Here is a 72,089-nt window from a genome sequence, read left to right on the forward strand (position 1 = left end):
ATGGCTTTGTGCCTTTTGGTCCTTTCATCAGCATGTTGCCTGATCTGAGCTACTGTGGGATTGGCCCTCAGTGGTGCTGGCTCAACATCTATGTTGACAACTTCCCACAAATCAAAGGCCTGCAGGTTAGTCTTCATCTTGACCAGCCATATTTGGAAGCCTTCTCCATTGAAGACTGGTGGGGCTGTTGGTGAAAAACTTGAGGAAGACATTCAGCTTTTTTAGTTTGATACAACAGGTCCACTAAGAATGAAGCTCTAGATACCAATTGTTGGTGCAAAGAGGCAGCAGCAAAATGTTATTTGTCTTGCTTGGATAGCAAGCCTCGAGCCTTGCTGAAGAAACAAACTCAGAAGCAAGAACAGAAACAAATGCAAAAATGGAAAACAAAAGGAGAGAGTATTTTGAATGAAAACAGCTGATATTTTTCATTAAAAAATCAAGAAGGCATAATGCCATTACATATAATAGATAACAACAACAAAATGAACAAGTCATTACCTAATGACATACTTAACACCACTAAATTTACATTGGAAATTGTTAATCAGCTTGCTTAAGTTTCTTTGCTGATTTTCAGTCAATCAATCAACAAAAAAAACATCATAAGGTTTACCAACTTAGTTCAACATGAACTAGATTACAAAATAATTAAAAATACAATCAAAACATAACAAGTAGTTAGGCAACTTCAAGCTCCAGTTTCTGCACTTCATAGCTCGACTGCTTGCTGCCACTTCTTCTTGCATGGCCACCTTTGCATGTCTTGCATGGGAACTAAATTCAACACATTGCACACTTCACATGGTATATAACATCACACTTTGAACAACAGTAACTACCATGCTCTATATTGACTTCATCATGGTATATTAGGCAATCCAAAACCCTAAAATCTTCTATGTGATGGAAATATGTGTGAATAAGGGGATGGTCATGCCACTTACTTTTGATAATGCGAGGCAATGAAATACAATTTTTATGGATTATAATGCTGCATGTACCACATGTATAAGAAACATGATTTCCTTCAGTGCCACAAGCATCACAAGTGAATGGAACTTGTCTCAAAAACAAGGTGAATGGATGTTCATGATTTGTATTCTTAATAACTTGTAATGACGATTGTGATGCACATTCAATATGAACAACAAACTTACAAGGAGAACAACCATAAACAAATCCTCTTCGCCGTGGTACTTGGCATACCTTGCAAGAGAGTCGTTTGCTATTAAATTGTAGAACAAGAGGATGCTTGCGATGGTCACATGATTGAGTTTGAAAGGAAGCTCAGCGCATTTCTCATGTAAATTAAATCCACAATCAGGAGAAAAGTGTGTACACATTGCTAATGGTTCCCAACATCCAAAGCACTTACTAACATCTTTGAGTTTTTTATCACCATTTTCAGTGGAAATCAATGGATCATGAAGGGCAACATGCTCAAGCTCTTTCAAATTATTCTCAGCAATATTAAGTGTAAACAAAGCACATTTAATATGAAATTCCAATTCACAACTAGAGCAGTGATAAACAGACTTGTCACCAAATTCATGGCAGAAACTGCAAAAGTACGCTCCAGATAAATGAGGTGACTTTTGCATAAGAAGAAGAGGATGGTTGAGATGAAAAGGGTGATTAAGCTCCAAAGGTGCCTCGGCACATACCTTGTGAAGATAAAACCCACAGTGCTCCGCACAGTAAAAACATGTAGCAGACACCTTATCCCCACACCTGGAGCAATCAGTTACACCGCTTTGATTGTCGATCAGCTGCTCTTGATTCAACATAAGAAACAGGGGATGTTGGTGCTCATTAAACAAGGTGAATGGATGTTCATGATTTGTACTCTTAATAACTCGTAATGGTGATTGTGATGCACATTCAATGTGAACAACAAACTTACAAGGAGAACAACCATAAAAAAATCCACTTTCCGTACTTCGCCTTGTTACTCGACATATCTTGCAAGAGAGCCGTTGGCTATTAAATTGTAGAACAAGAGGATGCTTGCGATGGCACCCATGATTCAGTTTGAAAAGGAAGCTCAGCGCATTTCTCATGTAAATTAAATCCACAGTCAGGAGAAAAGTGTGTATAATTTGTTAATGGTTCCTGGCACCCAAAGCACTTATTATCATCTTCAAGTTCTTCATCTTGAAGGGCAACATGCTCAAGCTCTTTCAAATTATTCTCAGCAATATTAAATGTAAACAAAGCACATTAAATACGAAAGTCAAAATGGCAAGAGCAGTGATAAACAAACTCATTACCGCCTTTATCGCAAAAATTGCAAATGTACCGTCCAGATGAATAAGGTGCATTTTGCAGAAGAAGAAGAGGATGATGAGGATGAAAAGGATGATTAAGCTCCAAAGGTGCCTCGGCACATACCTTGTGAAGATAAAACCCACAGTGCTCCGCACAGCAAAAACATGGAGCAGACACCTTCTCCCCACACCTGGAGCAATGAGTTACACCACTTTGATTGTGGATCAGCTGGTCTTGATTCAAGATAAGAAGCAGGGGATGTTGGTGGCCATAATTGTTAGACTCCTCCATTTCTCCTTCCCCAAGCAATATAAATAAAGGAAAAGCTCGACTCTGGGAGCAAAGTTTGAATGGGAAAACAAGATTACAAGTAGAAAGATAATGATTCAGGAAATGGGAGAGCATTTGATATTTAGACGCAGAGGACAACTCAATTAGCTAGTCAATGCTTTTATTCAAGATTACACATGCTGTTCATGGTCGGTTGATTTGATATTTATGAGATTTATTTAAATCAATTTTGTTTACAGTTTCAGTCCTCAAATATTGTAGTCGGGAAAAGTTTGGCTATCTTTTTACACGAGATAGGCAGTGGAGTATTAGGGGGTTAGCAGGACTCGCACTCTTTGTTCATTTTCTTGAAATTTTAAATTAATAATAATAAAATTATATCTTTGTTTTTCTTAAAACTAATAAAATTTTAATTTAATCTTTTAAAAATTACAAAATTAATAATTAAAAATTTAAATTTACCCCTTTAAAATTTTTTTCTAACTTTACGCGAAGATAGTTTGTTTTTGTTTTTTCTTTCTTTAAGTAAAAGCTAGATACTAATAATCATTTTCTTTCTTTACTTTGTTATAAACTTCACTTTTTTGATTAAATGGGAAGGCTAATAAAATCACTTTAAGTCTCTCTTTACTATCTGAGATTTTTTTTTTTTTTGCTGTAAGGATTGTTTTTGTCAAAAATATCAAACCGAAAAATTTTATTGGGAGTCACGTTTTATATCTAATGTAATAAATACTTCATTATTTATTATCGTACATATCTTAAAAATATATATAATACATTAAATACATTAAAAAAATGTCTAACGCATTCAAAAATATTTATATTAAAAAATTACTATCATAAATATAATGGATTTAATTATTATTGGATTGGTGATTTAATATAAATATAATTATAATTATTTAATATATATAATTAATATAATATTTTTTAGGAATAAATCTCAAAATTATATATGAACTTTGATCTAATGTGTAATTGTGTATATGAACTTTAATTTGGTGTAATTATACACGTGAAACTCTAATTGTGGTTCAAATGTAAACTTCAAACTTTAATTTTTGATTTAATCATGCACATTTAAAGAAATAAATAAATCAATTTATTTTTATATTAGATAAATATAATTATTTATGTATGCAATGTAATGACCCGATAGTCACAGGTATCGGAAAGTGTATTTTTGGGTCTCTGTTTTCGGAAAACAGATCCGTAAATATTTAATAAAAATATTTACGAAGTTAGTTGTGTGGTTAATTAGATTTTGATTAGGTGAATTTGCTTAATTTAAGAGTAATTAGGTGTAAGGACTAGATTGCATATAGGGAGAAAGTTAAATTATAGATTAAAGAAAAGTGAAGGGACTAAATAAGCAATTAAACCGTTAACAAGTGTGTGGTATTGGTAATGAAATGTGTAACATTTAAATACAAACATTTATAATAATTATTACTTACTTATTAATATTATTATATTATATTTTTATAATAATTAAAACATAAAATAAATGAAAGAAAAAAATAGAAAAAAAAAAGAACAAAGTAGAACGAAATAGAGAAGAAAAAGAGAGAAAGAAAAAGGAGGAAAAAAATTAGGGTTTTCAAGGGTTCAAAGCTTAATTGGTAAGTCAATTTAGTCCTTTTTCTTGTAATTTTTATGTTTTTAGAATCCTAGTATTAAATACTACTTAACCTATGTTGAAATTTTAGAAAATATTGAATTTTTAGATGTTGTTCATGTTGAATAATTTAAGTATTTGGGATTAAATTGATAGAATTTTAAGTTAGAAATGAAAAAGGGATTGAATTGTAAAATAAATTATAAGTTTTGAGTATTAGGGACTAAATTGTAAAATTTTCAAAATTTAGGGATTTGAGTAAAATTGGAGAGTTGAATTTAGTCTAAAGTGGAAATTGAATTTAGTCTAAAGTGGGATTTAAGCTTAATTGTTTTTTTTTTAAATTTGATGAAACAAAATAAAAAAGATGAGTGTTGAAATATGGAAAACTTTTATTGTAAAATTATTAAGGTATTTTAAATAAGATTATGAGTATTTTCTGGGTTTAGTTACATATTACCCATAAATTATCCAATTTTTATTCTTTAAATTTATATTTAAGTCCAATAAGTTTTTTTTTAAGAAAACTCAAATTGTAATAAAATAAGCAAGGGTTAACGTTAAATTGACTGATTTTAGTATAAAATAGTGATTGTAATTAGTGTTAGGATTGGGAATTGGGTTGTGAGCTGAGTACCATGTGCCACTGCCATGTCTTTTTTTCTAACATAATACATTAAATTGTTTTAATTTTACTTATTGAATAGAAATAGAAATATGCAAAAGAATGTTATAGTTTTATTCTAGGATTACTCTATACCTTTTAATTTCCCAATTTTTGGCAGATGTAAATGAGATTTGGTGGCAATTCCAGTTATGGATTTCAGACAAAAGCTAAAGAGATTCCTTTATCTAAATAACAAACTTTCCAAAGCATTTACTTCACAAGGCATGCATGCTTACATTTAAAGTAACTAAAACACCGATGCTCTATATTGACTTCATCATGACATATTATGCAATCCAAAACTCTAAAATCTTCTATGCGAAGGAAATATTTGTGAAAAAGGCGATGATCATGCCACTTGCTTTTGATGATGCGTGGCAATGAAGTGCACTTTTTATGGACCATAATGTTACATGTACAACATATGTAGGCAGCGTAACTTCCTTCAATACCACATGCATCACAAATGAATGATGATCCTCTTAGCAACAAAGTGAAAGGATGTTCATGCCTTTTATCTTCAACAACAAGATCTAAAGATTCTGATACACATTCAATGTGAACACCAAACTTACACGGAGAACAACCATAAACAAATCCTATAGCCTCTTCATTGTTTTCTCCGCATATCTTGCAAGAGAGTGGTTCGCTATTAAATTGTAGGGTAAGAGGATGCTTGTGATGGCACTTATGGTTCAGTTTGAAAGGAAGCTTAGCGCATTTTTCATGTAAATTAAATCTACAGTCAGGAGAAAAGTGTGTATACTTTGCTAATGGTTCCCAACATCCAAAGCACTTACTAACATCTCCAAGTTCTTCATCACCGTTTTCAGTGGAAATCAAAGGATGTTGAAGGGCAACATGGTCAAGCTCTTTCAAATTATTCTCAGCAATAATAAATGTAAACAAAGCACATTTAATATGAAAGTCAAAATTGCAAGAGCAATGATAAACAAACTCACTACCGCCTTTACCGCAAAAATTGCAAAAGAAGAAGAGGATGGTTGAGATGAAAAGGGTGATTAAGCTCCAAAGGTGCCTCGGCACATACCTTGTGAAGGTAAAGCCCGCAGTGCTCCGCACAGCAGAAACATGGAGTAGATACCTTCTCCGCACACCTCGAGCAATCAGTTATATCACTTTGATTGTGGATCAGCTGGTCTTCATTCAAGATAAGAAGCAGGGGATGTTGGTGGCCATAATTGTTAGACTCCTCCATTTCTCCTTCCCCAAGCAATATAAATAAAGGAAAAGCTTGACTTTGGGAGCAAAGTTTGAATGGGAAAACAAGATTACAAGCGAAGAAAGATAATGATTCAGGAAGTGGGGGAGCATTTGATATTTAGAGGCAGAGGGTCGCTTATAGTAAAGATCCCGAATCAAGCACCGCTATACAAAACCTCTTGATTTATTTCATTGTATAAAAGTAATAAAAATACATTATATTAAAGTTAATACATATTATAACTTAATTATTATTTAAATTTATATTTAAGTTGAATACTTTTTTTAAACAAGATTAGAACTCAAATTGTAATAAAATAAGCAATGGTTAACGTTAAATTGACTGATTTCAGTGTAAAAAAAGTGAATGTAATTAGTGTTAGTGTTATGCATTAGGGATTGGGTATTGGGTTTGGAGCTGAGTACCATGTGCCACTGCCATGTCTTTTTTATACTTAAAACTTACAATTAGAAAAGTTTGAGTGTGAAAACTCAAATTGTTATAAAATACACATTGGTCAAAGTGATTGTAAATAGTGTTAGTGTTATGCATTAGGAATTGAGTATTGAGTTTTGAGCTGAGTACCATGAGCCTGTGTGCCATGTCTTTTTTATACCTAAAACCTACATCATTTTTCATAAACAACAAAATAATCTTTGTCGAAACCGTTTTTTGTTTTAAACAAAAATTTTAGTTGTCGACTTTAAAAATAAAGTTGGAGTCGCCACCGATCCTTTATTAAGGTGTGATCGGTCCACCTTAAAAATTATTTTGGCCTGCGACTTTTGAGAAAATGAGTTCGGGAGTCAGTTACGCACGAGGAAAGGTTAGCACCCTCGTAATGCCCAAAATCGATACCAAATTGATTATTTGATGTATTAGTGCCAAAGGTTTAAAAAGATTTTAAAATCAACTCAAACGATGGAATTTGAAAAAGGATAATCAATTGTTCAAGTCATGTAAAGAAATCGAGTCTCAATACGTTAGGGTACAATTCATCATAATCCCCGAACTTTGAATATCACTTTATTTTATGTGAAAATCTTCATTTTGAGAAAGTAACATGTCACACCCAATACGTTAGGACACAACAAGTTAAGTTCCCAAAAATGATTTTTGTACTCATGCACTTTGAATAAAGAATATCCTCGGTTATTTAAGATTAATGAAGAAAATCAGAACCCAATATGTTAGGGCTCAATTTCCCTCGAAAATCCCAAACTTCGAATATTGTTTTTATTCAAAAAAAGCCTTTGAATCAAGAAAATAACTTTGATGAATGGTTAAAACCAAAATATATTTTTAAAAGGGTATGTTAAAAAGTTAATGTACAATATGGTACAGATATTTCAATTTACAACATATACGAATAAATATTTGCAAATATATATATACAAATACAATATAACAGCAAAGTTACAAACATATGTACACATATATATCTAACACACATATAGAAGTATACATGCAAATAGAAGGAATGAAATATATCCAATAAAACAAACAAAAAAACATGTATTAAAAATAAAATAAAAGTATATATAAAAAAATGCATATGTATATATTTACAAATGAAATGTATAAATGTATATGTAATATAAAGTATATAAAAAATAAGAAAATAAAATAAGGATGTAAGGAAAAATGTATGTATAAATATATGCATGTATATATTATATAAAACAAATGCGCATGTACATGTATTTTACGAAAAACATTTTTTTTTGAAAATGAAATTCACAAAATACATGTTTTGTAAAAAATATGAAAGGAAAAAAAAGAAAATTATATATATATAAAATGCGCATGTATATAAAAAAAACCCATATATGTATAGATGTATGTATATATATATATACTATAAACGTGGGTAAATGTATAAGAATAATAAAAAACTAAAAAAAATTTAAATGACTAATGAAGGATTAAATCAAAAATAAAAGAATTTTAAGGGCCGAATTTAGAATAAAATTTTAAAAAAGGGGCCACTTGAATGCGCGCGTAACAGTGGAGGACCAAAAGGGGAATTATCCTGTCCTTCCAAAACGCTGCGCAACGATGGGCCCAAATTGAAATAAAAATAAAATCTGCAGCTCAATTTAAAAAAAAAACAAAACATGTTTAATTGAAACGCATCGCAAATGCCAGGGGCTAAAAGCGCAATTGTACCATCAAAAACAAGAACGCGCGGATCCTCCCCTTCGGGTCGGGTCACCGCGCGGGTCTGCTTTAATGAAAACGGCGCCGTTTTGAAAGTGTTACTTAAACACAAAAATGTAAAAAAAAAACAAAAATTGCTGCAGAAGGAAAAAAAAAGAAAAAAGAAAGGGTTGGCCCCTTTTCCTCTGCTAGGGTCACCGCGATTTCATCGAGAATGGTGATCGGATAGGCGACACGACGGGCTCCAAAGGTAAGTTTCTTTTTTAATATTTTCTTTGTTATTTTATACAAAATAATGATGAAAATAAGAGAGAAAAACAATAAAAATTTCGTAAAAAAAAAACAAACGCTGTAAAATAAAAAGCCAAAATCACCTTTGAAAACAAGTTTAATATCAGTATTTTCTTTGAATTTCTCTGCCTCCCCTTTTTATAGATTTCCAAAGGCTTTTATAGCCCGAAAAAGACCAAATACAAGTGCTATTTTTACTGTTTCCTCTCATTCGGACTCTTTTGAGTCTGTTTTTTTGCAGGTATTGTGCGCACGAACAGCGCACGTTGATAGGTCGGCCCCGAGACGTACGGCGCTTGGGACGTCTGCTGGAGGCGCGGAGGCTGATGGGGCTTGCGGCGCTGGACATGCGGCTAGGGTTTGGGTATTTTGGGGTCTAGTTTAGCTGTTTGGGCTTAGGTTAGTTTTGGGCCTGTAATTGTTGGACTATTTTTTAATTTTATTTGGACCTGGGTCGATTGGGCCCTATTACAATCTTCATTACTCATGTATCAATGTATATATATTTAATTTTTTCAAAAATATTATTTAAATTTAAAGTTGATATGAGAATGTTATCTAACGTCTGGGCTTTGAAGGCCTTGTATGTTCTTTTTAATTAAGCTTGTGTTAGAATTTTTTTTGTATTCCTCTTCATTTGAATTTTGCTCATTTATTTTGATATTGTTGTTTTTTTCGTTTATCTTGAAGTGATGAACACAATTATAATCTTATAATTTTTTTATTAAATTGTACAATTGTAGTATATTTTAATTTATCATTGAGGTTTCCACATAATCAAAAATGTTCTCTAGGATTACTATGTAACTTTTAATTTTTCCAATTTATAGCTTAAATTTTTGGTAGATGTAAATGAGCTGCTATGGATTAGCTTCGCTACCTAATGCTTGATGTAGTAATAAACCAGTGGCTAAATTAGGAGATTTGGTAGCAAGTGTGTATGGCCTCTCAAGTTCCAGAATAGGCTGCACAGAGCAGCAATAGGAGCTTCAACTCTCTAACAGGTTCTCATGCTCCTGCCACTTCTCGCATGGCTGCCTTCAGTTAAAACATGGTTTAAAGAACTTAAACTTAACAAGGCATGCATGCCTACATTTAAAGAAATAACACACAGAAATCAGGAAATTGGAGTCTGAATAATCAAATGTTCACAGAAATTCCAACTTAAAATATGCTTCCCTTACATTTCAACTTCAAATACGAAACCCTAGTTTGGATAATAATTACAATCAGCATTACATGTAATAAAATACTGTGTTCTCCGCCAAAGAAAAGTGGTAGTTTTGGAGTATAGTCACCACAACGCCGCCTTAGTCCTCCAAATCTGAAGAATTGAAATTGTTATCGTGGACACTTATTATGGACAATGAAGTTGCATTCAGTACATTCCAAAGCCAAATCTAAATAGGGCTCGCCACACTTACTGCAGTTTAGATAGTAATAAATCTTCTTAACAACAGTGACAGGATGCTCACGAAGGTCCTTACGTACTTTAACGATACTCCCAAGTTTAAGGAATAGATCTTTACTACGGACACAATGAGCAGAAGTATCACATGTTGCACAATGATAAAATCAAAGATTTGGATCTCAGAAGTTCTTCACAAACATGACAAAAATGACTTTCTGAATAACTATTATCATCATGATAAACAAGTGAAAGAATATGTTAATCATTTTTGTGTTGGGATGTAATAGGCAACGAAAAATATTTATGATCTAAAGAAAAGGTGTTAATGTGCAGCACCAGGTGTAAGAGCAATTATACATCGAATTGCATGTATATTTCTTACATTCTTCACATTTATAGGCAGAAGCATAAGACAAGCAATGACATCTTTCACAAATAATTACTTCGTTTGAAATAAGGACTAATGGTGGTTGGCAACGATGATGCCAAACATGCTTTACCTTTGGTAACTCAACATAAACTTTATGGAGAAAGAAATCACACTGTGTACAGTAGTAAAATGAAGCCAAGATCAGTAACAAGCACCCATCACAACATTTATTATCATACTCACCTACTCTATCACTTAACATTAAATGGTGAATGTGCTTGAAATGTCTATTACTGTGGCTTCTCCAGCATCATTTCATTCAAGAAACTTGGTTATGGAGCTAACAGACTCATCAGGAGATTCCTTATCTTCATTTTCTAGTATTGTTGGTTTTTAACTTAGCAACAAGGTTAAAAAACAATCAAAATAATTGTTTAAGTGTTTGAAAGCTTAAAAACAGAAGCAAAACAAGCTGAAAAATGAATGAACAAAGTGCTTTCTTCATTACTCGAATAAGATCATAGTTGCTTACATAAATAGATCAAAATACATAGAAAGAAAACAAAGCTTGCTTGTGCAGGTAACTAAAGGTTTACATCAACCAAAGACAACCTAAATTGACTACTAAATCAGCTAAGCACACATTTAACCTTAGCTGATCAAAGCAAATAATGATTACACCATAGGCTAACAAAAGTCAACTGGATAAACAAAGCTACTGTCGAATTACACCATGGACTTTAGCATGCTTCTGCTGATTTCCTGGTTCCATGCATGCAACGTGAGTTTTGCATGGTTTCTTGCATATTACTGCTGTAGTTGCCACCTTTGAACACTCCTCCTTGGCTACAAAGCAGCAAACTCCTATTTCATTCTTCAAATACTCAAATCTTTGAGCAGCCAGTGGTTTGGTCAATAAATCAGCAAGCTGATCTTTTGAGCAGCAGTGAACCAAGCTAACTTCTTTCGACATTTCAGCCTCCCTCACAAAGTGATATTTGATTTTAAAATGCTTGGTCTTTCCATGAAAAATCATATTTTTAGCAATGGCAACAGCAGATTGATTGTCAACCTTAATCACTATGGCCTCCTTTTGATCAGCATTCAAATCGCACAACATTTTTCTAAGCCAAATGGCTTGATTTACTGCAGAGGCAGCAGCAATATATTCAGCCTCAGCAGTGGATTGAGCCACTGTCTGTTGCTTCTTCGAGCTCCAGCAAAAAACACCTGAACCAAGAGTGAAGAAATAACCTGATGTACTCTTCATGTTATCAGCTGAACCAGCCCAGTCACTGTCTGAATATCCCACCAGCTTTAATTCTTTAGTTCTTTCAAACTTCACTCCATAATTCAAAGTCCCTTTGACATACCTTAGGACTCTTTTTGCTGCTTTAAAGTAAGCAATAGTGCAGCAGTGCATGAATCTCGACAGAAGACCAACAACATACATGATGTCTGGCCTAGTTGCAGTTAGGTAGAGTAGGCAACCAACTAGACTTCTGTAATTCCTTTCATCCACTCGATCTTCATCACCATGGCTTGAGAGTTTTTCTCCTAGTGCCACAGGAGTGCTAGCAGGTTTGCAATTTGACTTGCAAAACTTGCTCAAAACCTTTGATGCGAATGCTTTCTGACTTATGAAAAAACCTTGCTCATTCTGGTTTACCTCCATACCTTGGAAGTAAGTCATCAAACCAAGATCAGTCATCTCGAACACACTTTGCATTTGGTTCTTAAAGGTTTCAATTAGTTCACTTTTGCAACCAGTGACTAACAAATCATCCACATACAAAGACACGATCAGCATGGTCTCTTCTTCATTCTTTTTGACATAGAGAGTAGGTTCACTAGTGCTCTTGGTGAACCCAAGCTTTGTCAAGTAGGCATCTATTCGATCATACCAAGCTCTTGGAGCCTGTTTCAGACCATACAGGGCCTTCTTGAGCTTGTAGACCTTTTGTTCCTCTCCATGAACCTCGAAGCCTTCAAGTTGCTCTACAAAGATTTCCTCCATGAGGAATCCATTCAAAAAAGTTGATTTAACATCCAATTGATGCACCTGCTATTGTTTTTGAGCTGCTAAGGCAAATAACAGCCTTATGGTATCCAACCTTGCAACAAGAGCAAAGGTTTTAAAGAAATCGACTTCTTGCTGTTGACTGTACCCTTTCACAACTAATTTGGCTTTGTGTTTGTTTAGTGACCCATCTGCATTGTTTTTAATTCTGAACACCCACTTGACTCCAATGATCTTCCTATTTTCTGGCCTATCAACCAGTTCTCAGGTGTCATTCTTTTGAATCATCTTTAGTTCAGCTTCCATAGCTTCTTGCCAGCATCTTTCTTTTGTAGCCTCATTGTAGCAAGATGGCTCAACCATGGTTACAGCACATCTCTCATAGATGTCTGCCAATGTCCTGGTGCCTTTGACAGGCATATCATCATAATCATCCATAGCTTCACCTTCAGATTCAGCATGCTGTAGATCAAGGTCTTGCAAGTCTTCTTCAACTAAGCTTGCATCTGTCCTATTCCACTTCCAACAGCTTCCTTCATTGAATTTGACATCTCTACTCACAATCACCTTCTTGGTAGATGGATCATAGATCCTATAACCCTTCTTCACACTACTGTAGCCAACAAACACTCCTGGCATGGACTTTTTCTCCAGCTTAGTTCTTTTCTCTGCTGGCACTAATGCATAACACAAGAACCCAAACACCTTCAAGTGTGACACAACTGGTTTCTGCCCAAATCAAGCTTCAAATGGTGTTTTACCCTTAACTGCTTTAGTTGGCAATCTATTTAGCAAGTAAACAGATGTGTTTAATGCTTCTGCCCAGAAATTGTTTGGCATTTTGGCCTCAAACAGAAGGCATCTAGCCATATTGAGGACAGTCTTGTTTCTCCTCTCACAAACACTATTCTACTGTGGTGTGTAGACAGTAGTCAGTTGGTGTAGGATGCCAGCATCATCACAGATTTTCTGGAACCTCTGAGACACATACTCAGCTCCATTATCTGACCTTAGGCTTTTAAGCTTGCAGTTGGCTTGGTTTTCTACCAAAGCTTTGAACTTGCAAAAGAAGTCAATAACATCTGACTTTTGTTTCAGGAAGTTTACCCAGCAAAACCTGGTGCAGTCATCAATGAACAGGGCAAAATACCTACAGCCATTCAGTGAGCTGGTCTTCATTGGTCCACAGATGTCTGTGTGAACCAGCTAAAGTTTCTCTTGGGCTCTCCATGCTTTGTTGACTAGAAAAGGCAGTCTGGTCTGTTTGCCAAGTTGACAAACTTCACATACTTCTTTCTTTGGCTCAAACTTGGACAATTCTTCCACCAAATTTAGTTTTTGCAACTGCTCGAGTGAATTGTAGTTCACATGCCCCATTCTTCTATGCCACAAACTTGCTTCATCAGCCTGAGTTGCATATGCTTTGGCTTGCAACTGATTTACATCAATATTAAAGGTTCTATCTTGCATGGCTACTGCTATCAACACTTGGTTAGCAACGTCCTTGATCACACAGGTTTTGCCATTAAACAAGAGGGAGTAACCCCTTTCCAGCAGCTGACCAACACTCAACAAGTTTTGATCAATGTCAGGCACAAAAAGAACTTCAGGGATAGTTTTAATACCTGACTTGGTGCAGATTACAGCCTTGCCTTTGCCTTTGGCCTTGAGAACCTCACCATTTTCAATTCTGACTTGGGACTCAAAGGAGGTGTCGAGCTCTTTGAAACTGCTTTCATCTGAGGCCATATGATGAGTGCATCCACTATCAATCAGCCAAATCTTGCTGACTTTGCTAGAGCTAGCAAAGCAGGAGGCTGTGAAGACATGTTCTTCTTGTGCCTCAGTATCCTCAGCAGCTTGAGCTTGATTCTGATCTGTGACTGAGCTTTTGGCTTGTTTTTGCACACTTTTTCAATGTGTCCAAGCTGTTTACAGCCTCTACATTGAATGTCAGGCCTGTACCAGCAATATTTTTCAATGTGAGTTTTTTTTTTTTGCAATGAGCACAGGGTGGAAATTTTTTCTTGGCAGCTTCCTTCTTCCCTCTTTTTTTCTTTTCTGACCAAGGCTTCTTGCCTTTGTAATTGGAGCTCGAGCTTGAGCTCTTTCTGCTCTTGGTTTGAAAGGCACCCTCAGAATACTCCTCCATTCTATTTGCTCTTCTTTGCTCTTGTACATAGAGAGCATTTATCAGCTCTGTCAAAGGAATGGTTGATAAGTCCCTCGAGTCCTCCAAGGAAGAGATTTTTGATTCATACTTCTCGGTAGGGTTGTTATGACTTTCTCAACTACCCTCTGATCACTAAAATCATCCCCAAGCAGTCTTATGTTGTTGACAGTAGCCATAATTCTGTCAGCAGACTGCTTGATGGTTTCTGAGTCTTTCATTCTCAGATTCTCAAAATCCCTTCTCAAGTTGATTAGTTGTTGCTGTCTGGTCTTGTCTGAACCCTGAAACTCCTCTTTGAGTTTATCTCAGGCCTCATTTGGTGTGTCACAAGCCATTATCCTTGTGAAGATGACATCTGAAACTCCACTTTGAAGGCATGCATAGCCTTATACTTCTTTGCACAGTCTTTATTGTGCTGCCTTATTTGAGCTATCGTTGGATTAACTCTCAATGGTGGTGGTTCTGCATCATTTTGAAGAACATTCCACAGGTCATGTGTAATACCCCCTACCCGTATTCGTCGCCGAAATAGAGTATGAGGCATTACCAGGTTTTATCGAAATTTTTTTTTTCAAGATAGATTTATCATATTCATAAGATAATTTCATCACATACCAAAACCAAAATTTGTTAGCCATACCAATGGCTAACAATACATTCATTTCACATTAACATCTAATTTACTAGCTTATACATGCCATTGATTTCCAAAATAAAGTTCCTTTATGTACCGAGATCTTGAGATTGATAGTGTGATGTGTCTCCGACCAAATCCGACCTCCGAGCTCTTAACTCTACAAATAGGGGAAAAAGAAACAGGGTAAGCACTTTGTGCTTAGTAAGTTCATGCAACAGGAATTATACTTACCATACTTATACATCCATCATTTAATAACACAAGCACACATCCAATTCACAAAAACATATACCTATCACATACAAACTCAACCTCATACAAATTCATTACAAAGATAAATGATTGATGAGCTCATCAATTCCATGATTTCCATGTCCTTGTTATTTTTACATATTTATCCCGTTGAACTATTTGGAATTTCGATGGATATTCAGGGGTACACCTAAGTGTACAAATCCGGGTCCGTCAATTCATATTCATGTGCGCACATTTCCATTTCAGAGAGCACACTCCCGCGAACCTCATCCTTACAGCGGGATTACCAGTCCAGGCTAAATCCCCTGTAATATAAACTCACAGAGTATTGTCGGGATTACCAGTCCAGGCTAAATTCAGACCCTAATTCGGATTACCCGTCCGGGCTAAATCCATTTTCCACATATTCTTCGGGAGGGCTATATCAGGATAGGATCACCCGTCCGGGCTAGATCCTTTTTACCGTCAATTCCTTTTCAGAGATCCATCGAATTTTCCTTTCATTCAACCGGGATTTATTTTCTCTTTTCATCAAGAATATCAATACTTCATCAATTATCATACAATAAACATCCAACTCATATTCACATCAATAACAAACATTTCAAGCATTTATGAATATAATTCAAGTTACACGAACTTACCTCGACAATTGTTCGTAAACAAAAATCTACTAATCCCGAACTTTTTTTTTCCTCGATATTGCTTCGTATTTGAATTTTCTGGATCTAAATAAATAAATTTAATCATTAATCTAATACATTTCATGTTCATATGTAACTTTCTCTACAATTCCATTATTATTTATAGTGCATTCAAAGCTGCCTCACTGAGTCACAGTCACTAAATTATTTATATCTTGAGCTAAAGAACTCTAAACTAAGATCCGTTAATTTTCCCTAAAACTAGACTCACATATCTTCTTACCATAAAAATTTCAGAATTTTTTGTTTAGCCAATAAGTACAGTTTATTCTTTAAATTTCCCCTGTTTCACTGTATGACAGTTCTGACCCCTCTTCACTAAAAATTAATTATCTCACTGTACAGAATTAGGATGATGCTTCCCTTTATTTCTTCAGAAAATAGACTCATTAAGGATTCTAAGCATATAAATTATAACTCATAATAATTTTTTTAAAATTTTGAATGATTTTCCAAAGTCAGAACAGGGAAACCCGAATTCATTCTGACCTTGTCTCACAAAATCTATTATATCTCATGATTTCCAATTCCATTGCTTACATCGTTTCTTTTATAAGAAACTAGACTCAATAAGCTTTAATTTCATATTTTATTCATCCTCTAATTTTATCTATACAATTTTTGGTAATTTTTCAAAGTCAGAGTACTGCTGCTGTCCAAAACTGTTTTAGTGCATGGTGTTAATTACCATTTTTCCCTTAAACTTTCAACAATGATAATTTCGTCCCTGCTCAATTAACCTCTCAATTGAGCTGATTTTTTTCTCAATCAACACTTTATTATATCACTTTAAACTACCTTATAACCTTTGGAAATCATAATTTCAGTACTAAACTTTAATTCCAAACTTTTTCACAATTAGGTCCTACAAATCAATTTCTATTGGAATTACCTAATAAAATCATCTCACAAAAGCTTCAATTTCATCCTATTTCATCATAAAATTCCAGCACATATTCATAGCAACTTTCAAATTCATTCATAAAATCAAAAACTAATGAATTTAGTAATAGGACCTAGTTGTAAAAGTCTTAGAAACACAAAAATTACAAGAAAAAGGCAAGAATTAACTCACTTGGTGCAAAAATTATGAAAAACCAGCTTGAAGAAACCCTTAGGACGTTTTTGGCTGATGAGAGTGCAGAAAATGTGAAGAGAATTCTAGATATTCCAATTTGGTCCCATTTTTATATTAGTGAAATTTGTTATTTTCCCATTTTACCCTTATTTCATCAATTCTCCTGATTTTTCTCAGCTTATGCCACCCAAAATATCTCATTTTGGGGTTATTTTCAATTTATGTCCCTCGTCATTTCACAATTGAGCTATTTAATCCCTCTAGTAACTTTTAAACCTTTTTCAATTTAGTTCTTTTTACTTAATTGACTACCCAAACATTAAAATTTTCTAACGAAATTTTAATATCATATTACTAACACTTCATAAATATTTATAAAAATATTTTTGACTCGGTTTTACGAGATCGAAGTCTCGATATCTTATTTTTACCTAATTTCTTCAGTAATTTCTTTTTCTAACTAACCACTTAATCAGTAAAATTTTTCTATCGATATTTTCATACGATTTTTCCTATCATATCAATATTCATGAAAAAATATTAAAATAAATTTCTCTTTAAATTGGATTTGTGGTTACGAATCCACTATTCCGATAATTTTGAATTTGGGCAATTACATCATGTACCTATAGATATGTTTTCATTTTTACAGCCCATATGTTGTAGTTTTCACCAGCAAACACAGGTGGAGGTGGTGGTGAAAAGCTCATCTTTATGCAGCTTCTAAAGACTAAGTAGCAAAGGTAGCTCCTGTTTCTTTTCTTTCAAGCACTTGACTTCAACAACCTTAGTCACAACAAGAGGCCCTCAAAGACAGTAGGCTCTGATACTATTTGTTGGTTTTTAACTTAGCAACAAGGTTCAAAAACAATCAAAATAATTGTTTAAGTGTTTGAAAGCTTAAAAACAGAAGCAAAACAAGCTGAAAAATGAATGAACAGAGTGTTTTCTTCATTACCCGAATAAGAACATAGTTGCTTACACAAATAGATCAAAATACATAGAAAGAAAACAAAGCTTGCTTGTGCAGGTAACTAAAGGTTTACATCAACAAAAGACAACCTAAATTGACTACTAAATCAGCTAAGCACACATTTAACCTTAGCTGATCAAATCAAATAATGATTACACCATAGGCTAACAAAAGTCAACTGGATAAACAAAGCTACTGTCGAATTACACCATGGACTTTAGCATGCTTCTGCTGAGTTTCTGGTTCCATGCATGCAACGTGAGTTTTGCATGGTTTCTTGCATTTTGCTGCTGTAGTTGCCACCTTTGAACAAGTATTTTATATTTCATTACACACTTCACAAGGAATATAACACTGCACTTTGAACAATAATAGCTACCATGCTCTGTATTAACTTCATCGTGGCATATTAAGCAATCCAAAATTCTAAAATTTTCTATGTGATGGAAATACGTGTGAAGAAGGCGATAATCATGTCACTTAGTTTTGATCACGCGAGGCAATGGAATGCAATTTTTATGGATTATAATGTTGCATGTAACACATGCATAGGCAACAAGATTTCCTTTGGTGCCACAAGCATCACAAATGAATGAAACTTGTCTCAAAAACAAAGTAAGTGGATGTTCATGATTTGTACTCTTAATAACTTGTAATGGTGATTGTGATGCACATTCAACGTGAACAATAAACTTACAAGGAGAACAACCATAAACAAATCCACTTCGCCTTTTAATCATGATATGAAATTTATGAAATAAAATAATTTAACGAGTCTCTTTGCTTTGCGGATTAGGCCATAAATATCAATACATAATGTGTTTTGTTATTGTTTGTTTGCTCAGAAATATGTAAGTAAATTCATTGAAATTCACTTGTGCAAATCTCGAATATGAATATGTCTCGAATTAAGTAATTGAAAGATGGCAAAAATTTTCTACCGCATGTGCATTCCAAAAAATTATGGTGTTTTTCCAAAATCAAATTTTTTTGTTCAACACCTTGGACTAGACCTCCCTTAAAAAATATCGTTAAAAGATCATTAATTCTTAATGAAATAGAAGTAGCAGTGGCTTGTTGGAAACCCAAAATTTTTACTTGATCCAAGAGGTGTGATGTATATGTCATTATGAAGTAATCTATTAATCTACTAATAAGCCATTTAATGGAAGTTCCATCTATCACTTTATTTTGAAATATCAAACTGGCTCGTTCTGTCATAAGTATCCTTATATTCCACTAAGTGAACCTTGCCAATGGGTTTGAGTCAATGATTGGAAAACTTTCTTTTTTCTTTTTTTTTTGGTAGAAAGTTGGGTTAGGAATTGCAATCCTAAAACCAAAAAGACCCAAATTCATATTGGTGTCATAAATTTTTTTAGTTTAGATACCATATGACTGATATCATATGAGTAGGCCCCAAAAACCCTTTGTATAACTACTTAATTTAGTATAGTTACTCAATGTTGATTGTTTTTCCTTTTTGACATGGTTCGTAAAATGAAAACTTTCAAAAAACTGTATTTTTTATCCAAAATAAAGAATTTTTTCCTTTATACATTGTTGTATATGTTTCCTTCACTTCTATTTTCTTTGGTTTATTTTTTTTAATTTTGTTCATTTTTTTTCACTTGAATAATTTTAATTTTGACACTTTTACGCGTTTCAAAGTTTAATTTAATAACAATATTCAATGTTGTTTGAACCAGACCAGTCAATATGAAAAGTGGTTTTGAATCGTTAGATCGAGAACCAGTACAAATCAGTTAAACCAACTAAAAATCAATTGAACCAACAGTTGGACCAATTGAACCAGCTAGAAACCAATTAAATCGGTATTTTTTAATAATTTTTTAATTTGAACCGTTAAAACCGACCAGACTAATAAATCAATTGTCTAATCGATTCGATCACCAATCCGATTTTAGAAAACATTAATATTTTCTCCCTTCTAATACAATCTTTTAACTTTTAAGTATAAAATATATTAAACAGAGAAAAAATTGTTGACAAAAAAAAGAAATTTATCTACTACTCTAAATAAATGTTGACAATTAAAAATAATAATTAAACTTCAAAAAATTCATGAAAAATAAAATAGAGTTGTTTTATAGTAAAGAAAAATAATTAAATAATCTTTGATCCACTATTAATTATAATGTGATAATAAAAAAAGTAACATTAGTTTATGTAATAATTTATTTATATACCATTTATTAATAAAATATTTAAACTTACAAAACCATTGAATATAATTGAATTAATTACAAATAATAAAAATTCAATTTTTTCTAAAAAGTGTCATATAGATAATCATAAAATTTTAATTTATTTAAAATATATATATTCAAATAACAAAGTTTATTATATGGAAACTTTTTTAATATGAATAAAACCAAAGAGAAAGAAAATAAAATATGCAAAGAATATTAAAATTTGAGGCTAATCTTTATTTAATTAGTAAAAACATGATTGTAAAATTATATTATTTTATAAATTAAAAAATAAACACTTAAAATCACATTTAATGCACTTGGCAATGGAAACAGGTTTGGGGTTGCAAAATGTGTGCCTTCAATAATAATTCATCAATGTCCTCGGTTACTTTCATGGCAAGAAAGCTCTGCTCATATGAGTGTAAATAGCATAGTTTTGCCCTAATTGTCTAAACAATCATTGCCTTTTGTCTTCACTAGATTTCCAAAACACGCAACATTTAGAAAAGTAGGCATTTACCCTAAATCTTGTGTTTCCAGCCATTGCTCCGAGTCAGAAATACTTGTATATGAAAAATAGTTTTAAAACATGAACAGATTTATGCAAGCACATACTCGTGTTTGCCCAAATCCGAGTAACATAGATTCAAAGTGAAAGAGGAATGAGAAGAGCTACAGTGAAAGCACTGGAATTACAGAATAAAAACCAACAATAAGCAATCCAAACCACACAAGTTTCAACCCCATCAATTGGTTAAATTACATTATTTCAACTTACAACGGAAAAAACAATTAAAAATCTAGATGTTCCAAGAATCTATTTCCAGAGACAAATGGGTTCATACATTTCCAGTGAACGAGATAGTTGCACTCTGGTTCTGCACATTCAAGAGCCAGCTCCTCACAGGGCTCTCCACATTTGGTGCATTCAGGGTAGAGCTGTATCTTCTTTACAAATGTGAGAGGGTGCGGATGATCCCCTTCTTTGTAGATGCTCCCAGTTTTGATATATGGATATTCACCGAGAATGCATTTCACATGGGCAGATGTGTCGCAAGTTGTGCAATGATAAAACCAGCGCTTCGGATCTCTTTTTCGCTCACAAATGTCACAGTAATGATGTTTTGAATAATCATGAATTTCATGATAAGTGAGTGCAAGAAGATGCTCATCGCATTTGTGACTAACTCTAGTTGGTAGTAGCATACATGAAAGATCTACAGAATAATTGCAATCCTTGCAGCTAAATCCCTGTTTTATATCCAAACCACAAGCACTACACCGCCCAACAAACTCATAATAGAAAAGAAGGGGATGTTCATGTCCTGGACATGATAGAGCATCAGGAGGAAGAGCTTGACATCGAAGGCACATGTGCCTTCCACATTCATTACATTTGTAGGCAAAACCATTAGAAAGGAAATCACATACTTCACATCTGAAAATGTTGTCTGAAGTCAAGACAAGGGTTGCTAATTGGCATGAATGATTCCAAATAGGCTTCATCTTTGGTAATTCGGCGCAAGCTTTATGCAGAAAGAATTCACACACAGAGCAATAGTAGAATGAATCTGAGATCAGCAACATGCACCCATCACAACATTTATTACCATACTCCCTGATTTCGTCGCTTAAGGTTAAGTAGTGGTTATGCTTGAAATGTTCTATTATTGTGGCTTCTCCTGCATCATTCCTCTCAAGAACACTAGTGATGGAGTTCAAAGATATATCAAGATGCTTCTCATCTTCATTTTCTGGTGAAACAACATAAAAAAAAGCTGCATATCTAGTTGCACAATTCACATGGAAGATGATATTGCAATCTACACAGTAGTAACTTCCATACTCTGTGTTGACCTCAATATGACATATCATGCAATCCAGTCTTCCAAAATATTCTTTGTGAAGGAAGTACGTGTGAGAAACAGGATGGTGATGCCACCTGCATTTGATAATGTGTGGCAATGAAATGCATTTTTTATGGACCATAATGTTGCATGTGCAGCATGCATAGGCAGCATGATTTCCTTCGGTCCCACAAGCATCACAAATGAATGGAGCTTGTCTCAAGATCAAAGAGAATGGATGTTGGTGACTTTTATCTTCAATAATAGGTGATGGTGATACACATTCAATGTGAATAGAGAAATTACAAGGCGAACAACCATACACAAATCCAATATTTATCTGTCCAGTTTCTTGGCATACCTTGCAAGGGAGTTCTTCGCTATTAAATTGTAGAACAAGAGGATGCTTACGATGGCACACATGATTCAGTTTGAAAGGAAGTTTAGCGCATTTCTCATGTAAATTAAATCCACAGTCAGGAGAAAAGTGTGTATACTTTGCTAATGGTTCCCAACACACAAAGCACTTAGCAACATCTTCAAGTTCTTCATCACCATTTTCAGTGAAAACCAGTGGATGTTGCAGGGCAACATGCTCAAGCTCTTTCAAATTATTCTCAGCAATATTAAATGTAAACAAAGCACATTTAATATGAAAGTCTAATTTGCAAGAGCAGTGATAGATGAATTTCTCACATGTTTTACCACAGAAATTGCAATAACACCCTGTCTCTGTGTAAGAAGATGGTGGCTCTTGCAGAAGAACAAGAGGATGATGAGGATGAAAAGGATGATTAAGCTCCAAAGGTGCCTCGGCACATACCTTGTGAAGATAAAACCCACAATGCTCCACACAGCAAAAACATGGGGCAGACACCTTCTCCCCACACCTCGAGCAGTCAGCTACTCCACTGCCATAGTTGATCAGCTGCTCTTGATTCAACACAAGAAGCAGGGGATGTTGGTGCCCATAATTGTTTGACTCCTCCATTTCTCTTTCCTCTTTGGCTTCTTTTCGTTAACGTAGGAAGAAAAAAAAAAGTGAAACACAAAAATCAAAGTAAAGCAGCAATATGGAAGAGAGAGACTCCAAAGTATATTTCTTTCCATGACTCTTCGCATTGATACCTTGCTTGAATGAGTGGGTTTTTATATTTATTTTTATTTAACTTTCTAATTTTATTTGTATTTTATTAATAATAAAGTAGTGATAATTAAATTTCAATAATCTACACCCTAAGCTTTTATTCTAAAATTATCGCGTAACAAAGAATTTTATGTAATTTTTTAACTATTTAACTCTTTGTATAAAAAATATACTAATTAAATCAATTGGTCCAATTAAGTAAATTCATAAAATAATTATACATTACAAAATTGATGCCCTTTTAATCATGATATGAAATTTATGAAATAAAATAAATTATTAGTAAAATAATTTAAAGAAGATTTTTAGTGTGCTTTGATACTTTGCTTGAGTGATAGGGTGTATTATATTATTTTCATTTAAATTGGTAAAAACTAAAGGAAGATTATACATATATTTATGTTTATTTTTATTCCTTGCTTCGTGGGTTAGATAATAAATATCAATATATAATGTGTTTTGTTATCATTTGTGTGCTAGAAATATGTACGTAGATTCATTGAAATTCACATGTCACAAATATGAATATGTCTCGAATTAGATAGTTGGATGAATTGAGTTAATAATTAGAAGTTGGTTTAATTTTTCTATCGCCTGTACATTCTTAAAATGATGGTGCTTTTTCAAAATCAAACCTTATTGTTTAGTATCTTGTACTAGCTATCCCTTAGAAGGTATTGTTAAAATATCATCAATTCCTAGTTAAATGAATGTAGCAGTGGCTTGCTAGAAACCCAAAGTTTTTACTTGATCCGGGAGGTGTGATGTATATGCCATTCCGAAGTGATTTATTGATCTGTTAATAAACCATTTAATGGCAGTTCCATCTATCACTTTATTGTGAAATACCATATTGGCTCGTTCTATCATAAGTATCCCCTTATTCTGCTAAGTGAATTTCATCAATAATGATTTTGAGTCAATGATTGGAAAATTTCTTCTTCTTTTTTTTTTTAATTTTGATTTTGATAAAAAATCGAGTCAGGAATTGAGATACTAGTTGAATAAAAGAGACCCAAATTCATGTCGGCCTCATAGAATTTTTTAGTTTAGGTACCATATGATTGGGTATTATATGAGTAGGCTGGAAAAAAAAAAAGGTATAAATAGCTACTTGATTTAGTATAGTTGGTTAATGTTGATTGTTTTCCCTTTTTGACGTACTTAGTAAAAAGAAAAGTATGAAAAAAGAATTTGTCCGAATTAAAGAATTTAATTTTGTTACCTTTATGCATTCCAAAGTTTATTTTAATACCAATATTTAGTGTTGTTCAAATATAACTAAAAATACTAAAAATCAAGAGGAAAAAATTAATTTTGTCACCTTTGTTAAAATGCTGAAAGCTTTCGAGAAAAAAAAAAGATTTTTCACGTTAATCGAGAAAGAAAATTATATCTTGTAAGTTAAGACACAATGTCTTTAAATTCCCAATTCGAGAATAAATGCCGAAAGATTTATTTATTTGAAAGATATTCGATTATCTCGGGTTTAGAAAAGAAATCATGTCTTGTAAATTGGAACACGATCTTTTATTAATTCACGAGATCATTAAAAAAACTTATGTTAAAAAGGGTTCATGTACTTAGGTTTACCGAGAAAATCGAAACCCCGTAAGTTAGAGTACAATCTTATCGAATCAAAATACGCGGTTTTACTCGATTTAAAGTCATAATTTACGCATCGTGTAAAATTAATGTAATACAAATTGTTAGAAATAAAGCACGGGGTTAATATGCGTAGCAGACTAATAACAAATGCGTTAATATAAATAACAATAGTACTAGCAAAGATAGATAAAAAAGGCAAGCCATTTATAAAAAAAAAAAGAGTAAATAAAAATTAATAAAGAGTTTAAATAAAATTGAAAACAAACGAATAAAAGAATGGAGATATTAAATAAAGTAAATTAAAAGTGATGACAATAACCATAATAATAATTTAAATTTGAAAGTATATAAAAAATAGAAACAAATAAGTAAATAATTAAATGACACAATGAGATAACTATATTTAAAATATTTAGATGAATAAATAAAATAAATATAATAATGCAAGACTAATTAATAATACTATTATAATAATAAGTGAATGAATAAAGGAAGAAAGAACACAAAAAAAACGACAATAATAATAATAATAATAATAATAATAATCTAAATTTTGATAGTACATAAAAAAATGACTAACAATAATAAGAGAAAAAATAAAATAAAATAAAACAAGCCAAATAAATAAAAAAAGAAAACAAAGAGAACAAAAAAATTTTGAATAAAAAAATAAAAAAGCTAAACTGATTTAGGGACTTAATCGTGATCCAAATCAGAGTTAAGGGCTAAATTATAATAAAGTAAACAAATAAAAGACCAAAATGAAAGGCGCGACAACTAACGAGGACCAAATGGGAAATAAAACCCAAATCCGGACACGCGTCCATTGTTTCGACACATCAGTGAGCCAGGGACGAGATTAAAAAAAAGCAAAATTTCGAGGCTAAATTAAAAGAAAACAAAAATGAACAAAAAGGAGTAGATTAAAAAAACATAAACGCAAAAGGATCAGGGTTGAAATAACCCATTTAACGAAAACGCGCGGATCCCCTTGAAGCGGGTCGGGTTGCGCGCGGGCAAGCCCTATACGGCGCCGTTTGAGGCCACTGAAACAGGGTCTAAACGACGCCGTTTCACGTTCTTTATAAAAGCTAAAGTTCTTTTTTTAACTCATTCAGCCATTCAAAATTTAAAAAAAAAACACCATAGAAACCCTCACAACCTCTCAACACTCCCCACACATCCGGCCTGTGGTCTCCCTCGGCCTCCGAGGCGCCGCCGCCGTGGCCAACTGCCGACGACGAGCAAAATGGGTTTTTCGGCCTTTGCTTCGCAGCGCTTTCGAAGGCTAGGCCCTCTCAACCCGAGGGATCGAAAGAAAAGGTCCTTAGACCCCTCCCTTGTTCGACTCCGACGACGGCGAAGAGGGACTTTGACGCCAGGCTTGCGGGTCAATTCAGGTAAGCCCTCATTTTTCTCTATTATCTTCATTATTAGTATCTAAAAATAGATAATAAAAAATAAAAAAATAGACAGAAAAGAAAAAATGATGCGCATTTTAAAAAAAAATTCACCTTTTAGAAATTCGTTTTCTGTTTTTTATTTCTTCAATGTTCGTAAAAAAGAAGAGAAACCATACAAAAAGGACGTTTTGGCTTTTATAGCCAAGTTACAACCTTTTCGTTTCTATTTTTTTTGTTTTTTTTTCTAGTTGTTTCTTCTGTGGTCTTGTATTGATTTCTCTCTGCAGGGGTCAGAGGCGTGCAACGCGAGTGGAGGTGGCGGTGGCTGGCATGCGGCGGCAGTGTCAAAGGTGGCAGAGGCTTGCTGCTAGGGTTAGGCAGTAAGCTAGGGTTTCAATTTTTTTTTTGAAAAGTTTTAAATATTTTGGGCCGCTGGGCCTTATTTTTTTTTGGGTTGTAATTTTAATTATTTTTGAGCTTGTAATTTAGGCTGATAATTTGGACTATTTATATTTTTGGGTTTTATTTCTGTTTATTTTTAGGTTTTGAGCCCGAGCAAAAATGAGCTATTATAAAGATTATGAGTATTTTCTGGGTTTAGTTACATTTTACCCATAAATTATCCAATTTTTATTCTTTAAATTTATATTTAAGTCGAATAAGTTTTTGAAGAAAACAGGATTGTAATAAAATAATCAATGGTTAACGTTAAATTTACTGATTTTAGTACAAAATAGTGATTGTAATTAGTGTTACTGTAATGCATTAGGGATTGGGTTCTGAGCTGAGTACCATATGTGCCACTGCCATGTCTTTTATTCTAAAATAATACGTTAAATTGTTTTAATTTTACTTATTGAATAGGAAAATTTATAATTTATATAAATATGAAAAATAATGTTATAGTTTTATTTAATTTGTAATTTATGTTTTTTTATTGCATAATCAAAATGTTGTGTAGGATTACTGTATACCTTTTAATTTCCCAATTTTTGGCAGATGTAAATGAGACTTGGTGGCAATTCCAGTTATGGGTTTAAGACAAAAGCTAAAGAGATTCCTTTATCAGAATAAAAAAAACTTTCCAAAGCATTTACTTCACAAGGCATGCATGCATACATTTTAAGAAACTAACACACCGAAATCAGAATACTATAGTCTGAATAATCAAAAGGCAATCATATTCCAACTCAAAACATGCTTCCCTTACAATAGGAAACCCTAGTCTGCATAATAATTACAATCAGCGTTATATGTAATAATGTCAGGACCATACTCTGTGTTCTCCGCGAAAGAGAAGTGGTAGTTTTGGAGTATAGTCACCTCAACGCCACAATAGTCCTCCCAATCAGAAGAAGTGAAATTGTTATAGACACGTAAAATGGACAATGAAGTTACATCCAGTACATTCCAAAGCCAAATCTAAACAGGGCTCACCACACTTGCTGCAGTTCGGATAGTAATAAATCTTCTTAACAACAGTGAGGGGATGCTCATGAAAGTCTTTATGTACTTTAATGATATTCCCAGGTTTGAGGAACGGATGTATACCAAGGACACATTTGACATGAGCAGAAGTATCACATGTTGCACAATGATAAAACCAAAGATTTGGGTCTCGACGTTCTTCACAAACATCACAAAAATAGCTTTCTAAATAACTGTTATCATCATGATAAGTGAGTGAAAGAAGATGTTCATCACTTTTGTGTTGGGATGTAATAGGCAACGAAAAACATTTATGATCTAGAGAAAAATCGCAATCCTTACAACGCAACAACCCATTGAAATCACAACCACAAGCAACACATCCCCCTCTATTTTCGGTGTAGAGAAAAATAGGGTGTTTATGTCCTAAACATGTGTGAGTACCAGGTGTAAGAGCAATTATACATCGAAGGCATGTATGTGTCTTACATTTTTCACATTTATAGGCAAAAGCTTTAGACAAGTAAAAACATTCTACACACAGAAATACTTCGTTTGAAGTAAGGACTAGTGATGATCGGCAACGATGATGCCAAACCTGCTTTACCTTTGGTAACTCGACACAAACTTTATGAAGAAAGAAATCACACGGTGTACAGTAATAAAATGAAGCCACAATCGGTAACAAGCACCCATCACAGCATTTATTATCGTACTCACCTACTCCGTCACTTAACATTAAGTGGTGACTATGCTTGAAATGTTCTATAACTGTGGCTTCTCCAGCATCGTTCCATTCAAGAACCTTGGTTATGGAGCTAGCAGACTCATTAGGAGATTCGTCATCTTCATTTTCTACTATTTCATATAAAGCTTCATCCTTCATTACACACTTCACATGGAATATAAAATTGCACTTTGAACAATAGTAACTACCATGCTCTGTATTGACTTCATCATGGCATATTATGCAATATAAAACTCTAAAATCTTCTATGTAATGGAAGTATTTGTGAAGAAGGCGATGGTCATGCCATTTACTTTTGATAATGCGAGGCAATGAAATGCAATTTTTATGGACTATAATGTTGCATGTACCACATGTATAGGCAACATGATTTCCTTCTGTGCCACAAGCATCACAAATGAATGGAACTTGTCTCAAGAGCAATGAGAATGGATGTTGATGACCTTCATCTTTAATAATTGGCGATGGTGATAAACATTCAATATGAATAACAAACTTACAAGATGAACAACCATAAACAAATCCTCTTCGCCTTGTTCCTTGGCATATCTTGCAAGAGAGCCTTTCGCTATTAAATTGTAGGACAAGAGGATGCTTGCGATGGCACACATGATTCAATTTGAAAGGAAGCTCAGCGCATTTCTCATGTAAATTAAATCCACACTCAGGAGAAAAGTGTGTATAATTTGCTAATGGTTCCCAACACCCAAAGCACTTACTAACATTTTCGAGTTCTTCATCACGATTTTCAGTGGGAATCAATGGATCTCGGAGGGCAACATGGTCAAGCTCTTTCAAATTATTCTCAGCAACATTAAATGTAAACAAAGCACATTTAATATGAAAGTCCAATCCGCAAGAGCAGTGATAAATGAATTTCTCACATGTTTTATCACAGAAATCGCAAACACACCTTGTGTAAGAAGATGGTGGCTCTTGCAGCAGAACAAGAGGATGATGAGGATGAAAAGGATGTTTAAGCTCCAAAGGTGCGTCGGCACAAGCCTTGTGAAGATAAAACCCACAGTGCTCCACACAGTAAAAACATGGAACAGACACCTCCTCCCCGCACCTGGAGCAATGAGTTACACCACTTTGATTGTGGATCAGCTGGTCTTGATTCAAGATAAGAAGCAGGGGATGTTGGTGGCCATAATTGTTAGACTCCTCCATTTCTCCTTCCCCAAGCAATATAAACAAAGGAAAAGCTTGATTTTGGGAGCAAAGATTGAAAGGGAAAACAAGATTACAAGAGAAGAAAGATAATGATTGAGGAAGTGGGAGAGCAATTGATATTTAGAGGCAGAGGTAAACTCAATTAGCTAGTGAATGATTTTATTCAAGATTAGACATGCTGTTCATGGTGGGTTGATTTGATATTTATGAGATTTATTTAAATCAATTTTGTTTACAGTTTCAGCCTTCAATTATTTTAGTAAAATATTAAATAAGCACAACAAGAACTTTAAACAACTCTACCCAACTTTCTGCTAACACATACAGGAGCACTTAATGAGTTGTCGGGAAAAGTTTGGCTATCTTTTTACACAACATAGGCAGTGGATAGCTGGACCCGTACTCTTTAAAATCTAATTTTAAATTAATAATAATAAAATTATATTTTTATTTTTTTAAATTAATAAAATTTTAATTTAATCTTTTAAAAATTATAAAAATAATAATTAAAAATTTAAATTTAAATTTACGTCTTTAAAATTCTTTTCTAACTTTACGCGAAGATAGTTTATTTTTGTTTTTTCTTTCTTTAAGTAAAAGCTAGACACTAATAATAATTTTCTTTTTTTACTTTGTTATAAACTTCACTTTTTTGATTAAATGGGTAGGCTAATAAAATCACTTTAAATATCTCTTTACTATCTGAGATTTTTTTTTTTTGCCCTAAGGATTGTTTTTGTCAAAAATATCAAACCGAAAAATTGTTGGGAGTCATGTTTTATATCTAAACTAATAAATACTTTATGATTTATTGTCATGCATATCTTAAAAATATATATAATACATTAAAAGCATTAAAAAAAAGCTCAAAAAAAAGTTTTCTAACGCATTAAAAAATATTTATATTAAAAAATTGCTATCATAAATATAATGGATTTAATTATTATTAGATTGGTGATTTAATATAAATATAAATATAATTATTTAATATATATATAATTAATATAATATTTTTTAGGAATAAATCTCAATATTATACATGAACTTTGGTCTAATGTGTAATTGTGTATATGAAGTTTAATTTGGTGTAATTATACACGTGAAACTCTAATTGTGATTCAAATGTATACTTCAAATTTTAATTTTTGATTTAATCATGCACATTTAAAGAAATAAATAAATCAATTTATTTTTATATTAGATAAATATGATTATTTATGTATACAATGTAACGACCCGATAGTCACGGGTATCGAAAAGTATATTTTTGGGCCTCCGTTTTCGGAAACGGATTTGTAAATATTTAATAAAAATATTTACGAAGTTAGTTGTGTGGTTAATTAGATTTTGATTAGGTGATTTTGCTTAATTTAAGAGTAATTAGGTGTAAGGACTAGATTGCATATAGGGAGAAAGTTAAATTATAGATTAGAGAAAAGTGAAGGGACTAAATAAGAAGTTAAACCTCAAATTAACAAGTGTGTGGTATTGGTAATAACATGTGTAACATTGAAATACAAACATTTATAATAATTATTACTTACTTATTATTTAAGTAAATATTATTATATTATTATATTATATTGTTAAGAAAAAGAATAGAAGAAAAAGAACAAAGTAGAACGAAATAGAGAAGAAAAAGAGAGAAAGAAAAAGGAGAAAAAAATCTAAGGTTTTCAAGGGTTCAAAGCTTAATTAGTAAGTCAATTTAGTCCCTTTTCTTGTAATTTTTATGTTTTTAGAATCCTAGTATTAAATACTACTTAACCTATGTTGAAGTTTTAGAAAATATTGTTTTTTTAGATGTTTTTCATGTTGAATAATTTAAGTATTTGGGATTAAATTGATAGATTTTTAAGTTAGAAATGAAAAAAAGGGATTGAATTGTAAAATAAATTATAAGTTTTGAGTATTAGGGACTAAATTGTAAAAAAATTGAAATTTAGGGATTTGAGTGAAATTAGAGAGTTGAATTTAGTCTAAAGTGGAAATTGAATGAAAATATGGAATTAGTTTTGAAGAAATAAAGTTAGTCTCGGTTTAGGGACTAAATTGGAATTTAGACAAAAGTTGAATAAAAATTGAAATATTCAATTTGAAATTGTATTGTATTGATGAATTTTAATTGTTTTAATTTCCGTAGCTAACGTTGTACCGGAAACTTCAACTAAGAAAAGAAAAGATAAAGTCGATAATGAGTAGCTTAGAAATTCTGGTTTGTATTTCTATAATCCGAATATAATTATTAATTGTTGTATTTTGATTTAAATGTTTATGGTAAGTAAATAAAGTAAGTGTTAGCATTTTTTATATTGAATTGAATGCATGTGAAATTGTGATTTATGTGATAATTGAGCATTGGATAATTGTGGCATTAGAAAAGTAAATTGAAACCTTATTAACTGTATCGGGCTGAGTCGAATATAGATGGCATGCCATAGGATTGGAAGATTTCAGGGATACTTCGACTTCGAGTCAATGAGACACTGGGCGTCAAATTATTACTTCGAATAAATTCGATGAGGTACTGGGTACCAATTTACTTTAGCATGGCCGATGAGACACTGGGTGTCAACTTATTGTTTCAAATTATCCGATGAGGCAGTGGGTGCCAAACTAGTGTATTTTGGTTGGATCTGTATATCCGTCCGAGTTCGTGTCAGGTTAATAGTGGTTATTGAATAAAATAGTGTTATGATTTATATTGAGTGATGATTTGAAATATGGTTAGAGACACATGATTTTTGCATTTATGAATTGAATATGAATGAACAATATTGTTGTTTAAATGATTTGTGTTCATATTGTGAAAAGCTATCTGGGATGGCAAATGATAAAAATTGAAGGTGTTATAAATACCTTATTTATGAATTGAATAATTGTATGACTATAGGTATTGTATGTTAAATTAAATTACAAGAAATAAAAGAATAAGGATTAAATTTCAAATTTATGAATAGTACAATAGTGACTGTGCTTGGCATTAAATTGGGGGCCACTCGCCGTCGCCTCCATTTCTCTTTCCCCAAGCAATACAAAAAAAGGAAAAGCTTGATGTTGGGAGGAAAGTTTGAATGGGAAAACAAGATTACAAGTGAAGAAAGATAATGATTGAGGAAGTGGGAGAGCATTTGATATTTAGAGGCAAAGGCTCGCTTAAAGTACAGATCTCGACGGCGGTGGCTAGGGCTAAGGAATAAAGAAAGAATAATCTATCATTCCTTTACAAGATAAATATATAATTTTTTAACACTTACTCTAATTCATTATTCATCATGTGAAAAATAAATTCTTTTATTAAAATAGTATTTAAAAAATTTCAAGTTAATCTAAATATTAACTATTTGAACTAACTAATAATATTATAAACCAACCTCAGCACTAGACTATTGAAAGCATTCCCGTCATCTCCAACGCAACGACCACATATACCGCAAGGATACCTTCCGGCAATGACAGTAGTCTGGAAGATTGGTTTTCAAATGTTATTTCTTGTTTCATTTTTCACATATGCTAACACGAACATGTTTACACTACTCGCTCTTAGAAGAGAAACTTGAAATGAAAGGATTTTTAAAAACAATTTCTTCTGAAAGAGGCTGTTTTCATTTTTCTAGGAACAAGAAAGGAAAACTTCTAACAATAAACAAACTTATCAGAGAAATTTGTGTTTTATAGTCATGATTGATGTCCTTTGAAATTCTCCCAAAATTTTTTAGTAAGTGGGAATTACTTTTTAAAACTACTGTATAACAATTTAGCAAAATTAATGTCATGTTGTGATGGTAGAGACATTTCACACTGAATTTAGCTAAATTTGAAATAAAACTTAATAAACCAAAATCTATCATGTCAAATCATCAAGAATGAATCAAGAAAAAATTAGATGCTGAAGCTTACCTGAATCATGAATTCCTTGAAATCTACAGATCTTGGGAGAATATTTACTCTCTTTCCTAAGGATGAGATATTAGAAAAGATATCTTGTTATTTAATTTGGGACCATAACCCTAATATTTATAACATTGGCATATTAGTTCTAATTCCTAATTAGCCCATCATTAATTAGAATTTGATTAGAACTCAATTACTAGAGTATCTACACATATTTGACCCATACTTTATTTAATAATTAAATCCCAATAAAACTTTAACCAAATTAGATCACTTTTAATTTGGGCTAACCTATCATGATAGTAAATAATAACATGTAATTACCCTTATTATATATGTGATGCTCATATTTTTCAACAATCCTTAAAGTACAAACTCCAACTAAAATCAAATATCCTTAAATGACATAACACCTATATGAGTAATGTGCTCTTATAAAATCTTAGGTGTAGTCTTTTAGTAAGCGAATCCGCAATCATGGAATTTGTCCTAATATGCTTTATAGGCACCTAACCACTCTGAACTTTTACTTTAACAACCAAGAACTTAAAGTCTATGTGTTTTGACTTTGATGTACTCCTGTTGCTACTGGAATAAAAGACTACAATTTGTTTTCACAATTTGCACCTTAGTGACAAAATATTGTATCCATATTCCATCAAAATCAAAGTTTTGTATACCTAATGATCTCTAATTGATTAGACCTCCGATATGTGAGCATGTAATCTTTTGTTCTCTGAAAATACCTTATAACCCTCTTAGATGCTATCCAATGGTCCAAACCAAGGTTGCTTAAAATATCTGCCTAACATCCCAATAGTGTACACAATATTCCAATATATATAAACCTGAACGTCCATTAGACTTTCCACTGCCAAAATGTAAAAAATCTAATGCATTTTTGTAATCTTAAAATCATTCTTAGGGCATTGATTGAGGCTATACTTATTATTGACAAGTAATATGTCATTAACATATAAAACCAAATATAGAACCTTACTCTCACTAAACTTATGGTATATACGATTATCAACAAAATTCATCTCTAAACCGAATGAGATAATCATTTGGTAAAATTTGTAATATTATTGATGAGAAGTTTGCTTAAGCCTGATGTAGTACTTTGCAAATCATTAACTTTGCATCATTAGACACAAAGCTTCCTAATTGCACCATATAAATATATGATCAATGTTACCATTGAGAAAGCATTATCTTAATATTCATCTAATGTACCTTAAGGTCAAAATATTCCACTAAAGCCATTATAAACCTTTCTCCAGTGGACCTTTTTAATGGCATTCATTCTTGAGGTTGTTGAGTTTATTTTTCTGGAATAATTACCTTATTTTGAATAGGGAGTTGTTCAACATTGTTTTATTGAGGTTCTAGATTCACTTCTTATTTAGTGATAGGTATGAGAACCTGAACATCGTCAAAAGTTATAGTAGGAACTGAGTTAGAATTCAATTCCTCCTTAAAAAACAATGTTTCTAACCTTATTTCTCCCTCCAAACTCAACATCCTAAAAGAATGTTGCAATTCTCGTCTCAAAAATATTCCTAATTGTGAGATCATAAAACTCTTGGCCCTTAGATCGCTCAGTATTTCCTTGACCCTTATACTTTATAGACATCAAAGAAGTTAGAAATGGTGTCATTTCAACCTTATCGTTTTAGCAAAATGTTTCTCAATTTCATCAAGGAAACCTTGGCCTAAGTAATCTTTTCAGATTCTATGCCCCTAAAGGCTTCTAAAATGTTATGCTTCATGATCATTAGGCTCATGCAATTTGTACAATCCCACCTCTCAAAATCCGTTTTAACATAATTGGTTTTTTCCACAGTGAGAGGTGTGGGTTGTTCTTCCCTTAGTGCAATGTCTATGTTCATACAACCAAACACTATAAGTAAATGCATTTTCCATTCATTGAAATTAGTCCCATTCAGCATGGATATAAAATTTATGTTAGCAGATATTGTGGTCGTAGAAGATGAATTAGTTGAATATAGAACAAAAAATAAAAATAAGCTCACATCAATATTCATAAGTAAACAATAAATTCAGGATAATGGCTAATCCCATCTCAAGATGCCAAACACAACATTAATATCAAGCCTTTGGAAAATAATATTAATAGTAAGCGGTATTATAGCAATCAAACATTGACAATAAATTATGTCAAACAATGAACTAATCTTTGGACTAACATATTGCTCACATAAAGTACCTTATAATTGTCACACATTTATCACCACAGATGTTGTTGAAATTCTGCCAAATATTAACCACATCCTTAATTAAAACCTAAAGCCAAAATATGAATTTATTTGTTTCAAAATATTTCTCTTAATTTCATCTTTCAATCAAATTAAAAGATAATAGGACATATATGTATATATTTATCCCAAAACAACATACAATGATGTTGGCAAATATAATAATAGTTGAATAAATCATAAACCATAAATAACTTCACATAAGACTTCAAATTTAAACCAAAATAATTTGAATAAAGATAAACCTCATCATAACGGACACTCCATTAATATTTCATCTTTAGACAAAATATTAACTTGCAAGTGATATATTAGTTTAATAATCAAACATTGACAATAAGAACATGTCGAACCATAAATCTTCCTTGGGGTCAATTTATTGCTCACATGTAAAATCGAATAATTGTCACATGTTTATTATCATAGTTGCACATGTAATATTATTAACTTTCATTTGGGCCAATCAATATTAACATAACTTAAGTTACATGCACACAACCTTTTATATTTTAAAACAAAATAATTTATACAAAAAAATCACTTTGGTGACTTATTGCTTCAATTAAGTTATTTTAAAATATATATAAGCATGCCAATATTCAAATTTAAAAATTTCATAATAGTTAAAGGTCAAAACTAAATATTTTTTTATTGCTATATAGTTTCCCAAAAACCAAAATAAGGTTGTATAAATAGCATAATAAAAAAACCCGAAAATCTGAATCTTTAATTGATATATATATTTAAACCATATATGTCAAAACCAAATAGAAATAATGTAGTGATTCAATGCCAAATAATTAACAAGCACATGTATTCATAATTTTGGCATGGACAAAACACCAAAGCAATTCACGTATATACTTATATTTAAAATCAAATAGAAAAAACATACCCTACATATATCACGTAAATCCAAACTTGAATTTATGATTAAACAGATATTCAAATGAAACTTGAAATAAAAACTTCAAGTCAATATATCTCAGAAATAAAACCATAATAGTTGACATACTCCAAAATTCATACCATAGACTATATCAATATAATTTAACTGAATATTAGAAATAATAATATGTCAAACCCAAATATTATTCGACCAAACTTAAAACTATACATATATATATGTTTATATCTTGGCAGCATATATAGATAATTGAAGTTCATCGACTAATATTAATAACTTTAAAATAAGCAATTATGCACCAAGAAAAGGAATCAAAATAGGCAGCACAATTGGTAAATTTCAATAGCAACTATGATGCAAAACATTAAACATTAAAGATTAATTTATCTTGCACCAAAGCGCCCATAAAATTGAATATATAACCATAACAAAAAATACCTTCAATGATATCCATCAAAACTTATATCTTATTGAATAATGGTTATAAACACCTGCTCACGTCAGCTATAATCATGCATTAATCCTCAAAATCATTGATATGCATATAATATATATACACATAATTATATAATAAAAAAATAATACTAGTTTGTCTTGCATATTTCATGTAAACTCAAATTTGTATTCATGATTAATGACATCATCATAAAACTTCTTTATACACACAAATATTTAAAAAAAATCCATAACCACCAAATATAAATTCATGTAACCAACCAACAAAAAAAACTTACAACCTTTAAGGTAATTGGAGCCGCCGATCTTAATATATATAAACAAAACTTGATTCTTAAAGGAATAGAACTGCCCCGATGAGTAAGAAAATGAGTCTACCACCGCCTTGTAGTAATTAGTAAACCGGCTGTTGAAATAATAAGGGGCTAGCTTATTCGATACCTTTGGGGCATCATCTTCTTCGCTCCAAGAGAAGGCCACTATCCATCTGTCATCGGCTAATAGCACCAAGACGGGTAGAGTACTTGGCTAGCCTAATTGCCGAGGATAAGTTGGCAGAGATTTCAACGTGGAATCGGTAGTGAAGCCAGTAATTGTCATCGAATGCTACCCCAGAGCCAATCCATAGAGCACTTCGGAATTCTCTTCTGTATTCGTCATATAAAAAAATCATAAATATTGCTAACATAATCAAACTGATATGTTTAGCCAAAACATAATAAAAATTAATGATTAATTATCAATCATTCACATAATATAAAACATTCATCCTTGTAAGATTGTGAATATATCTAAGTGATCTAATTTCATTTTTTAATTTTTCTCACATTATCGTCTTTCTCCATTTCAATTAATTGAAAGTTTCAACACCATAAATTCCAACCGCAACATCCTTACCAACAACTTACGGGAATTTTGGCTAAACTGCTCTATTTTTCTCACGGAAGACAAATCTTCTCTCTCTTTGTTAACCGAATTAACCAGTTGAACTCACCAACACATATTTTCACTTAATGACGAGTCCTAATTCAACGGAGGAAATAATCGCTTTTTTTGTCTTGTAACAACGGTTGATTTAAGATGTATCCCATTAGAAAAAAAAAATCTCACATTAGTCGACATCGCTTTTTTGCCAACAAAATAGTAATTCAAGATGGTCCACATTCTTTCATGTTAAACATATATACATAGAGCTAAAACACTCGCAACAAATACATAATGGAACACAAATATAATTTAAATGTGCATTTTAAGAATGAGAGAAAAATAATCACAAGAAATAATTGAGTTTTCAAGCAACAAAGAGCTATTGAGTGAATATAAAGCATTAAGCAACAATATTCTTATTATTGTAGTTTTCATGTAAGTACAACCACGCTATCCAATTACAAGAAATTATAAATTCAACCATCAAACATCACTGCAAACTTCACAAATTCCAACTTATTTATTTAAAACTTAAAAATTGAAAAAAATCAAATTACAATGACAACAGTAGCTAACATTACAATAACAAGCTAAAGATCAAATTCTATTTTTCAGTACTCGAGTTTTCCTGCAAAAAGAAGGGGCATTTTTCAAATATTTTATCAGAATTGCTGTAGCAACCATTCCCACCAACGTTCTAGAGAACGGGATGTTGCACAATTCTAGTGGATAATATATTTGCAATCAGACTTTGAGCATTCAAGAACCAAATCTTCACAAAGCTTGCCACATTTATCACATTCAGGGTAGTAATAAATCTTCTTCACAATGGCGAGTGGGTGTGGGTGATCCTTATCTTCATAGATGCTTCCTAGTTTGAAGAATGGATATTGTCCAAGAACGCAACCAATATGAGCAGAAGTATCACATGCCGCACAATGATAAAACCAACAGTTTGGATCTCAAAAAGACTCTCAAATTTTTTCAAAAAAGCAATTAAGCCACTACTCTTTTTAAAAATTAGAAAAAAAATTATAAATAATAATAAATAATAATTTTTAGAAAAATTATTAAATTTTAATAAAATATAAATAAATTTAAATTTATAAAAAAATTGAATTTTTTTATAAAAATTGTAAAAAAATATTGTAAAATATTATAAAAATTAATGACCCATAGTTTTTTTTTCAAGTAAAGTTATCATAGGTTGCAACACAGCGTGACATATGGCGAAAAATAATAAAAAAATCAATAAAAGTTATAGAAAAATCATAAAATGCTTCTTTTGGTACGATAATTTTTATTCTTTTTTTGCGAAATTTATATTTCTTTACATTTTGTATAATTTTCTTACGACTTCATAAAATTTTATAATTTTTTTATATTTCTATATATTTTATAATTTTTACGATTTTTATAAAATTTTATAATTTTTTTATATTTTTTATGATTTTTATATTTTTTTCTAACTTTTAATATTTAAATTTTTTATTAAAATTTAATAATATTTATGTAATTCATTTATTCTATTTTTTTATAATTTATTCTAATTTTTAATAAAAAGAATGGGCTTAATTGCTTTTTTGAAAAAGCTTGAGGGTCTTTTTGATGCATTTTGAAAGTTCAAGTATCCAATTGAGTGCAAAAAAAAATGTAGAGGCTTAATTACTTTTTTTGAAAAAATTTGAGGGCTTTTTTAATGTATTTTGAAAGTTCAAATACTCAAATGAGTGAAAAAAAAAGAGCAGGGGCTTAATTGTTTTTTTTTTTCATTTTTAAAATTTGATGAAACAAAATTAAAAAGATGAGTGTTGAGATATGGAAAACTATTATTGTAAAATTATCAAGGTATTTTAAATAAGATTATGACATATTACCCATAAATTATCCAATTTTTATTCTTTAAATTTATAATTAAGTCGAATAAGTTTTTTAAGAAAACTCAAATTGTAATAAAATAAGCAATGGTTAACGTTAAATTGACTGGTTTTAGTATAAAATAGTGATTGTAATTAGTGTTAGGATTGGGTATTGGGTTCTGAGCAGAGTACCATGTGCCGCTGCCATGTCTTTTTTTCTAACATAATACATTAAATTGTTTTAATTTTACTTATTGAATAGAAATATAAATATGAAAAAGAATGTTATAGTTTTATTTATTATTGCATTATCAAAATGTTGTGTAGGATTAGTGTATACCTTTTAATTTCCCAATTTTTGGCAGATGTAAATGAGATTTGGTGGCAATTCCAATTATGGGTTTTAGACATTCCTTTATCAAAATAAAAAACTTTCCAAAGCATTTACTTCACAAGGCATGCATGCATCCATTTAAAGTAAATTACACACAGAAATCAGAATACTATAGTTTGAATAATCAAAAGGCAATCATTTTCCAGCTCAAAACATGCTTCCCTTACAATACGAAACCCAAGTCTGCATAATAATTACAATCAGCATTACATGTAATAATGTCACAACCATACTCTGTGTTCTCCGCGAAAGAAAGTGGTAGTTTTGGAGTATAGTCACCTCAACGCCACCTTAGTCCTCGGAATCTCAAGAAGTGAACTTGTTATCACAGACACTCATCATGGACAATGAAGTTGCATCCAGTACATTCCAAAGCCAAATTGAAACAGGGCTCACCACACTTACTGCAGTTCGGATAGTAATAAATCTTCTTAACAACAGTGAGAGAGTGCTCATGAACCTCCTCAGGCGCTTTAAAGATACTCCCGAGTTTGACAAATAGATGTCTACCAAGAACACATTTGACATGAGTAGAAGTATCACATATTGCACAATGATAAAACCAAAGATTTGGATCTCGACATTCTTCACAAACATCTCAAAAATGACTTTCTGAATAACTGTTATCATCATGATAAGTGAGTGAAAGAAGATGCTCATCACTTTTGTGTTGGGATGTAATAGGCAACGAAAAACATCTATGATCTAGAGAAAAATCGCAATCCTTACAACGCAAAAACCCATTAAAATCACAACCACAAGCAACACATCTCCCTCTATTTTCGGTGTAGAGAAAAACTGGGTGTTTATGTCCTACACGTGTGAGCGCCAGGTGTAAGAGCAATTATACATCGAAGGCATACACGTACCTTACATTCTTCACATTTATAGGCAAAAGCTTTAGACCAGTAACCACATAATACACACTGAAATACTTCGTTTGAAGTAAGGACTAATGGTGGTCGGCAACGATGATACCAAACCTGCTTTTCCTTTGGTAACTCGACACAAACTTTATGGAGAAAGAAATCACACTGTGTACAGGCGTAAAATGAATCCGAGATCGGTAACAAGCACCCATCACAACATTTATTATCATACTCACCTACTCTGTCACTTAACGTTAAGTGGTGAATATGCGTGATATGTTCTATTACAGTGGCTTCTCCAGCATCATTCCATTCAAGAACCTTGGTTATGGAGCTAACATCAGCAGATTCCTCATCTTCATTTTCTACTATTTCATATGAATCTTTATTCTTCATTGCACACTTCACATGGAATATAACATGGCACTCTGAACAATAGTAACTACCATAGTCTGTACTGACTTCATAATTGCACATTATGCAATCCAAATCTCTAAAATCTTCTATGCGAAGGAAATATTTGTGAAAAAGGCAATGATCATGCCACTTGCTTTTGATGATGCGTGGCAATGAAGTGCACTTTTTATGAACCATAATGTTGCATGTACAACATATGTAGGAAGTATAACTTCCTTCCACACCACATGCATCACAAATGAATGATGATCTCCTTGTAAATAAAGTGAAAGGATGCTCATGCCTTTTATCTTCAACAACAAGATCTAAAGATTCTGATACACATTCAACGTGAACAACAAACTTACACGGAGAACAACCATAAACAAATCCTCTTCGCCTTGTTACTTGGCATATCTTGCAAGAGAGTCGTTCGCTATTAAATTGTAGAGTAAGAGGATGCTTGTGATGGCACTTATGATTCAGTTTGAAAGCAAGCTTAGCGCATTTTTCATGTAAATTATTGGAACCCACCATTGTTTGAAAAGTCAAATGGGGTGGGCACCGAAAGTAGAAAGTAATATTGGTTGGCAAGTTGGGTTAAAAGTTGGCATGGGATAATTGCAATTTTGGTCCCTAATTGTATAGGGACATTGCAAGTTGATCCTTGAACCTCAACTATAAATAGGCCTAACCATTGCTTACTTTCTTCATCCCATAATTGCCATTCTCTACTTAAGGCATTATTCTCTCTCTCTATTTGTAAATTTCACTTGTAATTTTTGGAGTGAAATATATTTGGTAGTGCCCGAGGACGTAGGCAAAATTTGCTGAACCTCGTTAAAATTCTGGTGTTCTTTATTATTTGTTTTGCATATTTTGTGAATGTGATTGTAGTGATTTATTGTGCTATTAAATTACGATAGAGGGATATTCTGGCTAGGAAAGACTTGGTATTTAAGTGATCTTCGTGATCTACCTCTCTTTCCTGGGAATTGAACTTAGTGTGATTTTTCAGTACAATAATTTTACTCTTTCACATGCTTCCGCGCAACAATTGGCACCAGAGCCAGGTTCGTACTTGGGGAATACGATCGTTTACGGTACTATTCACGTATACGACACTATTTACGTGTACAGTACTATTCACGTATCCGGCACTATTCACATATACGGTACTGTTCACGTATACAGTAGTTGGGATTGATGAGAAAAATGGCAGCAGCATCGTCATCAGCAAGGACTACTGTGACAAATGCAAAATTTGAAGTAGAGAAATTTGACGGTACTAATAATTTTGGTATGTGGCAATGTGAGATCCTGGATGTCTTATGTCAGCAAGAGCTAGATATAGCCCTTGAAGAAAAACCTGGCAAGATGGATGACAAGGAGTGGGCCAAGATCAATAGACAGGCGTGTGGTACAATCCGCCTATGTTTGGCCAAAGAGCAGAAGTACTCTGTCATGAGGGAGACATCAGCGAAGAAGTTATGGGATACACTGGAAGAAAAGTTTCTAACGAAAAGTCTTGAAAATAGGCTTTATATGAAAAAGAAACTTTATCGATTCACGTATGTACCCGGTATGTCGATGAATGGCCATGTGAACTCATTCAATAAAATTTTAGCAGACTTGCTAAATTTGGATGAGAAATTTGAAGATGAAGACAAGGCATTATTGTTGTTGAATTCCCTTCCTGATGAATATGATCATCTTACCACCACATTGCTTCATGGGAAGGACACGATCACATTTGATGCAGTCTGTAGTGCGTTGTATAGATCTGAGACTCGAAAGAAAGATAAAAGAGATCACAGAGATACAACCGCAGAAGTCTTAACAGTAAGAGGTCGTTCACACAGCAGCAAATCTGGTAGAAGGGGAAAGTCCAAAGGGAGACCCGCCAAAGATGAATGTGCCTTTTGCCGTGAAAAAGGGCATTGGAAAAAGAATTGTCCTAAGTTACAAAAGGGCAAGGCTATTTCTAATGCATGTGTAGCGGAGCATGATGAGGAGTCAGACTTTAGCTTGGTTGGCATGGCAATGGCATGTCAAACGGATGAGTGGATTTTGGATTCAGGATGTACTTACCATATGTGTCCTAATAAGGACTGGTTTTCTAGTCTTAAAGAGCTAGAAGGTGGAATTATTCTTATGGGCAATGATAGTGCTTGTAAGACAATGGGAGTGGGTACAGTCCAATTGAAGAATCACGACGGCTCAATCCAAGTCTTGACAGATGTTCGCTACGTACCTAGCCTGAAGAAAAATCTCATCTCATTAGGTGCCCTAGAATCTAAAGGGCTCACAATCACTTTGAGAGATGGATTACTAAAAGTAGTAGCTGGGCAATTGACGGTGATGAAAGGCACAAGAAGAAATAACTTGTATTTTTTAAATGGAAGTACAGTTATTGGATCAACATCAACAGTTTTTACAAAAGATGTAGATTCAGAGGCTACCAGATTATGGCATATGCGATTGGGACATGCTGGTGAAAAAGCTTTGCAGACATTGGTGAAGCAAGGCTTATTGAAAGGTGCAAATTCTTGCAAAATGGAATTCTATGAACATTGTGTTCTGGGCAAGCAGAAGAGGGTAAAATTTGGTCCAGCAATTCACAATACGAAAGGAATTCTGGACTACGTTCACAGTGATGTGTGGGGACCTACCAAAGTAGCTTCTTTGGGAGGTATGCACTATTTTGTTACTTTTGTTGATGATTATTCAAGAAAAGTATGGGTGTATCTAATGAAAAGAAAAACTGAAGTTTTGGATGCATTTCTGAAATGGAAGAAGATGGTGGAGACTCAGACTGGTTGAAAGGTCAAATGACTTCGATCAGATAATGGTACTGAGTACAAAAACGATCCATTTCTACAAGTATGCCAAGATGAGGGCATTGTGCGACACTTCACTGTTCGGGATACACCACAGCAAAATAGGGTGGCAGAACGAATGAATCGAACTATACTGGAGAAAGTTCGATGTATGTTGTCCAATGCTGGATTGGGCAAAGAATTTTGGGCTGAGGCAGTTACATATGCGTGCCATCTAATTAACCGTTTGCCATCAGCTGCAATAAATGGAAAAACTCCTATGGAGATGTGGACTGGTAAATCTGCTACTGATTATGATTCTTTGCATGTATTTGGTTCCACTGCATATTATCATGTAAAAGAATCTAAGTTAGACCCAAGAGCAAAGAAAGCATTATTCTTGGGTATAACTGATGGAGTAAAAGGATATCGTCTCTGGTGTCCTGATACAAGGAAGATTGTTTTCAGTAGAGATGTGACTTTTGATGAATCAACCATGTTGAAGTACAAGGATTCACAAAAGGATGGCAAAACCAGTAGTACTTTGTAGCAGGTGGAGCTTGAAAAGGTTAACGATGATCCAGCTAATATTGAAGGGACAAATGATGAAGAGGTTCCTACCCAAGAACCTCTACAGCAACAAGATTCAATTGCATATAGAAGGCCAAGAAGAGAGATTCGTAAGCCTGCTCGCTTTGATGATATAGTGGCCTATACACTTCCAATTACAGATGATGATGTTCCTTCTACTTACACAGAAGTAATAAGTAACCCTGATGGTGTAAAGTGGAAGCAAGCAATGAATGAAGAAATGCAGTCTCTTCATAAAAATAAGACCTGGGAGTTGGTGACACTACCCAAGGGAAAGAAGGCAATTGGATGCAAATGGGTATATGCAAAGAAGGAAGGATTTCCTGATAAAAATGAAATTCGATACAAGGCTAGATTAGTAGCAAAAGGTTACGCTCAGAAAGAAGGAATAGACTACAATGAAGTGTTTTCTCCAGTTGTGAAGCATTCGTCTATTCGGATTTTGCTAGCCTTGGTTGCGCAATATGATCTTGAACTAGTTCAGCTTGATGTGAAGACCGCGTTTTTACACGGTGATTTGGAAGAGGAAATCTATATGACTCAGCCAGATGGATTCAAGGTTGCTGGGAAAGAAAATTGGGTTTGCAAACTGACAAAGTCGCTTTATGGATTGAAGCAATCTCCGAGGCAGTGGTACAAGCGATTTGATCAGTTCATGAAAGGGCAAAGGTACACAAGAAGTAAATTTGATCATTGCGTGTATTTTCAGAAGCTACAAGAAAGAACTTTCATATACTTGCTCTTATATGTTGATGATATGCTAATAGCATCTAAGAGCAAAGTTGAGATTGAAAGATTGAAGACTCAACTCAATCTCGAGTTTGAGATGAAAAATCTAGGAGAAGCTAAAAAGATTCTCGGCATGGAAATATGGAGAGATAGAGCTCATGATAGAGTTAGCTTGTCTCAGAAGCAGTATTTGAAAAAGGTACTACAGCAGTTTGGCATGAACGAGCAGACAAAACCTGTAAGTACCCCGTTGGCTTCTCATTTCAAGCTTTCTGCACAACTATCTCCTTCGACGAATACGGAACGAGAATACATGTTGCAAGTTCCGTATTCTAATGCAGTAGGTAGCTTGATGTATGCAATGGTGTGTACAAGACCCGACATTTCACAGGCAGTTAGTATAGTGAGCAGGTATATGCATAATCCTGGAAAAGGACATTGGCAAGCTGTGAAATGGATTCTACGGTATATTCAGAAGACCGTGGATGTTGGATTACTGTTCAAGCAGGATAATACACTTGGTAAAGGTGTTATTGGGTACGTTGATTCTGACTATACCGGTGATTTGGACAAGCGAAGATCAACCACCGGTTATGTGTTTACACTTGCTGGAGGACCAATAAGTTGGAAGTCTACACTACAGTCTACAGTTGCACTGTCAACCACAGAAGCCGAGTACATGGCTGTAACAGAGGCTGTAAAGGAGGCTATTTGGTTACAAGGTATGGCTAAAACCTTGGGGTTGGTTCAGGAGCATATTAACGTGTATTGTGATAGTCAAAGTGCTATTCATTTAGCAAAGAATCAAGTCTATCATGCACGTACAAAACATATCGACGTACGATTCCATTTTGTGCGAGAAATTATTGAAGAGGGGAAATTTTGTCTTCAGAAGATCAAGACTGCAGATAATCCCGCAGATATGATGACCAAGGTGGTAACAGCAACCAAGTTCGAACATTGTTTGAACTTGATTAATATCTTGCAAGTTTAACAGTTGAAGAAGGCACTATCAAGTATTGTTGTCAAAAGCAGAAAGAATTGTGTGAAGATAAGATTATCGTAATCAAATCTTCAAGGTGGAGATTATTGGAACCCACCATTGTTTGAAAAGTCAGATGGGGTGGGCACCGAAAGTAGAAAGTAATATTGGTTGGCAAGTTGGGTTAAAAGTTGGCATGGGATAATTGCAATTTTGGTCCCTAATTGTATAGGGACATTGCAAGTTGATCCTTGAACCTCAACTATAAATAGGCCTAACCATTGCTTACTTTCTTCATCCCATAATTGCCATTCTCTACTTAAGGCATTATTCTCTCTCTCTATTTGTAAATTTCACTTGTAATTTTTGGAGTGAAATATATTTGGTAGTGCCCGAGGACGTAGGCAAAATTTGCTGAACCTCGTTAAAATTCTGGTGTTCTTTATTATTTGTTTTGCATATTTTGTGAATGTGATTGTAGTGATTTATTGTGCTATTAAATTACGATAGAGGGATATTCTGGCTAGGAAAGACTTGGTATTTAAGTGATCTTCGTGATCTACCTCTCTTTCCTGGGAATTGAACTTAGTGTGATTTTTCAGTACAATAATTTTACTCTTTCACACGCTTCCGCGCAACATAAATTAAATCTACAGTCAGGAGAAAAGTGTGTATACTTTGCTAATGGTTCCCGACATCCAAAGCACTTACTAACATCTTCAAGTTCTTTATCACCATTGCCAGTGGAAATCAAAGGATGTTGAAGGGCAACATGGTCAAGCTCTTTCAAATTATTCTCAGCAACATTAAATGTAAACAAAGCACATTTAATATGAAAGTCCAATCCGCAAGAGCAGTAATAAATGAATTTCTCACATGTTTTATCACAGAAATCGCAAACACACCTTGTGTAAGAAGATGGTGGCTCTTGCAGAAGAACAAGAGGATGATGAGGATGAAAAGGATGTTTAAGCTCCAAAGGTGCGTCGGCACAAGCCTTGTGAGGATAAAACCCACAGTGCTCCACACAGCAAAAACATGGAACAGACACCTCCTCCCCGCACCTGGAGCAATGAGTTACACCACTTTGATTGTGGATCAGCTGGTCTTGATTCAAGATAAGAAGCAGGGGATGTTGGTGGCCATAATTGTTAGACTCCTCCATTTCTCCTTCCCCAAGCAATATAAATAAAGGAAAAAGCTTGATTTTGGAAGCAAAGATTGAAAGGGAAAACAAGATTACTAAGTGAAGAAAGATAAAGATTGAGGAAGTGGGAGAGCATTTGATATTTAGAGGCAGAGGCAGAGGGTCGCTTATAGTAAACAATAGAGGTCAACTCAATTAGGTAGTCAATGCTTTTATCTTATCTTTTGGTTGTAAAGCTCTGCCCGCTTCACACTTGCTTTTGAGGTTGGGTTGATTTGATATTCATAACTAAATTTATGAGATTTTATTACCAATCCTTTTTTGTTTTATTTCGAAATTCCCCTATTATTTTATACTATACACCATTCATGACTGAGTCAATTTTCTTGACACTTTCCTTCACACCACTTTCATCCTTCAATTATTGTGGTTGTCGAAAATAGTAAATAAGCACAACCGGAACTTTAAAGAATTCTACCCAAATTATCAAGTCAACAAATTAATGTGTAATTAACATTTAATCATTTGATTAAAAGAGTTGATGTGCAAAAAGAAACCACTTTTGGTATAAATGTGTGCTTTCAACTAAAAATATGTCTTTTCTATTTTAAAAGCAGTTTATTTATTTAAATTTTAAAAAAAATTGATTTATTTTTCTAAATATTTTTTTAAAATGGTTTTTTTATTTAATTTGTCTGGTTATAATTTGACTTTAATTTTAAAATCTGAAAAATAAATAAATTAAATTTCTAAAAATAAAAGTATAAGAATTAAATTTCAAATTTATGAATAGTACAATAGTGACCGTGCTTGGCACTAAATTGGGGGCCACTCGTCGTCGCCTCCATTTCTCATTCCCCAAGCAATATAAATAAAGGAAAAGCTTGATTTTGGGAGGAAAGTTTGAATGGGAAAACAAAATTACAAGTGAAGAAAGATAATGATTGAGGAAGTGGGAGAGCATTTGATATTTAGAGGCAAAGGCTCGCTTATAGTAAAGATTCCGACGGCGGCGGCTAGGGCTAAGGAAGAAAGAAAAAATAATCTATCATTCCTTTACAAGATAAATATATAATTTTTTTAACACTTACTCTAATTCATTATTCATCATGTGAAAAATGAATTCTTTTATTAAAATAGTATTTAAAAAATTTCAAGTTAATTTAAATATTAACTATTTGAACTAACTAATAATATTATAAACCAACCTCAGCACTAGACTATTGAAAGCATTCCCGTCATCTCCAATGCAACAACCACATATATCCGCAAGGATACCTTCCGGCAACAACAGTAGTCTGAAAGATTGGTTTTCAAATGTTATTTCTTGTTTCATTTTTCACATATGCTAACACGAACATGTTTACACTACTCGCTCTTAGAAGAGAAACTTGAAAAGAAATGATTTTTAAATACAATTTCTTGTGAAAGAGGCTGTTTTCATTTTTTTATGAAAAAGAAAGGAAAACTTATAACAATAAACAGACTTATCAGAGAAAATTGTGTTTCATAGTCAAGATTGATGTCCTTTGAAATTCTCCCAAATTTGTTTAGTAAATGGGAATTACTTTTTAAAACTACTGTGTAACAATTTAGGAATATTAATGTCATGTTGTGATGGTAGAGACATTTCACACTAAATTTAGCTAAATCTGAAATAAAACTTAATAAACCAGGATCTATTATGTCAAATCATCAAGAATGAATCAAGAACAAAATTAGATACTGAGGCGTACCTGAATCTTGAATTCCTTGAAACCTACGGATCTTGGGAGAATATTTACTCTCTCTTTCCTAAGGATAATTAGAATTTGATTAGAACTCAATTACTAGAGTACCTACACATATTTGACCTATACTTTATTTAATAATTAAAGCCCAATAAAACTTTAACCAAATTAGATCACTTTTAATTTGGGCTAACCTATCATGACAGTAAATAATAACATGTAATTACCTTTATTTTTCAACAATCTCCCACTTGGACCACATATATATATTAATTACTCTATAATTACATGTCATTAAATAACCTTATGAGCTCAAAATTTTACCATCATATCCAAAAGGTATTCCGAACAATCTCGTCCATTAATTATGTTAACCTAGAACCAAGGCGACTTTCATTACACATGTCATAACTAAATCCATCCCTAATCACGTATATTAACACAACCAAATGACATAGATCAAGTATGGATGTGTAGCATGGAAATTACATGCAATATGATCTAAACATGTCTATTTCCAACTGGTCCTCCTTAGTGAGATCAAACCTTATAAAAAAAAGAGTGTCGATAAACTAAATAAACTTTATTTTTGCAGAAAATAAACTTAATATATGTAAACTGAAATAACTAAAAACTTGTCTATAACATAAAAGCATTTTAAAAGTACAAACTCCCACTACAACCAAATATCCTTAAATGACATTACGCCCATATGAGTAATGTGCTCTTATAAAACCTTAGGTGTAGTCCCTTAGTAAGTGAATCCGCAATCATGGAGTTTGTCCTAATATGTTTTATAGGTACCTAACCACTCCGAACTTTTACTTTAACAACCAGGAACTTAAAGTCTATGTGTTTTTACTTTGATATACTCCTGTTGCTATTAGCATAAAAGATTGCAATTTATTTTCACAATTTGCACCTTAGTGACAAAATATTGTATCCATATTCCATCAAAATCGGAGTTTTGTATACCTGATGATCTCTAATTGATTAGACCTCCGATATGTAAGAATGTGATCTTTTGTTCTCTAAAAATACCTTATAACCCTCTTGGATGCTATCCAATGCTCCAAACCAGGGTTGCTTAAAATATCTGCCTAACATCCCAATAGTGTACACAATATTCCAATGTATACAAACCTGAACATACATTAGACTTTCCACTGCCAAAATGTAAAAACTCTAATGCATTTTTGTAATCTCAACCTTATCTTTTTTAGCAAAATGTTTCTCAATTTCGTCAAGGAAACCTTAGCTTGAGTAATCTTTTCACATTCTATGCCCGTAAAGGCTTCTAAAATGTTGTGCTTCATGATCATTATACTCATGCAATTTGAACGATCCCACCTCTCAAAATCCCTTTTAACATAAGGGGTGTTTTCTACAGTGAGAGGTCGTGGTTGTTCTTCCCTTAGTGCAATGTCTATGTTCATACAACCAAACACTATAAGTAAGTGACTTTTCCATTCATTGAAATTAGTCCCATTAAGCATGGATATAGAATTTATGTTAGCAGATATTGTGGTAGTAGAAGATGAATTAGCTGAATATAGAACAAAAAATAAAAATAAGCTCACATCAATATTCATAAGTAAACAATAGATTCAGGATAATGGCTAATCTCATCTCAAGATACCAAACACAACATTAATATCAAGTCTTTGGACAGTAATATTAACAGTAAGCGGTACCCTTGTTATAGCAATCAAACATTGACAATAAATTATGTCAAACAATGAACTAATCTTTGGACTAACATATTGCTCACATAAAGTACCTTATAATTGTCACACATTTATCACAACAAATGTTGAAATTCTGACAAATATTAACTACATCCTTAATTAAAACCTAAAGCCAAAATATGAATTTATTTGTTTCAAAATATTTCTCTTAATTTCATCTTTCAATCAAATTAAAAGATAACAGTATATATAAGTATATATCAATCCCAAAACAACATACAATGATGTTGGCAAATATAATAATAGTTGAATAAATCATAAACCATAAATAACTTCACATAGGACTTCAAATTTAAACCAAAATAATTTGAATAAAGGTAAACTTCATCATATTGGACACTTCATTAATATTTCATCTTTAGACAAAATATTAACTTGTAAGTGATATATTAGTGTAATAATCAAACATTGACAATAAGAACATGTTGAACCATAAATCTTCCTTGGGCCCAATTTATTGCTCACATGTAAAACCGAATAATTGTCACATGTTTATTATCATAGTTGCACATGTAATATTATTAACTTTCATTTGGGCCAATCAATATTAACATAACTTAAGTTACATGCACACAACCTTTTATATTTTAAAACAAAATAATTTATACAAAAAAAATCACTTTGGTGACTTATTGCTTCAATTAAGTTATTTTAAAAAAATATATAAGCATACCAATATTCCAATTTAAAATTTTCATAATAGTTAAAGGTCAAAACTAAATATTTTTTATTGCTATATAATTTCCCAAAAAACCCAAAATAAGTTTGTATAAATAGCACAATAAAAAAAACCCCGAAAATCTTAATCTTTAACTAATGTATATATTTTAACCATATATGTCAAAACCTAATAGAAATAATGTAGTGATTCAATGTCAAATAATTAACAAGCACATGTATTCAGAATTTTGGTATAGACAAAACACTAAAGCAATTCACGTATATACAGATATTTAAAATCAAATAGAAAAAACTTACCCTACATATATCACGTAAATCTAAACTTGTATTTATGATTAAATAGAAATTCAAATGAATACTTGAAATAAAAACTTCAAGTCAATATATCTCAGAAATAAAATCATAATAGTTGACATACCCCATAATTCATACCATAGACTATATCAATATAATTCAACTAAATATTAGAAATAATAATATGCCAAACCCCAATATTATTCGACCAAACTTAAAACTAAATATATATATGTTTATATCTTGGCAGCATAGATAATTGAAATTCATGACTAATATTAATAACTTTAAAATAAGCAAGTATGCACCAAGAAAACGAATCAAAATAGGCGGCACAATTGGTAAATTTCAATAGCAACTATGATGCAAAACATTAAACATTAAAGATTAATTTATCTTGCACCAAAGCGCCATAAAATTAAATATATAACCATAAAAAAATACTTTCAATGATATCCATCAAAACTTAATTTCACCAATTAAATTATAAAAGATATCTTATTGAATAATGGTTATAAACACCTGCTCACGCCAAATATAATCATGCATTAATCCTCAAAATCATTGGTATGAATATAATATATATATACACACAATTATATAATAAAAAATAATATTGGTTTGCCTTACATATTTCATGAAAACTCAAATTTATATTTATGATTAATGTCATTATCATAAAACTTCTTTATACACACGAATATTTTTTTAAAAAAAACCCATAACCACCAAATATAAATTCATGTAACCAATCAACAAAAAAAACTTATAACCTTTAAGGTAATTGGAGCCGCCGGTCTTAATATATTTTTTTTCTTATAAACAAAACTTGATTCTTAAAGGAATTGATATAATAACATGATAATTCGTCATATAAAAAAATCATAAATATTGTTACCATAATCAAACTTATATATTTAGCCAAAACATAATAAAAATGTTATGATAATAAATCCATAAAAAATTAATGATTAATAACCAATCACCATTAATGATTAATTGTCAATCACGTTTTAATAGCCAAGCATTAAATTATATCTCATAAGAATAATATTCATATATAGGTAACAAATTATCGGACCAAATCAATTGAAGTCAAAATCACATGGGTTAGGTCATTGTGAATTGAAAGACAGTAACTTACAAAAGACAATATCAAAAATTGAAAGTAGAAATTACGTAGGTTTAGTCTACAGTAATTTCCATTTCAAAGGAAAAGTTAAATGGTGTTTTATTTGATTGTTTTGATAATATATGTGAAGTACCTATGAGGGTACATTGGTTAGGAAACTAGGATGATTGTTTAAAAGTATTAAATTGCATTTTAAAATGATTGAACAATTGGTTTTTGAGTTGCTTGGTGTTCACGGTTGCATGGAAAGGTAAACTTGATGTTTAAGGTTCATTTTGAGTCCATATGGCCAGACACATGGGCATGTGACTGGACCTTGTGAGACACGCGGCTAACACATGGGTGTGTGTCCCCTACACCTAGGAAAATTTTTGAAATTTTGCGAAAAATTTCTAAAGTACCCAATTTAGTTCCGATTTGTTTCCAACACATATTTTGGGCCTCGAGGCTCATAAAAGGGATAATATGATGTAATTATGATGTGTATGCTAGATGATTATATAATGTTCATATTTGATCTAAAAAGTCTGCTAATGCTCCGTAACCCTGTTCCGACAACGGATATGGGTTAGGGGATGTTACATGCAATATATAAACATAAAGTGATCTTATATAAATAATTATGTTAATAATATATAAGAATTAGATCAAATCAAAATTTCATATATAAAATTGCATAAAACCAAAAGTTTATGTATACAATTGCATATTAAATTATAGTTAATGTACAGTTGTGAAATTTATACTTATTTTTTATAACATAATATATTTAAGGCAGGCTAGAGTCAAAAATTATTGTTCAAGATTTAGCCTATATAGAAAACAGTCCTACATTTAAACAAAATAACACGGAAATTAGGAAACTATAGTTTGAATAATCAAAAGGCAATCAATAAATACGAAAGCTAGTTTGGATAAAAAACAATCAGCATTACAAGTAATAAAGTCAGGACCATACTCTGTGTTCGTCGCAAAAGAAAATTGGTAGTTTTGGACTATAGTCACCTAAACTTCACCTTAGTCCTCCGAATTTTAAGGACATTTACCATGGATAATGAAGTTGCATGCAGTACATTCAAGAGCCAAATCTAAACACCGCTCACCACACTTACTGCAGTTCGGATAGTAATAAATCTCCTTAACAAAAGTGAGAGGGTGCTCATGAACGTCTTCTATTACTTCAACAGTACTCCCAAGTTTGATGAATGGATAGTCACCAAGAACACAACTGATATGAGCAGAAGTATCAGATGTTGCGCAATGGTAAAATCAAAGATTTGGTGGCAATTCCAATTATGGGTTTTAGACAAAAGCTATAGAGATTCCTTTATCAAAATAACGAACTTTCCAAAGCATTTACTTCACAAGGCATGCATGCATACATTTAAAGAAAATAACACACACAAATCAGAATACTATAGTCTGAATAATCAAAAGGCAATCATTTTCCAACTCAAAACATGCTTCCCTTACAATACGAAACCCTAGTCTGCATAATAATTACAGTCAGCATTACATGTAATAATGTCAGGACATTTACCATGGATAATCGAAACAGGACTCACCACACTTACCGCAGTTCGGATGGTAATAAATCTTCACATTTATAGGCAAAAGCATTAGACAACCAAAGACGTTGTACACACTCAAATACATCATTTGAAGTAAGGACTAATGCTGGTCTGCAACAACGATGCCAAACATGCTTTACTTATGGTAACTCGGCGCAAACTTTATGGAGAAAGAAACCACACTGTGTACAATAGTAAAATGAAGCCACGATCGATAACAACCACCCATCACAACATTTATCACAACATTTATCATCAGACTCGCCTACTCTGTCACTTAATATTAAGTAATGAATATGCTTGAAATGTTCTATTACTGTGGCTTCTCAAGCATCATTCCTTTCAAGAACCTTGGTTATGGAGCTGACAGACTCATCAGGAGATTCCTCATCTTCATTTTCTACTATTGCATATGAATCTTTATACTTCATTACACACTCCATGTGAAATATAACAGGGCACTTTGAACAATAGTAACTACTATGCTCTGTATTGACTTCATCATGGCATATTATGCAATCCAAAACTCTAAAATCTTCTATGCGAAGGAAATATTGGAGAAAAAGGCGATGATCATGCCACTTGCTTCTGATGATGCGTGGCTGAAGCGCACTTTTTATGGATAATGAAGTTGCACGCAGTACACTCAAAAGCCAAATCGAAACAGGGCTTACCACACTTACCGCAGTTCGGATAGTAATAAATCTTCTTAACAACAGTGAGAGGGTGCTCATGAACCTCCTCACGTAGTTTAAAGATACTCCCAAGTTTGAGGAATGGATATTCACTAAGAACACAATTGATATGAGCAGAAGTATCACATGTTGCACAATTGTAAAACCAAAGATTTGGATCTCGACTTTCTTCACATACATCGCAAAAATGGCTTTCTGAATAACTGTTATCATCACCATAAGCGAGTGAAAGAAGATGTTGATCATTTTTGTATTGGGATGTAATAGGCAACGAAAAGCATTTATGATCCAAAGAGAAATCGCAATCCTTACAACGGAACAACCCTTTGATACCATCTTTACCACAAGCAACACATCGCCCTATATATTTGGGGTAGAAAAGAAGAGGGTGTTTATGTCCTAGACATGTGCAAGCACCGGGTGTAAGAGCAATTATACATCGAAAGCATGTACGTGTCTCACATTCTTCACATTTATAGGCAAAGGCATTAGACAACCAAAGACATTGTACACACTCAAATACTTCATTTGAAATAAGGACTAATGGTGGTCGACAACGATGATGCCAAACATGCTTTACCTTTGGTAACTCAACACAAACTTTATGGAGAAAGAAATCACACAGTGTACAGTAGTAAAATGAAGCCACGATCGGTAACAAGCACCCACCACAACATTTATCATCATACTCGCCTACTCTGTCACTTAATATTAAGTAATGATTATGCTTGAAATGTTCTATTACTGTGGCTTCTCCAGCATCATTCCTTTCAAGAACCTTGGTTATGGAGCTGACAGACTCATCAGGTGATTCCTCATCTTCATTTTCTACTATTTCATATGAATCTTTATCCTCCATTACACACTTCACGTGAAATATAACAGTGCACTTTGAACAATAGTAACTACCATGCTCTGTATTGACTTCATCATGGCATATTATGCAATCCAAAACTCTAAAATCTTCTATGCGAAGGAAATATTTGTGAAAAAGGCGATGATCATGCCACTTGCTTTTGATGATGCGTGGCAACGAAGTGCACTTTTTATGGACCATAATGTTACATGTACAACATATGTAGGAAGCGTAACTTCCTTCAGTACCACATGCATCACAAATGAATGATGATCCTCTTAGCAACAAAGTTAAAGGATGTCTATGCCTTTTATCTTCAACAACAAGATCTAAAGATTCTGATACACATTCAATGTGAACAACAAACTTACACGGAGAACAACCATAAACAAATCCTCTTCGCCTTGTTACTTGGCATATCTTGCAAGAGAGTCGTTCGCTATTAAATTGTAGAGTAAAAGGATGCTTGTGATGGCAATTATGATTCAGTTTGAAAGGAAGCTTAGCGCATTTTTCATGTAAATTAAATCTACAGTCAGGAGAAAACTGTGTATACTTTGCTAATGGTTCCCGACATCCAAAGCACTTACTAACATCTTCAAGTTCTTCATCACCATTGCCAGTGGAAATCAAAGGATGTTGAAGGGAAACATGGTCAAGCTCTTTCAAATTATTCTCAGCAACATTAAATGTAAACAAAGCACATTTAATATGAAAGTCCAATTCGCAAGAGCAGTGATAAATGAACTTCTGACATGTTTTATCACAGAAATCGCAAACACACCCTGTGTAAGAAGATGGTGGCTCTTGCAGAAGAACAAGAGGATGATGAGGATGAAAAGGATGATTAAGCTCCAAAGGTGCGTCGGCACATGCCTTGTGAAGATAAAACCCACAGTGCTCCACACAGCAAAAACATGGAACAGACACCTCCTCCCCGCACCTGGAGCAATGAGTTACACCACTTTGATTGTGGATCAGCTGGTCTTGATTCAAGATAAGAAGCAGGGGATGTTGGTGGCCATAATTGTTAGACTCCTCCATTTCTCCTTCCCCAAGCAATATAAATAAAGGAAAAAGCTTGATTTTGGGAGCAAAGATTGAAAGGGAAAACAAGATTACTAAGTGAAGAAAGATAAAGATTGAGGAAGTGGGAGAGCATTTGATATTTAGAGGCAGAGGCAGAGGGTTGCTTATAGTAAACAATAGAGGTGAACTCAATTAGGTAGTCAATGCTTTTATCTTATCTTTTGGCCGTAGAGCTCTGCCCGCTTCACACTTGCTTTTGATGTTGGGTTGATTTGATATTCATGACTAAATTTATGAGATTTTTTTATCAATCCTTTTTTGTTTTATTTCGAAATTCCCCTATAATGATGTCGAAAATAGTAAACAAGCACAATCGGAACTGTAAAGAATTCTACCCAAATTATCAAGTCAACAAATTAATGTGTAATTAGCATTTAATATTTGATTAAAAGTGTTGATGTGCAAAAAGAAACCACTTTTGGTGGAAAGTGTGTGCTTTCAACTAAAAATATGTCTTTTCTCTTTTAAAAGCAATTTAGTTATTTAAATTTTAAAAAAATCTATTTATTTTTCTAAATAATTTTTTAAAATGGTCTTTTTATTTAATTTGTTTGGTAATAATTTGACTTCAATTTTAAAATCTAAAAAGTAAATAAATTAAATTCCAAGGAATAAAAGTATAATGATTAAATTTTAAATTTATAAATACTACAATAGTGACTGTGCTTGGCATTAAATTGGGGGCCACTCGTCGTCGCCTACATTTCTCCTTCCCCAAGCAATATAAATAAAGGAAAAGCTTGATTTTGGGAGGAAAGTTTGAATGGGAAAACAAGATTACAAGTGAAGAAAGATAATGATTGAGGAAGTGGGAGAGCATTTGATATTTAGAGGCAAAGGCAAAGGCAAGGGCTAAGGAAGAAAGAAAAAATAATCTATCATTCCTTTACAAGATAAATATATAATTTTTTTACACCTACTCTAATTCATTATTCATCATGTGAAAAATGCATTCTTTTATTAAAATAGTATTTAAAAGATTTCAAGTTAATCAAAATATTAATTATTTGAACTAACTAATAATATTATAAACCAACCTCAACACTAGACTATTGAAAGCATTCCCGTCATCTCCAACGCAACGGCCACATATATCCGCAAGGATACCTTCCGGCAATGACAGTAGTCTAGAAGATTGGTTTTCAATTGTTATTTCTTGTTTCATTTTCCACATATGCTAACACGAACATGTTTACATTACTCGCTCTTAGAAGAGAAACTTGAAAAGAAAGGATTTTTAAAAACAATTTCTTATGAAAGAGGCTGTTTTCATTTTTCTATGAACAAGAAAGGAAAACTTCTAACAATAAACAGACTTATCAGAGAAAATTGTGTTTCATAGTCAAGATTGATGTCCTTTGAAATTCTCCCAAATTTGTTTAGTAAGTGGGAATTACTTTTTAAAACTATTGTGTACTAATTTAGCAAAATTAATTTCATGTTGCGGTGGTAGAGACATTTCACACTGAATTTAGCTAAATTTGAAAAAAAACTTAATAAACCAGGATCCATCATACCAAATCATCAAGAATGAATCAATAACAAAATTAGATGCTGAAGCATACCTGAATCATGAATTCCTTGAAATCTACGGATCTTGGGAGAATATTTACTCTCTCTTTCCTAAGGATATGATATTTGAAAAGATATCTTGTTATTTAATTTGGGACCATAACCCTAAAATTTATAACATTGGCATATTAGTTCTAATTCCTAATTAGCCCATCATTAATTAGAATTTGATTAGAACTCAATTACTAGAGTATCTACACATATTTGACCCATGCTTTATTTAATAATTAAAGCCCAATAAAACTTTAACCAAATTAGATCACTTTTAATTTGGGCTAACCTATCATGATAGTGAATAATAACATGTAATTACCTTTATTATATATGTGATGTCCATATTTTCCAACAATCTCCCACTTGGACCACATATATATACTAATTACTCTATAATTACATGTCATTATATAACATTATGAGCTCAAAATTTTACCATCATATCCAAAAGGTATTTCGAATAATCTTGTCCATTAATTATGTTAACATAGAACCAAGACGACTTTCGTTACATATATTGTAACTAAATCTATCCCTAATCACGTATATTAACACAACCAAATGACATAGATCAAGTATGGATGTGTAGCATGGAAATTACATGTAATATGATCTAAACATGTCTATTTCCAATTGGTCCTCCTTAGTGAGATCAAACCTTATCAAAATCAGAGTGTAAATAAACCAAATAAACTTCATTTCTACAGAAAATAAACTTAATATATGTAAACTGAAATAACTAAAAATTTGTCTATAACATAAAATCATTTAAAAGTACAAACTCCCACTAAAACAAAATATCCTTAAATGACATTACACCCATATGAGCAATGTGATCTTATAAAACCTTAGGTGTAGTCTCTTAGTAAGCGAATCCGCAATCATAGAGCTTGTCCTAATATGCTTTATAGGCACCTAACCACTCCGAACTTTTATTTTAACAACCAGGAACTTAAAGTCTATGTGTTTTGACTTTGATGTACTCTTGTTGTTATTGGAATAAAAGACAGCAATTTGTTTTCACAATTTGCACCTTAGTGACAAAATATTGTATCTATATTCCATCAAAATCGGAGTTCTGTATACTTGATGATGTCTAATTGATTAGGCCTCCGATATGTAAGCATGTAATATTTTGTTCTTTGAAAATACCTTATAACCCTCTTGGATGCTATCCAATGGTCCAAACCAGGGTTGCTTAAAATATTTGCCTAACATCCCAATAGTGTACACAATATTCCAATGTATACAAACCTGAACATACATTAAACTTTCCACTGCCAAAATGTAAAAACTCTAATGCATTTTTGTAATCTCAAAATCATTCTTAGGGCATTGATTGAGGCTATACTTATTATTGACAAGCAGTATGTTATTAACATATAAAATCAAATATAGAACCTTACTCCCACTAAACTTATTGTATATATGATTATCAACAAAATTCATCTCTAAACCGAATGAGATAATCATTTGGTAAAATTTGTAATATTATTGACGAGAAGTTTGCTTAATCCCATAGATGAAGTTCTTTGCAAATCATTAACTTTGCATCATTAGACACAAAGCTTTCTAATTGCACCATATAAATATATGATCAATGTTACCATTGAGAAACCATTAACTTAATATTCATCTGACGTAGCTTAAGGTCAAAATGTTCCACTAAAGCCATTATAACCCTTTTTCCAGTGGACCTTTTTTAATGGAATTCATTCTTGAGGTTGTTGAGTTTGTTTTTCTGGAACAATTATCCCATCTTGAATAGGGAGTTGTTCAACGTTGTTTTATTGAGGTTCTAGATTCACTTCTTAATCAATGATAGGTATGAGAACCTGAACATTGCTAAAAATAAAAAAACTTATAACCTTTAAGGTAATTGGAGCCGCTAGTCTTAATATTTTTTTTCTTATAAACAAAACTTGATTCTTAAAGGAATTGATATAATAACATGAAAATTCGTCATATAAAAAAATCATAAATATTGCTAACATAATCAAACTTATATGTTTAGCCAAAACATAATAAAAAAATAATGATTAATTATCAATCACGTTTTAATAGCCAAGCATTAAATTATATCTTATAAGAATAATGTTCATATATGGGTAATAAATTGCTGGACCAAATCAATTGAAGTCAAAATCACATGTGTTAGGTCATTGTGAATTGAAAGACAGTAATTTACAAAAGACAATATCAAAAATTGAATGTAGAAATTACGTAGGTTTAGTCTACAGTAATTTCAATTTCAAAGGAAAAGTTAAATCTTCGGATTGAATCATAATTAAGCAAAACTTAAAAGAAATTTATCATGAATTTTAAAAATTCAACATGAAATATCATATCTATAAAATTTGAAAATCGAATCAATCAAAATTAATAGAGAATCAATTCATTCTCAATGATTCAACATGACGAGGCTCGGATGCCACTTGTTAAAATTATAAAATAAATCTGAAATAAAATTTAATAAACCAGGATCTATCATGTCAAATCATCAAGAATAAATCAAGAACAAAATTAGATGCAGAAGCGTACCTGAATCCATGAATTCTTTGAAATCTACGGATCTTAGGGATTTGATCTTCCAAATTAACACACAAAAAATTTAAAGAATAATTTACTCTCTCTTTCCTAAGGATAAGATATTAGAAAAGATATCTTGTTATGTAATTTAGGAACCATAACCCAAATATTTATAACCTTGGCATATTAGTTCTAATTCCTAATTAGCCCATCATGAATTAGAATTTGATTAGAACTCAATTACTAAAGTATCTACATATATTTGACCCATACTTTATTTAATAATTAAAGCCCAATAAAACTTTAATCAAATTAGACCACTTTTAATTTTTGCTAATCTATCATGATAGTAAATAATAATATGTAATTATCCTTATTATATATATAGTAACACCATCCACATTCAATATCCCCCGACAACAAATTCCTACATCTGATCCTTATCTTTCTATTTGAATATTTTTCAAAAAAAACTGTAACATCTTTGCTACACCTTCCACAACTAAACATACAACTAATGTATAGACAACCAATGGAAGAGTTTCTTTCGCTGTCATTATGCACCTCAAAATCACTTTTTTCGAAACTATTGAAGAATGGGCTCTTACAATTTTCCTGATTGATTTCCTTTCAATGTAACTGTGCTTCAAATACAATCACCCAAAACCATTAATGGGTCAATTCAAACCTACAATTCAAACACCATTGAATCGCAATCTTCCTTTCAAACACCAAATCTCAGTGTGTCATAGTCTACGCATTAGAACAACTCTCTCTCCCACTTACCATTAATAGTTGCAACATCCACAATTGATTAGTCATTTTGTATTTGTATACAATAACAACACCAAAAGCAAAAAAAATGAAACAACAACTACCATCATTTTCCCAAAAACAAAAAAGGAAACAACTTACAAAAAGTATAAATAGCCAAAACTCAACCTATACCTATTTAAACAAGGCCCAATTTATAAATAACTACAGCAACCCATTGGCTGGAACTTAAATGAAATGCTGTGTTCAATAAACAAACTTCATAACACTTGTCTCTTTCATCCACCGTACTTGTTTCTTCATCTTTTTCTTCTTCGTCGGCAACATTATTGCTTCGTTTTCATTTCACCGTCACCCACCATTTGTTCGCGGCCATCCATATCCCTTCACCCACGTCCATGGGAACTAACATCTTTCACATATTATAAAACATTCATCCTTGTAAGATTGTGAATATATCTAAGAGATCTAATTTCATTTTTAAATTTTTCTCACATTATCGTCTTTCTCCATTTCAATTAATTGAAAGGTTCAACACCATAAATTCCAACCGCAACATCCTTACCAACAACTTACGGGAATTTTGGCTAAACTGCACTATTTTTTTCACGGAAGACAAATCTTCTCTCTCTTTGTTAACCGAATTAACCAGTTCAAGTCACCAACACATATTTTCACTTAATGACGTGTCCTAATTCAACGGAGGAAATAATCGCTTTTTTTGTCTTGTAACAACGGTTGATTTAAGATGTATCCATTAGAAAAAAAAAATCTCACTTTAGTCGGCATCGCTTTTTTGCCAACAAAATAGTAATTCAATATGGTCCACATTCTTTCATGTTAAACATATATACGTTGACACCATTTTTTTGACAAAACGGAGTCAACTTGGGTTTTGAAAAATGAACACAAATGTGGGAGTCGCCACTAATCCTTTTTGATAAGGTGTGATCGGGTCACCTTGAAAAGTAGTTGTTTTTAATAAACGATTTGATTTTATTAAAACAACGATTTTGGTCCACGAAATTTAGAAAAATAGGTTCGGGAGTCGGTTATGCACGAGGAAGGATTAGGACCCTTGATACGCCCAAAATTGGTACCTAGTTGATTAGTTAAAGTCTTAATGTCAAAATTTGAAAACTTTAAAGAGATTCAAAATACGATCCTTTGTTAAAATGCTTGTATAAAATAAATTACATTTTAAGACCCTCTCATTTCAGAGAGAAAAAATGTCATACCCAATGAGTTAAGGCATATATTTCACCTCCTAAAGAATGACCCAATGTATACTCAAATTACATTTTTGTTTCTATTTTTTTTGCCCTATTTTGCTTTCTGTTGTTGAGTGTTTGTAGGTGCCCGTCGCGGCGGCAGAGTCAGGGGTAGGTGCGGATGGGACGTGACAAATGGCGGTGGCAGAGGGATGGGTATTGCGCCAGAAAACAAAGAGCCCTAGGTGCGTTGCACCTAGGGTTTGAAAATTTTGTTTTGCTGCTTGGTTTGTTTGGGTTGGGTTGGTCTAGTTTGTAATGGGCTAGTGGGTTAGGGTTATTGGGTTAGGTTTTGGTTGTAATTGGGTTTTTGGGCCCCGGGTAAATTTGGGCTTGTACAATATACATAGAGCTAAAACACTCACAACAAATACATAATGGAACACAAATATAATTTAAATGTGCATTTTAAGAATAAGAGAACAATAATCACAAGAAATAATTCAGTTTTCAAGTAAACTTATATAAAGCAACAAAGAGCTATTGAGTGAATATAAAGCATCAAGCAACAACCTTTTTATTGTAGTTTTCATGTAAGTACAACCACGCTATCCAATTACAAGCAATTATAAATTCGACCATCAAACATCAATAAACTTCACAAATTCCAACCTATTTATTTAAAACTTAAAAATCGAAAAAATCAAATTACAATGATAACAGTAGCTAACATTACAAGTAACAAGCTAAAGATCAAATTCTATTTTACACTTGAGTTTTCCTGCAAAAAGAAGGGGCATTTTTCAAATATTTTATCAGAATTGCTATAGCAACCATTCCCACCAACGTTGTAGAGAACGTGATGTTGCACAATTCCAGTGGATAATATATTTGCAATCAGACTTTGAGCATTCAAGAGCCAAATCTTCACAAAGCTTGCCACATTTATCCCATTTAGGGTAGTAATAAATCTTCTTCACAATGGTGAGTGGGTGTGGATGATCCTTATCTTCATAGATGCTTCCTAGTTTGAAGAATGGATATTGTCCAAGAACACAACCAACATGAACAGAAGTATCACATGCCGCACAATGATAAAACCAAAGGTTTGGATCTCGACTTTCTTCACAGATATCGCAATAATGACTTTCTGAATAACTGTTATCATCATGGTCAGTAAGTGAAAGAAGATGCACATCGCATTTATGATGAGCTGTAATTGGAAGTGAAAAACATCCACGATGTAGCACAAAATTGCAATCCTTACAACAAAATGCCGCCCATGTAGGAAGACTACAAGCATTGCACCGGCCTTTGTAGTCTCTATAGAAAAAGAGAGGGTGTTCATGTTTCAAACATGTTCGAGCACCAGGAGTAAAAGCAATCATACATCGGAGACATATCTTTGTCTCACATTTACAACATTCATAAGCAAAGGCATTAGACACGTGCCAACACATTCCACAACAAAAAGCTTTGTTTGAAATAAGGCTGAGAGGTTGCTGGCAAGGATGATGCCAAACATGCTTCACCTTAGGTAACTCAGCACAAACTTTATGAAGAAAAAACACACATTCTAAACAATAGTAAAATGGCTCCGAGATTGGTAACATACAACCGTTACAATTGTTTTCATACCCTCCAACGAAGGGACTTAACTTTAGATCATGTAGATGCTTGAAATGTTTTATTTTTGTAGCTTCCCCAGCGTCGTTCCTCTCAAATACACAAGTGGCGGACTCAACGGATTTATCCGACAAAATTTCCAAACCTCCATTTGATATCTCATATTCATTTTCAAGTGAAACTATAGAATATAAACTTTTTTCTTCTGTAACGCAACGTAGGTGGAATTTAATATTGCAATATGAACAAGAATAACTCCCGTGCTTTGGATTGACCTCATCATGACAAATACTGCAACTTGAACTTTTAAAATCATTTCGAAGGAAATATTTGTGAAAAATGCAATGATCATGCCACTTGCTTTTGATGATACGAGGCAATGAAGTGCACCTTTTATGGACCATAATGTTGCATGTACAACATATGTAGGCATTGTAAATTCCTTCGATACCACATGCATCGCAAATGTATGGCACTCGTCTCAAAAGTCTTGTGAATGTGTGTTGATGGCTTTCGTCTTCAATAGCAAGATCAAGAGGTGGTGATAAACATTCTATGTGAAATACAAGCTTACAAGATGAACAACCATAAACAAATCCTCTTTTCTGGGTTACTTTACATATCTTGCAAGAAAGTCGTTCACTATTAAATTGTAAAACAAGGGGATGTTGGCAGTGGCATATATTACTCAACTCGAGAGGAAGCTCAGCACATTTCTTATGTAAATTAAATCCACAATAAGGAGAAAAGTGTGTATAATTTGCTAATGGCTCCCAACACCCAAAGCACTTACGAACTTCTTCAAGTTCTTCATCATCATTTTTAGTGGAAACCAATGGATCTTGACAGACGAAGTGCTCAAGCTCCTTCAAGTTATTTTCAGCAATATTAAACGTAAACAAAGCACATATAATATGAAAGTCCAAGTCAGGGCAATGATAAAAGAACTTTTCACATGTTTTATCACAGAAATCGCAAATGTACGTTCCAAATGAATAGGGTGGCTTTTGCATAAGAACAAGAGGATGATCACGATGGAAAGGATGATTAATCTCCAAAGGTGCGGCGGCACATACCTTGTGAAGGTAAAACCCACAATACTCCGCACAGCTAAAACATGGAGAAGACACTTTCTCCCCACCCTTGGAGCAGTCAGCCACTCCACTTTGATTGTTGATCAGCTGCTCTTCATCCAACAGTAACAATGGATGGTGGTGCCGATAATTCTTTGACTCCTCCATTTCTCCTTCCTCTCTGTCTCTTTCCAAGTAGCAAAAGATTAAAATGAAACCCCAAAAGCAAAAACAAGGTAGGATAGCTTAATGGCGGCATCAGAGTAAGGATTCAAAGAAACTTGAAAGGGCCAGCTATATAGAATCAAGAAATTCAAGATCACTGATGCACCATCTTCTATTATTTATTTATTTTTATAATAATACACTAGCTGACTTGTGATTAAACCTTTTTTTTTAGTTCTCTAACCAAATCTTATCTTTGACTTTGACTGCATCCATGCAGGAAAGAGTAATAGATCTTTATCTCTATATTTATTTCAATTTCTAGATATTATCTCATATTTTCCAATTCAAATAATAATAACAATCGCAAATTGATAGAATAACAACGCTTTGATTTCATAAAAAAAGGTAATTGTCAAGCTTCCTCTCACCATTTACTTCTACAACAAGCAACAACGACAATAATATTATGTTGACTGTTTAAACTTAACTATAATAATTTTATTAAAATTGGAGTTGCATATATCATTACCAACGACAAATTAAATGGTTTAATTTCATGGATAAACTATAAAATTACTCACTCATTTAACTTTAATAAATTCTTTATGATCATTAATATTATCAATTAATTACATTATCGTCACTCACTCGTTAATTAGTTCCTATATTTTTTTTTATTTTTTAACTTTATATATTTATTTTTGGGTAAAATTGTGAATTCAATCTTTTCTTACTCATTAATATTTGATGATTCTTTGGATATAAAATCATCTCTTACTATTATTTTTAATGTCCTTTTAAGAAAAAATCATTATTTGGCATTTAGAATAATATACAATCAATTAAAGTAAATTAATCTGTAATAATTTCTTTATTCTAATAAGTAGAAGAAACTAACAAAGGCAAGGATTTACCTTGATTGGAATGCTAAAGGATTGGGGCGTCCTCCAACATTGCGTTACCTTGAAAATCAAATCAATAAATTATCGTTATAATTTTTTTAGTTCAATCAATTGATTACAAGTAAAATGGAGTAATAAAAATTTCAGCTCATGTCTAATCGACAGAGCTGCAAAAAACAGCAGTACAACCTACAAAGAAAAAACGCAAGGTGGTATGGGAGCTCTTTTCAAACAATCCATGTATTTTCAAATCTTAGAATGATTGTCTTGTCAATTAGAATAGTTAAATCCGTAATTGTTCAATTCATTCTAATACTAGTGATGAACTGCATAGCTTATTTATGTCATAGTTTTTGTTTATGTGGAGTGAATGTGTGATCTAACTTAAATGAAACCCGCTGAGGTGAGTTTTTTAGTTAGAAGTAGGTCTCTCTCATTCTTAATGCTGTCGTTAAGTTGAATATTGGGCGCTAAGCTAGAGGGTTATTTATCGATTAGAGAAATAATTTTAAATGACTCATCTCTTGATTACCAAATAGGCTAGGAGAGATTGGTTACCCGACACTGAGTTAGCAACTAGAACTAATTTACTAAAGGTGTTTAAAACACTTTTGGGCCGATAATCGAATTAAAAAATCGAACAGGGATTTACCTTTGACTAGAACTTTTTCTCATCGGTTTTTCCAAAACTTTTAATTTTTATTTTTTTTCCATTTAATTTTTCAATTTAAATTTAATTGTTTAATTTAATTTCAGTTTTCTATTTCATAAATAAATCCCTTTCTAATTTATTTTAATTGTTTTTGCTTGAAGAAATAAAATTATTATCAATATCTGTGGATACAATCCTATTTGTAGCTTCTATTAATTACTATTTCTCTCGACTACAGTTAATTGTTGGTTTATTACTGCTGGTTTGAGCTGTAGTGAAATTATGCACTAGCGTGGATGACCATTCTCTGCATTGCAATTTTGTTTCTGGTTTTCATATTCTACCATATAATATATAATTTGTACTGAACAAAATAAAACTAATCTTTCAATTTTTTCCAATCATTTATTTGCCCATTTGGAGCGGTAATCATTTTAGTGTTTTTGAATTTGAAATAGGTGCACAGAAGCTTAAAGGGTCAGGTTTTGAGACCATCAGAAGATCAAACGAAGAACCGAGGCAAAGCGTAGCTGAAAATGAAGAGTTTAGAGCCTTGGCACAACAATTTGACACCCCTGCCTCATCCACCGCCCCAGCACAAGAAAGGAGTTACCTACGTTGGCACCCCAACTTCGTATCGCCTCGTTTTGACTTGAAGTTCCACGTTTTGGTCGTGTTCTAAGAGCATTTTGGTCTTTTATGGGTTTTATGACCTAAATCAAGTTTCTGTAGCCAAATTTAGGTTGAAAAGATATTATAAACACTCTGATTGGTGAGGGAGTTAGGACTTTTGACCGTTTAGAGATTAAATAGCTTATTCATTTGATTTTATGGCTTGCTAAACTCTCATTTTTTTAGTTTAAGGCGTTAACTCTTCTTTATTCTTTGATATTCATGCATATTTTGTTTTAATTACAACTGCTTTGATTTTTTGAATCTCTATCCATATTTGATAGCTTAAAACAGTTGTCTTATCAATTAAAATAGTTAAATCCATAATTGTTCAATTCATTCAAATAGTAGTGACGAATTGAATAACTTTTTTATATTGTATTTTACGTTTATGTGTTGTGAATGTGTGATCTAACTTAAATGAACTTGGGGTGAGTTTGTTGGTTAGAAGTATAGGTCTCTCCTGTTCTTAATGTTGTTGTTAAGTTAAATCTTTGGCACTAAGTTACATGATTATTCATCAGTTAGGAAAATATTTCAAACGAGCTGTCTCTTAATTACCGAACAGGTAATAACAAATTGGTTGCCCGACGCTAAGTCAACAACTAGAACTAATTTACTAAAAGTGTTGAAGATACATTTGCGTTGATAATCGAATTCAAAAATCAAACAGAGATTTACCTTTGGTCAGAACTTTTTCTCATTGATTTTTTCAAAACTTTTAGTTTTTTTTTTTCAATTTAAGTTTAATTGTTAATTTAATTTTAATTTTCTATTTCATAAAAAAAAACTTTCTAATTTATTTTTATTGTTTTTATTTAAAGAAATAAAGTTATTATCGATATACGTAGATACGGCCCTACTTGTTACTTCTACAAATTACTCTTTTTTATTTTTATAGATCTCGACTACAATTAATTGATGGTTGATTACTGGTTTGAGCGGTTGTGAAATTATGTACTAGTGTGGATGACCTTTCTCTGCCTTGCAATTTTGTTTCGTATTCTTCCATATAATATATATTTTGTACTGAGCAAAATAAAACTAATCTTTCAATTTTTTTCCAATCATTTATTTGCCCATTTGGCACAGTAGTCATTTCAGTTTATTTATTTTCATATTAGAAATCAGGGTGTTTTTTTGGACTTCAAAAATCAAAATTCAGTTATTTTCATGTCATTGATACATAATTTTAGTAATTTTTTTTTAATCTAAAGTCTGAACTTTGAAACCGAACCTCGAACCATTAACCATTAACTATAAAGTTCGAGATTTAGGGTTCGGGGTTTGCGACTTAGGTTTAGAGTTCGAGATTTGGGTTCAATGTTCGAGGTTTGGGTTATGGGTTTGGGGTTCAAGATAAAAAAATTACAATAATTATTATGTGTCAATAACATAAAAAAATTACTGACATGTCATTAAATAATTAGAAAGGGATTACAAAATAATTTGTTATGACATGCAAATTATTTTGTTTGATACAAATTTTTTATTGCTTTAATATATGGTATGAAATTAATATTTTTTTTAATTTTTAATTTATTTTAGAGTTTACTATAGAAGAGGATTAACCAAATTTGCGTATATGACTATCTTAATAGGGTAATTTACCATAGGAAAGTTGGATATACATTTGAATGTATCATCAAATAGAAAAGAGGTTTATCCCATTCTCAGAGAAGAGGAGTAAGGAAATTACATACAAGATTGCGATATGAGAGAGTAAAAAAGAGATGCGAATATAGCCAAAACAATAGGTGTAGGGAATGGAATCCCAAAGTAGAAGCTGGCAGCTGGGATCCATGTTTATTGTCATTCTTGGTTAAGCTATTGCAGTGTTTGGGCCATAATCACTCCTTCCATTGATTACTGGTTTGAGCTGCTGTGAAATTGTGTGCATGATGATGACCTTTCTCGGCTTTGCATTTTTTGTCTTAATATTCTTCCCTATAATATATATTTTTTATGGTAAAAAAAAGAAAAAAAACTAATCCTTCAATTTTATTTGGAATTGTAGTAATTTCACTTTTACCTGTTGCAGAAGCAGCAATAGCTAGATTGACGAAGCCTGTTGAAGTTTTTCTTTTCAAAATTATTTGCGAAGGCAATAATAGGGTTAAGGTATGATGAAGCTTCATAAATTCTGTAATTGAGCTCCAATATCTTATTCTAATAATTTTTTAATCAATTTCTGCAATAAAATTTTAATATGCGAAATATATCATTAAAAGACAGGTTTGTGTTTTTTTGAAAGAGACGAGTCCTTGTTACTTTATCAAATACATAGAGCTGAAGCATCCACAACAAATACATAATCATACGTTAACCATAATTTGAATATGCAGCAAAAGAGATAAATAACTTCAGAACAAGTAAACTTATATAAACAAACAAAGAGCTATTACGAGAAGCATCAATCACATGTAAGTACAATCACACTGCCAAATTATAAGAAATTCTAAAATCAACAATCAAACACAAATGCAAACTATACAAGTTTCAGCTTAGATTATTACATGACATTTATTTAGAACATAAACAGTTGAAAAAATCAAATTATAATGACAACAACAACTAACATCACAAGTAACAAGGTAAAGATCAAACCCTGTTTTCCAATCTTGAGTTTTCCTGCAAATGAAGTGGCACGTTTCAAATATGATTACATCTGAATTGCTACATGCCCCACTTCCACCACTGCCGTAGAAAATAGGGTGCTACACAATCCCAGTGGACAATATATTTGCACTCCAACTTGGAGCATTCAAGAGCCACATCTTCTCAAGGCTTACCGCATTTATTACAATCAAGATAGTAATACTTCTTCTTCACAATGATGAGTGGATGTGGATGATTTGTTTCTTCATAGATGCTCCCGAGTTTGAGGAATGGATAGCTTCCAAGAACACAACCAACATGAGCAGAAGTATCACATGTTGTACAATGATAAAACCAACGATTTGGATCTCGACTTTCTTCGCAGATATCACAATGATGACTCTCTGAATAACTATTATCATCATTATCAGTGAGTGAAAGAAGGTGCTCATCGCATTTGTGACGAGCTGTAATTGGAAGTGAAAAACATCGAAGATCTAGCACAAAGTTACAGTCCTTACAACAAAATGCCCCATATCCCCTTGTTGTATCA

The 72,089-nt window shown here is 32.6% G+C and overlaps 6 protein-coding genes and 1 long non-coding RNA gene across 13 annotated transcripts in view; 1 reads left to right on the plus strand and 6 right to left on the minus strand.

Annotated features, from left to right (window-relative positions):
- Window positions 1–540: 540 nt before the first annotated feature.
- On the minus strand, window positions 541–6,228 carry LOC107943512 (uncharacterized). 7 transcript variants are annotated; one of them, XR_005910013.1, is made up of 4 exons: window positions 5,902–6,228; window positions 2,395–2,604; window positions 1,907–2,115; window positions 541–1,772 (listed from the first exon to the last, which is right to left on the minus strand). XR_005910013.1 is itself a non-coding variant. In XM_041088004.1 (3 exons), exons 1-3 carry the CDS (start codon window positions 6,067–6,069, stop codon window positions 1,987–1,989), a joined length of 507 nt encoding a protein of 168 aa, XP_040943938.1. In that variant the 5' UTR covers window positions 6,070–6,228; the 3' UTR covers window positions 541–1,986. The 7 variants fall into 7 exon arrangements, 4 of the variants coding, with proteins under 4 accessions (XP_040943938.1, XP_040943937.1, XP_040943935.1 ...); XR_005910012.1 differs by having other exon boundaries at window positions 541–777; window positions 1,668–2,604; window positions 5,902–6,227; XR_005910014.1 differs by lacking the exon at window positions 5,902–6,228 and having other exon boundaries at window positions 541–777; window positions 1,668–1,772; window positions 1,907–2,825.
- A 14,927-nt stretch (window positions 6,229–21,155) lies between these two features.
- On the minus strand, window positions 21,156–23,201 carry LOC107943510 (uncharacterized). Its single transcript, XM_016877257.2, has one exon. It carries the CDS (start codon window positions 23,199–23,201, stop codon window positions 21,156–21,158), a length of 2,046 nt encoding a protein of 681 aa, XP_016732746.2.
- A 2,875-nt stretch (window positions 23,202–26,076) lies between these two features.
- Window positions 26,077–26,968, plus strand: LOC107943513 (uncharacterized). The gene is made up of 2 exons (XR_001696021.2): window positions 26,077–26,365; window positions 26,656–26,968. It is a non-coding gene; the product is annotated as an uncharacterized lncRNA (long non-coding RNA).
- Window positions 26,969–27,734: 766 nt separating this feature from the next.
- On the minus strand, window positions 27,735–29,717 carry LOC107943514 (uncharacterized). Its single transcript, XM_016877259.2, has one exon. It carries the CDS (start codon window positions 29,715–29,717, stop codon window positions 27,735–27,737), a length of 1,983 nt encoding a protein of 660 aa, XP_016732748.2.
- A 25,734-nt stretch (window positions 29,718–55,451) lies between these two features.
- Window positions 55,452–57,720, minus strand: LOC107940496 (uncharacterized). Its single transcript, XM_016873930.2, has 2 exons — window positions 55,809–57,720; window positions 55,452–55,663 (listed from the first exon to the last, which is right to left on the minus strand). Exons 1-2 carry the CDS (start codon window positions 57,718–57,720, stop codon window positions 55,452–55,454), a joined length of 2,124 nt encoding a protein of 707 aa, XP_016729419.2.
- A 6,949-nt stretch (window positions 57,721–64,669) lies between these two features.
- On the minus strand, window positions 64,670–66,712 carry LOC107940497 (uncharacterized). Its single transcript, XM_016873931.1, has one exon. It carries the CDS (start codon window positions 66,710–66,712, stop codon window positions 64,670–64,672), a length of 2,043 nt encoding a protein of 680 aa, XP_016729420.1.
- Window positions 66,713–71,310: 4,598 nt separating this feature from the next.
- The window catches only part of LOC121214412 (uncharacterized), a 3,172-nt gene continuing 2,393 nt past the window's right edge, over window positions 71,311–72,089 (minus strand). The window contains exon 2 of the mRNA XM_041088006.1: window positions 71,311–72,089. This exon is cut by the window's right edge and continues 1,826 nt beyond it. Coding sequence (XP_040943940.1) covers window positions 71,720–72,089 — 370 coding nt within the window. The 3' untranslated portion in view covers window positions 71,311–71,719.

This window comes from Gossypium hirsutum, chromosome D02 (genome assembly GCF_007990345.1).
Source record: "Gossypium hirsutum isolate 1008001.06 chromosome D02, Gossypium_hirsutum_v2.1, whole genome shotgun sequence".
Lineage (NCBI taxonomy): Eukaryota > Viridiplantae > Streptophyta > Magnoliopsida > Malvales > Malvaceae > Gossypium > Gossypium hirsutum.

Coding starts and splice junctions, on each gene's coding strand:
- LOC107943512 (XM_041088001.1), bottom strand. CDS start 2,063: ATGAGAAATGCGCTGAGCTTCCTTTTCAAACTGAATCATGGGTGCCAT.
- LOC107943510 (XM_016877257.2), bottom strand. CDS start 23,201: ATGGAGGAGTCAAACAATTATGGGCACCAACATCCCCTGCTTCTTGTG.
- LOC107943514 (XM_016877259.2), bottom strand. CDS start 29,717: ATGGAGGAGTCTAACAATTATGGCCACCAACATCCCCTGCTTCTTATC.
- LOC107940496 (XM_016873930.2), bottom strand. CDS start 57,720: ATGGAGGAGTCTAACAATTATGGCCACCAACATCCCCTGCTTCTTATC. Junction 55,664..55,808: donor TTATTACTATCCGAACTGCG/GTAAGTGTGGTA, acceptor TCCTTCGCATAG/AAGATTTTAGAGTTTTGGAT.
- LOC107940497 (XM_016873931.1), bottom strand. CDS start 66,712: ATGGAGGAGTCAAAGAATTATCGGCACCACCATCCATTGTTACTGTTG.